This window comes from Sus scrofa, chromosome 3 (assembly GCF_054392235.1).
Source record: "Sus scrofa isolate SSC_HxYL_T2T_F1_AM1 chromosome 3, Sscrofa_HxYL_maternal_Yorkshire_Landrace_v2.0, whole genome shotgun sequence".
NCBI classification, from domain to species: Eukaryota; Metazoa; Chordata; class Mammalia; order Artiodactyla; family Suidae; genus Sus; species Sus scrofa.
In genome coordinates, this window is record NC_139385.1 from 90,265,806 (window position 1) to 90,337,894 (window position 72,089).

Genomic DNA, 72,089 nt, shown 5'->3' on the forward strand with positions numbered 1-72,089 from the left:
TATAAGTAGCGATCATAAACCAGAATTCTCATTCTCACTACCATTTCTCTAATACTAGACACTGCTACAACATTTCAGTTGTTTTCAAATTTAAACAACAGAATACCCCAATTCAGATTATCTTAAACAATGAGAATATTTGTTAGCTAATAAGAAGGCTGAAAATAATTTTCCATCAGTTAAATCACATTATCAGGGCTTCAGGCTTTCCCCCCCCCCCATTTTTCTGCTTTGTAATTTTAAGCATATGGACTTTGTTCTCAGGTTAGTTTCTCTCATGGCTGCACCAGGTTCACATAACCTGTCCTACATGATAATGTCTAGTGGTATAAGCTAGACCTAGATGTTAGGTATAAAACCAAAATGTTCACTGTAAATGCTAGATAGAAGAGTGCTGATAGTTAAAGCTAAGAAAGATAGCCAGTTGGTACATCAGATTAGAAGCAAAGGTGATAGGCAAAAGTGGTAGAAAATTGCATCATTTAGAATACTTTCAGATGCATGTAACAGAAACTCAACTGAAAGTGATAGCTTAAACAGTAGGGAAATGTATGGGTTCCCACAACTGGCAAGTCCAGCAGTAGACTGAGCTTCAGGTTTGGTTCAAACTCAGTCCAGCAGTGTCATCAAAGACCCAGGATAATATCAGTTCTAGCCTACAGTGATTTCCTCATAGTCATGGGGTGGTAATAACTGAAGCTACATCCTTCTTTATTAAAAAAAAAAATGCTACCACTTCTAATGACTCAGAGTGAGGAAACTTTCCCCAACAGCCTCCAAAGAGTCTTCCTGGCATGTCTTATTGGTAAAGATACAATTATGTTCCTATTCCTAAACCAGCCTGTTTCTAAAGGTATGCCATGTGCCAATAGGCAAGAAGAATCATATTTTATTGATTGAGTCAGACTTATTAGGGCCTGCCTCCATTGCCTAGGTCAGTTGCTTAAACCAAATGGCTGATGCACACTGGGATGTGGAATAGATGTTGATGAGATTACCTCAGTGTCTTCTATATTAAGTAGAAGCCAACATTAAAAAATAAAATATAGGAGTTCCCATTGTGGTTCAGTGGTTAACGAACCCAACTAGTATCCATGAGGATGTGAGTTCGATCCTTGGCCTTTCTCAGTGGGTTAAGGATCTGGCATTGCTATGAGCTGCGGCATAGGTCACAAATGCAGCCCAGATCCCACATTGCTGTGGCTGTGGCATAGGTCAGTGGCTACAGCTCTGATTTGACCCCTAGCCTGAGAACCTCCATATGTGGTGGGTGTGGCCCTAAATAGACCAAAGACAAAAAAAAAAAAAAAAAAGAATAAAAGATAAATTACAAAGTACAAGCATGAAACAGGGCAGTTCAGAGCTAGGCATTGGTTGGAGCATGCCTTTTTTGTGTGATCAGTACAGTTTGACCACATAAAAATAGAGGTTTCAATAACCAATATCTGGTATCTTAAATTTTTTTTTTTTTGGGTCATACCTGTGACATATGGAAGTTCCTGTGCCAGGGATGGAGTCCAAGCTGCAGCTGTGACCTAGGCCACAGATGTTGCAACACTGGATCATTAACCCCCCTGCTCCATGTCGGGGATCGAACTCATGCCACAGCAGCAACTTGAGCCTCTGCAGGGACACAGTGGGAACTCCTGATATTTTTTAACCTAATATTTCATTGTATGTATGATTCATCAGATGCCTTTAATTATAATTCAATTCTATGAGTTCTTTTACAATCATTTCTCAAAAATTAAATTTCCTGCCAGCATCCTAAAAATGCCAAAGTGACGTATATGTGCAGAAGTTGTATTATTTTACAAAATTGAGAATTTTAAGATTTTAAAATTTAAATTGTCAATAACATTGATAGAGTTTGGTATAGGCATAGCTCTATGATAATCCCTGGAAGGCTAAGCATTTCACATTAAATAAAGTTTTTATTTATTAGGTAATTTTCAGTAAGACCTGTGACTATAGGGGTACCTGCACAGTGGGACCATAAGTAAGGATTCTAGAATTTCATTTTAATCATTTTTGAAGATATATAATTTTGTTTTTTTAAAAAATCAAGAAGCTCACAGTAAAAGATATTTTATGTATATATATTTTTTCATTATCCTAGCAGATTTGGAATTACTTTGGCATGACATTTATGTTACAGAATTAAGTAAAGGAGACCATACTTCTTGAGTAGCACGTGGGCTTCTACTATGGTGGTTCTGCCTTTGTTTTCAGTGTTATTTAAATCCAGGATGTCATAAGTGCTTTAGAGTGATTTTTCTAAAACATAAGTCTATCATGTTTCTCCTCTACTTTAAACTCATCAGCAGCCCCACATAGTCCACAGTTTAGATCCCAAACTTCTTAGCCCAGCCACAAGGGCCATCAGGAGAGACTCCTGCTTACCTTTCCATTCCCTTTTTTGACTCATTTCCTACTCCCAGTCCATATTCCAACTACACTGATGAACTATTTGCAGTTTCCCAAATCCACAAAACTCTTCCATGCTTCTGCCAGGAGAAGCTTTGATCCTTTTTTCTTCCTAATCAGCTCTCTTTAGGATGCTCATCCAGGATCATCACTTCCAGTTTAGATACCCCTCCTAGGAATATACATATCACCCTAGGCTGATGTCTGTCATTGCACCATCTGCAACATATTGAAGATGTCTATTTGCTTATTCATTTTCCCCATTAGAGGACCATGTCATCTTCACCTTTAGATATCATGCTGCTCTGTACTTCCCCAACACCTTGAGAGAAGACTACCCATGGCCAACCTCTCCCATCAAACTGTACCTCATCTGGCAGATAGTCTAATTCTAGACGCTGGTGCCTCAGAGGCAGCTCCATCAAGAAGCAGTCATTTCAAACTGTGTCTAGATTTTACTTTGTCTTTAGTTGATAGTGCTTCCTAGACTTCTAGAACTTGTTGGAAATGAAGTGATCTAGAAATTTTGAGGTTGTGTATTATCTTAAGAGTAGGAATGTTGTCAAGTAGGAACATGAGTAGAATAGCAATGTCAGGTCATAATATGCATTTTATTCAAGTAAGTTATTTAACTTGAGACTCTATATGGAAGACCTCAGTTACTTCTGAACATTGTTATCTTGGGACTTGATGTAATCCTATTCACATATGTTTCACATTATTCAGTTTAAAGGGAAGGAAGAGTAACCATTTTCTTCAAATGAGAAACATAACTCAAAGGAAAAAATTTCCAAACACATGAAAATTAATTTGCATATTTTTTGGCCACAGGAAGGATTTATTTTAATTTCAGCATCCTTCGACAGTGAACACATAGGGAACACATATTTTTTCTTGGCTACTGTAAAACAGTATGACAGGCTCCAGCCTTATTTTCTCTGCCTCTGCCATCTTGGCTTCCAACTAGGCAAGTTCAGGTTCTCTACTGGCAGATGTAATACCATCACATCCCAGACTCTTCAAGCCTAGAGGCTGGGTATTCTAAAGAACCTCAGCATCAGCTGACCTCTCTTTCACTAAGCTGAGTGTTATATCGCTATCCTTGGGTCAACAGCCCTTCCTGCGTATTCTTTCAACAAACATCTAATATGTCACATTCTGAGCCAGGACTGGGCAGACACAGATCCATGTTTTGTGTGACCTGAAGGGTATATAATTTGGAGGCCCTCTTCAAGAAAAAGAGTATTAAATTACAAATCAAAAGCAGGGATGAAAATGAATAAAGAAAAGAAATCATGAAAAATATGTTTTTAAAACCTGATAAATTCCACTAAAATTGCAAAATCTAAGAAAATAATATTTTAACTTACTCTCTGACAGACCTCTCTAGTACTTTCCCCCTATTTTTGTCTACATACTCTTTGCTAGTTTCTTCATATAACAATAATTTTTGTAACATTTTCTGTAGACATAATGGAGAGACTTCTAGCATGGTTGAACAAAAATAATTTTTTAAATCAAAAGCTTAGAAGCTTTTCTTTCATAAAATAAAAATTGAATTAAAAATTTTTTAAAAGGAAAAATTTCTTTAAGTCTATTTGTTATTAGCAATGTCACATTAAAGTTTTTCAAGATTTGGGAAAACCTCTATCAAGTTTCCTTCATTTATAAGCAGTAAGATTTGAGGAATTTCAAATCTTCTTCTGCAGGGGCTAATCTTAATACCCTAAATTGTCATTGATGTCCTCATTGTAATGGTGTCTTATGAGTTTTTTTTAATTGAAGTATAGTTGATGTACAATATTATACTTACAGATGTGTAATATAGTGATCCACAATTTTTAAAGGTTATATACTCCATTTATAGTTATTGTAAAATATTGGCTATGTTATTTTATAATATATCCTTGTAGCTTAGTTTGTACTTGATAATTTGTACCTCTTAATCCTCTATCCCCATGTTGCCCCTCCCTCTTTCCTCTCCCCACTGGTAACCACTAGTTTGTTCTCTATATCCATGAATCTGCTTCTTTTTTTGTTAGATTCACTAGTCTGTTGTATTTTTAATTCCACATATAAGTGATATCATACAGTATTTGACTTTGACTATTTCCACATAGCATAATGTCCTCCAAGTCTTTTCATATTGCTGTCAATGGCAAATTTTTGCTCTTTTTAATGGCTAGCTAGTATTCCATTGTGTGTGTGTGTGTGTGTGTGTGTGTGTGTGTGTGTGTGTCTTCTTTATCCATTCATCTGTTGATGGACACTTAGGTTGCTTCCACATCTTGGCAGTTGTAAATAATGCCACTATGAACATTGAAGTGCATATGTATTTTCAAATTAGTGTTTTCTTGAGATATATATATATACACATACATACACACCCAGGACTGGAATTGCTAGATTATATGAGAATTCTATTTTTAGTTTTTAAAGAAATCTCCATATTATTTTCTACGTTGGTGACACCAATTTACATTTCCACCTAGAGTGTACATGGGTCCCCTTTTCTCCACATCCTTGACAACATTTGTTGTGGTCTTTTTGATGATAGCCATTCTGACAGGTATGAGGGGTATCTCATTGTGGTTTTGATTTGCATTTCCCTGATGATTAACTATGTTGGGCATCTTTTCACATGCCTGTTGGCCATCTTTGTTTCCTCTTGGGAGAAATATCTGTTCAGTTCTTCTGCCCACTTTTTAAATTGGGTTGTTTGTTTTTTTTGTGTTGAGTTATATGAGCTATTTATGTATGTTGCATATTAACCCTTTTTGGTCATATCACTTGCAAATATTTTTTCCTGTATTATGAGTTTAATATTATCTTTATTGATTCAGTATTTAATATCAGATCAACAAACAATTTAAATCTTTTATCAGTGTATTTATGTGCTAATACTTTGAGATAAATAAAATACTATATGGCAGTTTGTAATACTGCTACAGGTTTGTTCCCCATGAACACAGGGATAATGATAAATTTTATTTTACCTGATTCTTATTAAAATGGGAGCAAGTGTGTAGTGTATTTATAATTATACAAGTGACATTATCAAGTTCATTTGTACAGAAGAGAACTTTTGTTTTGTTTGGCATTGATTAGAATTAAGTTTTCCGCTTGTAATTATATACCTCTAATGACTAGAAGACTACTCATTTCCCCAGTCTGGCTTCTGTTTTCCATTCTAGGTACATTTCAAATCTAGTTTCTCCTCCATTACCTGTATTCCTCTGTGCTGGCCACTTTAGGACCTGCTCACATCATGGTACAACTTCTGGCCCCTTCACCTTAGGGTCACAAGACATTTGATGTCATCGATGAGTTAGGGGTATTCCTCAGAGCCATTCCTACATTGAGATTGCTGGCAAAAACTTAACTATATTCAGAAGTTCCTGTAAAACACATAAACATTCCCGTTAAACCCAAACTAGATGTATCTCCAACTCACCTTTCCCTTAGTAGAATCTACTTGCAGCTACTCTAGCACTATACCCCAAGGGAAAGTATGAGATGCTCTAGTGGAGGTACTTTTACTTTGGTTTTGATTGCAGATAGAATACATTACTTTTGCAAAGTTTGCAAAAGTATTTGACCATGTGAGCACATTGCTGGAGCCCTCCTAGACCTGTACGAGTGAAGTGTCCCAGTACTTAACCTTCATTAACATAATAGAAAATTTACTGCTGTCAGTAGAGAAAAACTGTAAAAAATACTTGTCCCATTTTTTTCCCCTGGGAGTAGGGAGGTGCATGAAATGATAGAGACAAGGATATAGGCCTCCATATTCTGTGATTTGTTCTTGCATCAACCCTAATATATGGGATACAGTGTCCCAGTGCCAACTGCTGGGTTCTTATATCATACCCAGATTGACCCATCTTTCCTATCACATCCCTCCTCTCTCCCACCTCTGCCCCATGCTCTTTGTTTTTCTTTTGTTAGTTTGTTTGTCTTTGTCTTTATTTGTCTGTGTGTGGTTGTGGTCTTGTATGATGATATTTATTTAGGGTCTGAGTGGCAGAATTACAGGCATACTTACAGACAGATGTATGTGATACCAAAGTCTGGCAATGTCAAGAGCAGATGGCAATATAGTTGGTTAAGCAAAGAAAGAAGTGAGATTTAAAAATGTGAGAGTAGCCAAAGCAAGTAAAACTTGTATGCACCTGTTTATAATTTTTGAAAATCTTTTGCAGGGTTGGTATACTAAAAAGTAATAACAAAAAGAAAGCAGGAGGAGTTCCTGTTGTGGCTCAGAGGGTTAAGAACCTGACTAGTATTCATGAGAATTCAGGTCTGATCCCTGGCCTCGCTCAGTGGGTTAAGGATCTGGCATTGCCACGAGCTGTGGCATAGGTAACAGATGTGGCTCAGTTTTGGTGTTGCTGTGGCTGTGCTGTGGGCTGGCAGATGCAGCTCCAATTTGACCCTAGCCTTGAACTTCCATATTCCACAGGTGCAGCCCTAAAAGAAAAAAAATAAATAAAAAGAAAGAGTATTTTTTTTTCCTTTCCTTCCTTCCTTCCTTTCTTTTTCAGTTGCACAACTAAACAACTGAACTGTGGTAGTTTATTTCTCTTGGTAAAAATAGAAATTTCTTTCAGATAATATTCATGCTGATTATAAATGACACAAGTGAATAAAATAGGGATGCTCTCTGTATTTAGCATTAGGAAGAAAGGAAGTCCTTCAGAGAGTTCTGGGAGAAACGCTGAAGATATACTCCAAGTTGTGGCTGCAAGCAGTTTTCACAGGCCTCCCACCACTGCTAAGTCTGTTAAGTTACAGAACCATATGTTTCTCTCAAGTATAGAAATATGAAGTTGGAAAGTTTACCAAGAAAAATTCTCCTGTCTCCCATGATATGTTTTGATCAGACTCCTTCTTGGAAAGTGCATTGACTAATGTCCTGCGAGTCATACCCGTCAATGACGTATTGCTCATTTTTGTTGTTTGTAATACTTGGCTGTACTGGAACATCATGGTCTGGAAAATACTACTTGTTTGTACATGTGCCTGGAAGAGCTGTGTAATTATTCTGGTTATAAAGTGTTGCAACATACGTCTGCAGACATGCTAGATGTCATGAATTCTATCTCAGGTTAAAAGAGAAAGAGCTAATGATATTGGCCCCCAAGTTTACTAATCAAATTGACTTAATATTTTGGTTCCATAGTCTAGTAATTACTTATATTTACTATCATTTTAACTAAAAGAAGTTGGATTGTGATTACTCCTCATGTTTACCTCCAGTTTTAGGAAATGTGCTCTGATGTATGCTTGTTATAAATAAATCTTTTAAAGAAGTCTGTTCTGGAAAAGCCAATGAAAATAAGTCATACACTTGATTCTTCACAGTTTCAGTGCCCTTAATTTGTAGATTTTTAAAGTAAGTAAAAATTACTTTGATCTAAGATAAAAACAAATCATCTCCAATCAACACATTTTTCATCTTTTTTGTCCAGTTACTTTACCACTAGGAATTGGTAGAAGAACTTCTCAGTCTGTTTTTCTTCTCTGCTTGCTTAAACACACTTTGTTTGTGGTATGAGAATCCAGGTGACCCTAGGCAAAATTACGAAGTAGCTAACATTTGTCTTGGATGCTGGCCTTTTCTTTCCTGAAGTCACCCTTACCCTTAGGGCCTCAATGCAAGCACTCTATTCTGAATTTTTCCTTTCAATTTCTAGTATCTCATACTGTAAGATCAGAGGTATCATATTTTCTTTGTCTGTTTAAATTTACCTGTTCTGTATTTATTTTCCTTAGGATCTGAGGATACACTAGTTCATGTAATTTTTTAAAAAGTCACAGCAGATGTACTCATAAGAAAGAGATAGAGTAATCATGGATCAAGGAATATCAGAATCTACTAGAAATGAAGCCCGTTTTTCATTTATATTGCCTTGATCACTCACTCATTTGACGTATCTATTGAGCACCTATACATTCCAGAAATTGTTCTAGGCACCTGAAATACATGGAGTACCAAAAGATAAAATTTCTTGTGCTTGTGGTGCTCACATTTGTACAGTATGAATCATGCTTTCTTATATTGTAATAACATCAGTGCATGCAATTTTGATTTTTTTCATACTATTTCCTCTGATCATACTTTATGTCTTGTCTGTATTACTTGATGAGACACAATTTAGTGTCTTAGATGTGGTCATTGAAGTGGCCAGTCAGTGATAGACTTGTTTCTCATTAAATTTGGAAACAAAGTGAGGGTCTGACAGGTTAAAGTTTACCATTTTCATATAGAAAAGAGGATGCAGATCAGGATCTAATGAGTCTGTACTCAACACAATTTGAAACCAGCAGTATCATGAGCAAATCCTAGCCATTAAAATTTCTTCAGGACTCCTAAAGCTTTGGATTAAAATGCCTATTTAGATGCCCTCTTTAAAACTGTATAAAGCCATCTTCCTAAAGACATAATGAAACTGAATTTTTTAATTCAAATATTCACTTTCTGCTTACTTGGTTATCACATAGAGAAACAAAATGAAATGAGAACATAAAATTTGAAGAAGGAATTTGTCTGTAGAGAACATATACCCTTTTAAAAAACATTAAGCTAAGCCAGATCAGTTTGATTAATCTTATTTTCAAAACATGAAGCTGTGCTACCAAATGTGTGCTCTGTTTTTCCTAATAAAAATTTATGTACTGGTACCATGATCATTCTGTCTTGAGATATTTTTAAAATGTCTTTGTCTTGCTACACAATCATATAAAAACCCAGTATTAAATAATTCAAGTTCCTCCTTAGGACCTAAATTAAAACTTGTAAGATTCATATTAGGGGACAGGAAATGAATCAAAGAAGATAACTTGTGCTTCTTCTGCTTCAGTTAAGTTGAAGCATGCATGCATCTGGAAGATGCCTACTTTTAAGCTTTAAAAAAGGAGAGCAGAGAATAAACCTATCCTAAAATATAGCTCTCTAGGGAAAAAAAAATTATCTGCAGGAGTGTTGCATTAAGAACTTTATTAAGAAGTTCTGTTGTGGCTCAGCCAGTTAAGAACCTGATATAGTATCCATGAGGATGTGGGTTCAATACCTGGCCTCACTCAGTGGGTTAAGGATTTAGTGTTGCGGTAAGCTGTGGTGTAGGTCGCAGATTCGGCTCTGATCCAGCATTTCTGTGGCTGTGATATAGGCTGGCAGCTGTAGCTCTGATTCTACCCCTAGCCTGGGAACTTCATATGCCACAGGTGTGGCCCTAAAAAAAAAAAAAAAAGAAAAAAAAGGGAACTTTATTAAAATAGGAAGAGTAAATGTATATAATGTACTGTTTATGGATTCTTAATTTATAAATGCTAATTTAGTATCCTTTTAAACTACTGACTAAAAAAAAAAACAATATTCTACCCTTCTCAATTGTGAATAAGCTCAGTTCTCCACACGAGAGAGAGGGAAGCAGTGAGTATAAACCCATGCCAAGCAGTCAGTCTAGTTATGTACAGAAGAAGCAGAGGAAGAGAAAGAAGAAAGGAGGAAATAATTCTCTGATACAAGAAGGAACCTGGGAAGGAAAAAAGAGAAATTCTCTCCTTTTTGCCCTAAGGAACACATTTTTGCTAACTTTGGGAAAAATAAGAATATATTTAAATAGTCGATGTTTTTTGTTTTTATTTTTGTCTTTTTAGGGCCACACCTGCAGCACATGGAGGTTCCCAGGCTAGGGGTCAAATTGGAGCTGTAGCTGCTACAGCTCCAATAGCCACAGCATAGCCACAGCAACACCAGATCCAAGCAGCATCTGTAACCTATACCAAGCTCATGGCAACGCTGGATCCTTAACCCACTGAGCAAGGCCAGGGATCAAACCCGCATCCTTATGGGTGCTAGTCAGATTTGTATCTGCTGAGCCATGACAGGAACTCCCTAAATAGTCCTTTTATGGATGAGAAAAAAAGAAAAGCGAACAAACTCAGTGAAATTGAAGAGCAAATCTGATGGAGAAATAGATTTTTAAAAACTATTTAAAAACATTTAAAGGGGATAGTTGCATTTACTTTACAATAATCACTACTTATTGATTCTTCATATGCTAAGCTCAGCCAAACCCTTTTTATATGTTGTCTCCTTTTATCTTTACAACTTTGTGAGGTAGCATAATTATGTTTGTGGTCTATGTTAGGAAACAGGCTTTCACAGGTTAAGAAACCCATCCAAAGCACCAGGACTTGCACACAGGTTTGCCTATGTTAAAGCCTGTGTCCTTAAACACAAGGTTCCTTGTATAATTTTAATCATGAGATTTAATTCGAGTACTGCAATACTATTGTATACTTACTATTTGTGACTCTCAGTTTATAATAATACAAAAATCTTAAAATATTTCAGTTTGCTGATAACATCTATGTTGGGTAATAGGATCTAAATTTTGAGTAAATTGTTACTTCACGTCTTTCCTTATTGCAGCAAGATCTTCATCAGGGCTTCCTTCTAGAAGCTGCATATTATTTAAAAATATTTTTTCAAAAGTTCAGATTTTTAAAAAATCATCTTTGAAGATTCATCTTCACACATTTGTCACTTACTTATATTTTCAATCTATACAATTAGTATTAGAGAAAGAATCAGAACTTTTTTGAACCCACATTTTCTTATGCCCAAATTCTGCTATCAAATGTAGGTAGATTTTATTATTTTCAAAAGGAATTTCATACCTCAGCTGACCTAAGATATTATGTAATTGCTTAAATTTTTTTTATTTTACATTGGAGTATAGTTGCTTTACAATGTTGTGTTAGTTTTAGGTGTACAGCAAAGAGATTCAGTTATACATATACATGTATCGATTCTTTTCCATTATAAGTTATTACAGAATATTGAGTAGGGTTCCTTGTGCTATATAGTAGGTACTCGTTGATTATCTATTTTATATATAGTAATGTGTATATATTAATCCCCAACTCATAATTTATCCCCCCATTTCATCTTTGGTAACCAAAAGTTAGTTTCTAAAGTCTGAGCCTGTTTCTGTTTTGCAAATAAGTTCATTTGTATCTTTGTTGGGGGGCGGGCACTCACAGCACATGGAAGTTCCTGGGTCAGGGATCAAACCCACATTATAGTAGCAACCCAAGCTGTTTCAGTAACGATGCTGGATTCTTAACCTGCTGTACCACAAGGGAAATCCTGTTTGTATCATTTTTTTTAATTAGATCCCACGTATAAGGGATATCATAACATTTGTTTTTTTCTCTCTGATTTACTTCATTTAGGATTATAATCTCTAGGTCCATCCATGTTGCTGCAAATGGCATTATTTCATTCTTTTTTATGGCTGTGTATATGTACTACATCTTGATGCATTTCTCTGTGTATGAACATTTAGGTTGCTTCCATTTTTTGGCTATTGTAAATAGTGCTTCTGTGAACATTGGGGTGTATGTATCTTTTTGAATTACAGTTTTCTCTGGATATATGCCCAGGAGTGGGATTGCTGGATCAAATGGTGGTTCTATTTTTAGTTGTTGCTGTTGTTTTTCTTTTTTGGCCTCACCCGTGGCATGTGTAAGTTCATGTGGCGTGGATCAAACCCATGCCACAGCAGCAACCTGAGCCACTTCAGTGACAACTCTGGATCCTTAACCCACTGCACCACAGGATAACTACTCTTTTTAGTTTTTAAAGAAACCTCCATACTGTTTTCCATAGTGGTTATACTAATTTACATTCCCACCAATAGTGTAGGAGATTCCTTTTCCTCCACATCCTCTCCAGCATGTATTGTTTGTAGATTTTTGATGATGGCTGTTCTGACTGGTGTGAGGTGAGACCTCACCATAGTTTTGATTTGCATTTCTCTAATAGTTAGTGATGTTGAGTATCTTTTCATGTGTTTTTTGGCATCTGTAATACATTGCTTAATCTCGAGCCAAAGTTTGCCTTTGGGATTCCTCGGTGTTCTTTTGAGTGCTCTTCTACTTGCTTCAGAGATCCTTTCCTGGGACCTTGCTAGCCTCTCAGAGTGCCTCAGTGACAACTTACTGCCTTGACTCTTCCTCACTTTAGCATCTTCCCTTCTCGTTCTTGTTAAAATTCCTATGTTTATTCATTCAACAAATATGTATTGACCATATACTATATCTCAAGTTCAGTGCCAGATGCTGAATATACAATGATGGAAAAGACATAGTCACTGCCTTCATGGAGGTGGTGTAGAAGGGAGTTAGGTACTAATCCAACAAACAGACAGAAGCTTCATAAGCAAAAGCAACACTGCAAATGTGAAATGGTGTTCACAGTTTGGTGCGAGGATAATCACAGTAGTCAGACCAAACCTTTTTATAAAGACCCTTCAGCTGCAGCTTGGAGGATGAATTAACCTCTGGAAGAGGGCAAGAAAAGCTTTGTGGACTAACTACCCAATCCTCTCTGTATTACCCAGGCATCTTTTGTGTGCATGCACACATATGCACACACACACAGCTCCCATGCCATAGGTTGCCTGTGGATTGACTGCTTTGGATTCTTTGCTCAAGTGGATCAGAGTGTACTGTCTTAAAAATACGCTTCTTTAATATAAAGATTGTTTTAAGCTAAAGACATCTAAGATTCAACAAATGCAGGGGAGTGGAAAGCCTTCTTGGAGCTTTCCTTATCTTAGTACAAGCAGTAATTTCTGGGAAATAAGGATGCCATAAATTCCTCTTCAGAGTGGATCTACTCCCGGGAGGGAGGCTATGAATTAAACCTTCTCCAAGGGAGCTTATGGCTCTCTAGCGGGAAAGACCATTCAGACCCCTGTAGACACACATTATCAGAAACTCTCTTACCTCCTGTTTTGTTTAGTAAAAAACCATTTACCTTTCAAAAAAGTAATTTGTTTTTCTCCCTCTCCCCTTCACCTATAAAGGTGGTAGAAAAGCCCCAAATTCTAGCCACCCCTTTGAGTTCTTACCATGGAGAATTCCTGTGTATGTGTATTCACACATAAATAAACTCTGGGGTTTTTTTTCTCTCACGTTTATTTGTATGTTGTCAGTTTAATTTGTAGGGCCCAGGTACCCTGCCTGGAGGGTAGAGGAACAGTTTTTTTCCATCTCTGCAGTGCTTCCCTTTGGCCCCAAGAGCTGTGCCTCGGGGAGGAAGGGCAGGGTCCTGGAACCAACTTGGAGTAGGTGTCTCTTCAACAGGATATGGGTAAGTGGCAGTTTCACTTACCAGAAGCTTGTGTGTAATAATTCATCTCAGGGGCATGCCACCAACCCCAAGAAGCTTCCTTAGTTCCCCTAAGTGGAGTGGTTTCTCCCTCCTCTATTCTGTTGTTATATCTTATACCTACTTCTTCTTTTATACTTTCTGCAAAGATTATTTTGTTCTTATTGTTCACATGTCTGCCTCCCAAGCAGGCTGCATTTCTTGAGAATGGACTGCCTTACTTATCTCTGTTTTCCTAGAACCTGGCATAGTAACTGTTGAGTGCCTAGAGTGACCACTCAGTAAATAATACTAAATGAATCAGTGAATGAAATGATAAACTACCCCTCGAGTACCTCTCAAAAATGAATAAAATAAAGAACAGGGGAGGTTTTACTGCTGTGGGAGAAAGTTAACTGTACCATCTCTTTGGACATTGTGTTATCCTCTTTCCATCTCTTGGGGATGCCTGGGACATTGGCATGGTGACACTTGCAGCATAATGCCAATAGTGGTAAAGCTACCCTTAGTAAAGCTACCCTTCATGGGTGGGAATGAAGAGAAGATTGGCCAGCTTTTGTCTAGTGTGTGTAAAGTATCTTTCAAAGTACCTAGCATATAGTAGGCAATTAAATGTACCTTTCTATCCCGTCTTTCTCGTTGTCATCCCAAGTCAACCCCACACATGTCCCATTCCAACATTTCCAGGTGTACATCTTTGGCATATGTGGCACATGGACAGGCATGTGTGATGGTGTATATGCCCAACAAATACCTACATGGCCCTTGGAGCATAGAAATGATGTAGGAAAGAAACAGTGGGATTTTATGGTGCTCCTCGGGGTGTAGCTTGGAAGTAATAACACGGGAGCAAATAGCACTAACTAAACTAAACCACTTAAAGAGCAATACATTTTTCTCCAATTAATTCTGTAATAGACCTGATTCTCCAGTTTTTTATTGTTGGCTCAATTCCAGCTGTGAATAGAGATCCCATTTATTTCTGAAGTGGTTTTCATTGTTGAGGAAAAAGTATAAGATGACTAGTTGGCCTAGTTTTCAGGTCCCTCGTGCTGTTTTTATTTTGTTCTTTTTTAGAGCCTAAAAATCTCCATTACGCTAGTCTAACTTCCCATTTATTTTCTTTATCGCTTTTATCTTGCCTGCAGTTAGTTACCATAATAAACGTTGTTCTACAAGCTGTGCATATATTATCTGTCAGTGCTAGGAAACAAAGAAAGATGTGTTGCCCTGAGAAGACTGCTATTGTTAAACAAAGCAGCAGGTGTCTTGCATTAGACCTTGTGGGCTGATTAAAACACTGTGATTCTCCTTCTGAAGTTGCCTTCTATTTGTTACACTTCAGTCCCCACTTCTGATTAAGCTAAGTATGTCCTTGGGAGTTCTGTGCTGAGAAGGAAAAATGTGTAACAGGAAAAATATCTACTTTTCTATAATTGAGGATAATAACATTCTGCAGGGTATCCTGGTGAAGAGCAGAATATCCTTCTATCTATTCTTCCCAGACTGTATTCTGGCAGATGGAGTCTTCCATGAACCACAAGAGAACACTTTCCACTGGCTCTTTTTTCATGGTGATTGGAAGCTTCTCACAGCATAAAGTGAGAGACACAATATTCATTTAGTAAACAAATATATTGAGCCAGGCCTCCTACAACCAGGTACTGTACCCAGGATTGGAAAGATTATTGACTGCCAGTTACTCTTTGACCTAACACATTTTTGACTTATGCAAGACAGAAGCAAATAGCTGTGCAACGCTGAAAACCTGAGTGCAGAGCACGGGGCTGAAAATGAGAATACAAGATAGAGTGCCCTAGATTGTTTTGCACCTAGAAAATAGCTCTGGGAGTATTGTAGGTAGTTGGGAGGAAAATTGTAAGCAACATAAAGGCAGGAATTCTGTGTGTGTGTTTTTAATCGAAGTATAGTTGATTTACAACATTGTGTTAGTTTCAGATATACATCATAGTGATTCAGTGTTTTTGCAGATTATATTCCACTATAGGTTATTGCAAGATAATGATTATAATCCCCTGTGCTATATAGTAAGTCCTGTGGCTTATCTATTTTATGTATTGTAGTTTGTATCTATTAATCCCATACCCCTAATTTGTCCCTCCTCCCTTCTCTCTCTCCTTTGGTATCTTCAAGTTTGTTTTAAATGCCTGTGACTCTGATTATTTTTTGTAATACAAAATAATAATACAAAATAATAATAAAATGAAATAATACATTCATTTGTATTATTGTTTATATTCCACAAACAAGTGATATCATATAGTATTTGTCTTTCTCTAACTTATTTCACTTAGATTAATGACCTCCAAGTCCATTCACATTGCTGCAAATGGCAGTATTTCATCCTTTTTGTGACTAATATTCTGGGGTGTGTGTGTGTGTGTGTGTGTGTGTGTGTGTGTGTGTGTGTGTGTGTACGCTGTATCTTCTTAATTCAGTCGTATGTTGATGGGCACTTGGGTTGCCTCTGTGTCTTAGCTGTTGTTAGTAGTGCCACTATGAACACTAGGGTGCATGTATTTTTTCAAATTAGTTTTCATTTTTTTGGGATATGTACCTAGTAATGGAACTGCCAGATCATATGTTAGTTACTTCTATTTTTAGTTTTTTAAGGAACCTCCATAGTCTTTTCCATAGTGGCTGCACCAATTTGTATTCACACCAACCATGTAATAGAGTTTTCCATCTTTGTATACCTAGAACCCTAACTAAGGAAAAGAATCATCAAGAAAATATGTCAAAGATTAGGACAGTTTCTTGAGTTTAAGAACTAGATTTTGGAATATTTTTGGAGAAAGAAATGAAAGGATTATTCAGACATCCTAGATCTTATTTAACATGAAACCTTACTGAGCTGTAAAGTCCCATGCTTACAGAGTGGATTGGAAGTTTAAGCTGAATAAAAAAATTATTTTTCGCCATGCACACAGAACATGGAAGTTCCCAGGCCAGGGACTGAACCTGCACCACAGCAGCCACAGATTGGCTTTTGACATTTGGAGGATGTGTGTTTGAATTATCCAAGTGAAAACAGCAGTGTGTATATGTGTATGTGTGTGTGTGTATATATATACACACCCTTTAAATATTCTTTTCCTTTATGGTTTATCATAAGACATTGAATATAGTTCTTTTTTAAAAATTTTATGGCCTTATGCACAGCATATGGAAGTTTCCAGGCCAGGGACTGAATCCAAGCCGTGGCCATGACCTATGCCATAGCTACATCGATACCAGATCCTCTAACGCATTGCCCTGGGTTGGGGATGGAACCCACACCTCTGCAGCAACCCAAGCCACTGCAGTCAGAATCTTAACCCACTGCGCCACAGCAGGAACTCCTGAATATCGTTCTCTGTGCTATACAGTAGGATCTTGTTGATTATCCCTTTCATGTATAATAGCTTACATCTACTATGGCATAGCTTCTTCCCTCAATCCCCTCCTTCTTGGCAACTACAAGTTTGTTCTCTATGTCTGTGAGTCTGTTTTTGTTTCATAGAGAGTTTCTTTTGTACCATTTTTTAGATTCCACATATAAGTGATATTATCTGGTATTTGTTTTTCTCTTTCTTTTTTCTTTTCTTTCTTCCTTTTTTTTTTTTTTTTCCCTGCCTTTTTGTCTTTTTAGGGCCTCACCTGCGGCCTGTGGAGGTTTCCAGGCTAGGTGTCCAATCGGAGCTGTAGCTGCTGGCCTATGCCAGAGCTGCAGCAATGTGGGATCCGAGACATATCTGCAACCTGCACCACAGCTCACAGCAATCCTGGATCCTTAACCAACTGAGTGAGGCCAGAGATCGAACCCTTGTCCTCATGGATGCTAGTCAGGTTCATTAACCGCTGAGCCGTGATGTTAACTCCTGTTTTTCTCTTTCTGACTTACTTTACTTAGTATGGTCATCTCTAGTTGCATCCATGTTGCTGCAAATGGCATTATTTCATTCATTTTATGGCTAAATATTTTTCCATTTATATCAGAGATTAAATGTTTAAATAAATATAAAATTATTCATACTTTTTACTTCTTTTTGCATCAGGTTTAGTAAGTTATGTTTTCTGAGAATTTGATAATTTATTAAAATTTGAAATGAATTAGATAAATGTATCTTGTAATATCTTATTATCTTTTCAATGTCCATAGGACATACAGTGATGTCTCCTTTTTCTAGTAGTAGAGACTCATGCCTTCTTTATTACTTTTTCCTTGACCAATCTCATTAGTGGTAAATCAGTTTTATTAGTCTAATGATTCTCAGGATCCTTTACATTCTTAAAAATTATGAAGGACTTTAAAGAACTTTTGTTTGTGTTGGCTATATGTATCAATAGTTATCATATTAGAAATTTATTTTTTATTTTTAGTTTTTTGTCTTTTGTCTTTTTAGGGCCACACCCATGGCGTATGGAGGTTCCCAGGCTAGGGGTTGAATTGGAGCTATAGCTGCAGGCCTATACCACAGCCACAGCAATGCCAGATCCGAGCTGCCTCTGCAACCTACACCACAGCACACGGCAATGCTGGATCCTTAACCCATTAAGTGAGGCCAGGGATCGAACCTGCATCCTCATGAATGCTAGTCAGGTTCATTTCCACTGAGCCATGATGGGAATACCAGAAATTTAAATTTGTGAATATTTAAAAATATTTATTTATGAATTAAGAAGACGTGGTATATATGCACAATGGAATACTACTCAGCTGTAAAAAAGAACAAGATAGTGCCATTTACAGCAACATGGATGGAACTAGAAATTCTCATACTAAGTGGAATAAGTCATAAAGAGAAAGACAAATGCCATATGCTATCACTTACATGTGGAATCTAAAATATGGCACAGATGAACCTATCTACAAAACAGAAACAGACTCATAGACATTGACAGCAGACTTGTGGTTGCCAAGAAGGGGGGGAGGGGAAGGTAGTGGCATGGACTGGGAGTTCAGGGTTAATAATGCAAACTGTTACATTTAGACTGGACAATGAGGTCATGCTGTTATAGCACAGGGAACTATGTCCAATCACTTGCGATGGAACGTGATGAAAAATAACATGAGAAAGAGAGGGTGTATAGATGCATGACTGGATCACTTTGCTGTACAGCAGAAATTGACAGAACAATGTAAATCAACTATAATAAAAATCTTTAAATTATTAATTTATTAAAAACCCATTACATTTGAACAAAATAACATCATCTTATAAAAATATCTCTAAATTGAAATATCAATATTTTTCAAAACAAAAATTGGTTGATAAGAATGACATGGCTTTACATTTCAAATCTTTTTTTAAAAAATTGAAGTATAGTTGGTTTACAATGTTGTTTTAGTTTCAGGTGTACAGCGAAATGATTCAGCTATGCATATATTTTTTTCAAATCTCTTCTAATAGCAGATTTAAGGGAAAGCAACTGGATTCTCTTATCCACTTTTACTTTCAATCTGTTGCCATACTATGTGTTGTGTAAGCACTGGAAAACTTTACTGTGGTTGTGAGAGAATGAGGATGAAGAAGGAAAATAAAATATGATGATGATGAAAATTATTTTGACTATGTGGACCCCATGAACTCAGGAATATCCAATCCTGAGACTACATTTCAAGAACCTCTGTGTTAATCTTAATGAAAAACAAACTTTGGTTTTGATTCTGACCATTATAAATTTGTCTTCTATTTCATTACAACTTAAGTTCTATCTTTTATTATTTTCTTCATTCTATTAGATTGAATAAAATAAAATTGCTATTTGTATAGGCAGTTAGTAAACAAATTTGTATAAGTAGAAGTAAACAAATTATTGAACACAGGTAGTTTCATATGACTCACTCTAATACTTCCTTTAGGTTTAAGTTAGTATTATTTTCCTAATTTATTAAAATGATTTCCAGCCTTTTTCTTTTCTTATATATACATTTAAAGCTACAAATATTCTTCTGAGCACAACTTAAGCTGCACCTTAATTTTACTACATTGTATTTTCATAATATGGAACAAAGTATTCATTTTAGTTCAAAGTAGTTTCCAATTTTAATGTGGTTTCTTCTTATAATCATAGGTTATTTAGAAATGTATTAATTTCCAAATACTTAGCAATTTTCTAACTATCTTTATTATTTATTTCCTTGCTTAATTCCACTGTAATTGGAGCACATGCTCTATGTGGTTTTAATCATCTGCATGTTTTTAGACGAAATGGCCCAGAATGTGATCACTTATGGTCAACATTCCATGTGCACTTAAAAAAAGTAATTACATTTTTTAATCTGCCAAACATTTTAGCTACTACTTTATTTCCATATAAACTTTATGGCACAGTATCATTGTCCTGCTCTTGCAGTCAACACAGTAGATTCATTCCTCAGAAGTTTTCTGATTCTGAGCTTTCTTTTCTCAATGAGATTATCCCATTATTACCACTTCTGTTTTCTCTCCCACATAATGCTATATGCCCCTGTGTATTCTAATCCCTTACATAGAACTAATTACCCATCAGCAACATATTTCATTTTCCCCCAATTATAATAAAGACAACACTAATAGTAATTTCACAAAAAACTCATGAAAATTATTAAAGAAGTATTTCATAGAATTAGGAACTCACAGTGGTTAGCTAAACCACTCTTCCATGAACTCTTTTGATGCTGAAAATCCTCTGTAGCTTTTCTGTTTTTAAGTAGTAGGGGCTTGGCAAATGTTGAATGGCGGATCCCGCTATTTATCCAGTCTATAGGACTGCAACAGTCTCCTCTCCCAGGAAGCCCATTGTTTCTGAGGACATCACTGACTGTTAGAAAGCACCTCCTTTGGGTGAAATATCTGATTCCCTGAAGTTTCCGTCTGTTGGGTTAGAAACAATCTAATTCTTCACCTACCTGATGACCCTTCATGTCTGTATCCTTGAAAGTTTTGCTCTACCTCAGCATCACTAGTTCCTTCAGTCATTCCTTGTGTTATTCAACATGGCTCATTCCCTTTGGGAGCAGAAAGTGGGAAAAACTCTCACTAAGAGAGAGAACTTCTCTAAGAGAGAAGACAGGGCTTGGGATTACCACTCTGACTGCACATTAAAATCATCAGGGAATTTCTCAGAAAATATTGATACCCATAGCCCAGAGCTGGAGATTTTGTTTCATTTGGCCCTAAGTAGCCAGGCATCAGCGTTTTCTGAATACCAAAGTGACTGAAGGCTTGATATTTTAAAGATATCATTTCTTTCCAAGTTGAATTATAGATTCAAATGCAACCTCTATCAAAACCTTAGCAGACTTTTTTAAAAAAGTAATTGACAAGTGGATTCCAAAATCCATATGGAAAAAACCATATGGATTCTGTATTCCATATAGAATCTGGAACAGCCAAAACAATTTGGAAAGAAAAGAACAAAAGTTGGAAGACTTATACTACATGACTTTAAGACTTAAAGATATTGATGCAAAATAGTCAAATAGCTCAGCGGAACAGAATAGAGAATCCAGAAATAGCTCTACACGTATATTGTCCTTTGGATTGTAACAAACATACAAGAGAATTTGGTGAAGAAAGTATAGTTTGGGGATTTTTTCCCAACAAATTGTGCTGGAACAATGTAATATTTATATACACAAGTGAACTTCGTATCCCTTACCGTATAGAAACATTAACTCAAAATGGATATAAATATAAAATATTTTATTTAAAATATAACTATAAGGAGTTCCCGTCATGGCTCAGTGGTTAACGAATCTGACTAGAAATGGTGAGGTTGTGGGTTCCATCCCTGGCCTTGCTCAGTGGGTTAAGGATCCGGTGTTGCCGTGAGCTGTAGTGTAGGTTGCAGACGTGGCTCAGATCCCACATTGCTGTGGCTCTGGTGCAGGCCGGCGGCTAGAGCTTTGATTAGACCCTTACCTGGGAACCTCCAAATGCCACAGGAGCAGCCCTAGCAAAGATAAAAAAACAAAATAAATAAAAAATAAATAAAATATAACTATAAAATGTAAAACCCAAACTATAAAACTTTTGTAAGTAAAAATAGGAAAAAACCTTGGTGACTTTGGGTTAGGCAAAGATTCCTTAGATGCCACAACCAAAAGGATTATCCATTTAAAAATTTTGATATATTGGACTTCATCAAAATTAAGAACTTCTGCTCTTCTAAAGACACAGTGAAGAGAAAGAAAAGACAAGCCACAGACTGGGAGGAAATATTTGCAAATCACATACCAGATAAAGGACTTATATACAGAATACATAAAGAACTCTTAACTCACTAAGAACATACACACAATCAAAAATTACGGACAAAAGATATGAACAGACATTTCACCAAAGATATTCAATTGGAAAATAAGGATATGAAGATTTTAAAAATCATTAATCATTAGGGAAATGCAAGTTAAAACCACAGTGATATACCTATATGTCCACTAGCATGTTTAAAATACAAGATTAACCATACCAAATGCTGGAGAGGATATAGAACAATTGGAACTCTCATATACTGTTGATGGAAATACAAAATGTTGCAGCCATTTTAGAAAACAGTTTGGCAGCTTCTTAAAAAGTTAAGCAATATCCCTTAGGTATTAATCCAAGATAAGTGAAAACATATATCCACATGAAAACTTGAACATAAATGTTTATAGCAGCTTTATAAGTAGTAACTGAAAACTAGAAACAGCCCAAATGTCCATCAGTAGTTGAATGGATAAAATATATTATATATGTACAATGCAATATTGCTCAGCAATAAAAAGAAGGAACTACTGATAGACACAACAACATGAATGAAAAAATAATTGAGTGAAAAAAGACAGATGAAAAGAATACACCATTTATAATCCCATTTATATAAAATTCTGGAGAACCCAAACTGATCTGTAGTAATAGGAAACAGATTACTTGTTGCCTGGGAATGGGGCAGAAGTGGGACAGTGGAGTAATATTATAAAGCAACATGAGGAAACTTTTGGGAATGATCCATATGCTCATTATCTTGATTGTGGTGATGGTTTTACAGGTGTATTCATGTATTAAAACTTATCATATTGACATTTTAAACATATGTGTTTATTGTATGCCAGTTATACCCTACTCAAGCTCTTATTTTTCTTTAACATTCCTGCCTTGGAATATAGAAGTGGTATAGAGTAAGGAACAACTGTATGTAAAAATCTGTCAAAAAGTTAATATTTGGGCAATTTACTTCCAGCCTAATTGCTTTGTAAATATAATTTTAAACACATATCCAAAATAAAACTATGTATGCATTTTTTAACTTTTTATATTTTTTAAATTATAGTTCCTTTACAGTGTTGTGCTAATTTCTGCTGTAATGCATAGTGACCCAGTCACACATATATATATTCTTTTTCTCATACTGTCTTCCATCATGTTCTATCCCAAGAGATTGCATATAGTTTCAGTGCTGTATAGTAGGACATAGTTGCGTATCCATTCTAAATGTAATAGTTTGCATCCACCAACCCCAAACCCATCATCCATCCCATTTCCTTCCCCCTCTCCCTTGACAACCACAAGTCTATTCTTTGTGAGTCTGTTTCTGCTTTGTGGCTAGGTTCATCTGTGCCATATTTCAGATTCCACATATAAGTGATATCATATGGTATCTGTCTTTCTCTTTATGACATTTCACTTAGCATGAGAATCTCTAGTTGCATCTGTGTTGCTGCAAATGGCATTATTTTGTCCTTTTTATGGCTGAGTAGTATTCCATTGTGTGTGTGTGTGTGTGTGTGTGTGTGTGTATTACATTTTCTTAATCCATTCATCATCAATGTACATTTAGGTTGATTCCAACTCTTGGCTATTGTGAATAGTGCTGCTGTGAACATATGGGAGCATGTATATTTTTGAATTATAGTTTTGTCCAGATATAGGCCCAGGAGTGGGATTGCTGGATCATTTGGTAGTTCAGTATTTAGTTTTCTGAGGAACCTCCATACTGTTTTCCAGAGTGGTTGTACTAATTTACATTCCCACCAACAGTGAAGGAGGGTTCTCTTTTCTCCACACTCTCTGAGGCATTTGTTATCTGCAGACTTGTTAATGATGGCCATTCTGACTGGTGTGAGGTGGTACCTCATTGTTGTTTTGATTTGCATTTCTCTAGTAATTAGTAATGTTGAGCATCTTTTCATGTTCCTATTGGCTATCCATACATCTTCTTTGGAGAAATGTCTCATTAGGTCTTCTCATTTTTTGATTGGGTTGTTGGTTTTTTTTGTTGTTAAGTTGTCTGAGTTGTTTGTATATTTTGGAGATTAGGCCCTTGTTGGTTGCATCATTTGTAAAGATTTTCTTCTATTCTGTGGGCTGTCTTTTCTTTTATATGGTTTCCTTTGCTGTGCAAAAGCTTTTGAGTTTAATTAGGCCCCATTGGTTTATTTTTGTTTTTATTGTCATTACTCTCAGAGGTGGGTCAAACAAGACCCCATGATGTGCAGGCAAGGATGAGAATCACTGCTTTAGCTGCTGGTTTTTCACATCTCCAAGAGCAGAGAATGCTAATCTTTTAGATTAGCTCAGAACTGCTTTAGCAGAATTACCTGCCCTGTACATGGCCTCTACTCACTCATTACTGAAGTTGTTTACTAACACCCTACCACACAGTAGGTACTCTCCCAGTTACCTGGATACTGCTCTAAATAAGGACAGTTGTCCTGCCCTCCTAGAGCAAAGGATGGCTGGATGTGCTGTCCCTATTCATAGTAGTTCTACCCAAATATCTTATGGGAAACTTGACCCTGATCTCACAGAGATTTATGACTCTAGGCTGCTCATTACTGGCGACGCAGTGGTGCTAAGGAAAGCACAAAAATGGCCACACCCTTCCTACCACAGAGGAGTTAATGTTATAAGGGGTTTGTCATGTAGACATATGAATTCAAGTGCCCCTGAATTGAGCCCAAAGTGTTAACTATGAAGGACACTGGTCCTGCCAGCACCACATGCCTTAGTTTTGGCTCCTGGTAGGAGACTTTATCTAGATTGTACAGTAATCCTGGAATTTCGTGAAGAGGTTGAATCTACATCTTTGAAACAGTGTTACATAGAAGCCTGAGTAATGCAACATTCCCAAATCAATGGCCTAGTGCATTTCGATGGAGGAGAAATGAAACACCTGACAAATCCTTTTATCACGCCCTTCAAAGTACTAGTTCAGATCATATCCCACAGCCTTAAAACTGGGAAGGACTCTGCCCTGCCTGGGGCTGGGAGCCCTTGCTAATACTCTCCTTCATAATCTGTGTCCTGCTGCTTCTCCCTCCTGTCCCTGAACTTGACCCCACTGGCTTTAAATTTAAGCTCCTCCCACCTCCAATAAAACATTTACACACCCTTCCTAACTCCTATCCTTCAGGTTTCAGCAGAAACATTGTTTCTTTAGGAAAGCTTTCCCTGTCTTTCCAGACCATATTAATTTCCCCATTCAACAGTGCCATTGTCTACTGAACTTTTCCTTCTATCCTTCTCTTTCTTTCTTTCTTTTTCTTTTTTTTTTTTTTTTTTTTTGCTTTTTAGGGCCATGTGGAAATATGGAAGTTCCCAGGCTAGGGGTCAAATTGGAGCTACAGCTGCCTGCCTACAGCACAGCCACAGCAATGCCAGATCCGAGCCATGTCTGTGATGAGCAACACTGGATCCTTAACCCACTGGGCAAGGCCAAGGGCCAAATCTGCATCCTCATGGATACTAGTTGGGTTTGTAACCCGCTGAACTACAACAGGAACTTCTTTGTTGCCTTATTTTAGTCAATATTTATATAGTCCTTTTTAAAATATCTACCTTCAGACTGTAACTTTCTTACCCAAGACAGGGACTATATCTCTCTTACTTACCATTGTATCCTCCTTGTCTAACAAATGCCCAACACTTAGTTCTTCCCATACGTATTTGTTGAATGGACGAACTGCCTTAGTCTAGTTCAGGATTCCTCCGTTTTTGCTAACCAACTCTTACAATTTTCTTTCTTTCCTTTTCTTTATTTTTTTTTTAACCACCATGTCCCCCACCCTATCCCACCCCAACATGAGCCCTAATTGAAATCTGGGCTAGGAGAGGAATCTAAATGACAAATATAGCCCTGGAATCAAAGAAGAAACCATGCCCTTTTGGTGACTCATCCATTGTTTCTGGCCCAAATTTTTCCTCCAGGCTGTTCCTTTAGGATAGATTTTTCTGTTTAAGAAGGTTCTTGGTCTTTCCCCTAAATAAATGAGTTCCTTCCCCAGCATGAGTTCTCCATCAATAGAGTCAAAATATGAAGAGGTCATTTCTGGAGTCTTTTAGAGTAGTGTTTATGACTTTCTTCATTTATAAACTTTAAATCCACGCTTTTCGTTTAAACTACCTACCAGATCTCCTTATTACCAGGTTGTTGATAATTCAAAATCACTGAAGTCTGAAAACCTTAAATATTCTTCAAAACTCAGTTGACATTTTGGTCTTCTAGGATCACCCAGGCAGCTTTGTCAGAGGCTGTAAGGTCTGTCAGAGATATAACTGCTGCCCCTCTGGAGGGCAGACCACACCCTGATGTTCAGAGTCAGAGGTCAGGAAGGCATCACTCTTGGGATCACAGACTGGCTCTGGCTGGCTCTGCAAACCCTATTCTTAAATAACGTTTTGATACTTTGAGGAGGAAAATAATTTTCATGTTATTGCTCTATTGCAGAGCTGATAGGATTAGTACTTATTACATGAAGACAACAATTAATTAATTCTCAGAGTTACTGCTTAATATATATGGGGTTTCTTTTTGGCATGTCTAGGTAGAGGTTTATGTTATGTGAATTTTACCTCAATAAAAAAAATAACCATAATTCTTAGGGAACATAGAATTTCTCCCACAGGAAAAGTATAGGAATTTCAGTTGGTCATCAAATGTTGTAGAATTCCCTGGAAATGTGGCCATCTGTGTACCTCACCCTCCCTCCACCATGTACCCCCCCCCCCCCGTATTACTTGAAGCCAGCTGGATTTAATCTACTACAAAGATTCCATTTTTAAAAACAACTTCTAGCAGCAAATTCTTGGCAGAGAGGAAGAGTCATAATGGAAGCAAACAAAAATAACTCCTGACTGATCTTTGAATATATCCTTTATAAGGACATTTTCCTACCTATCTTCATTAATCAAAATACTTTCTTAGTGTCACACTTCAGAATATATGAGATGGATTTTGGTTTCATGAAGTTTTAATCACATGAAATTAACAAAATGTGCATTTTGGAATGAATTCATTTACTCAGTCAACAACTTTTGAGAACCTTCTTTGTGTTAGGGTATTAGGCGCTAGGAAAACAAAAATGTTTAAGGCATACATCTACTCAAAAAATTTATGGTCAAATTATCACATTAATTATATAGATGGTCATGTTTTAAATATAGAAAGCTGAATCAGAAGACAGAAGTGGGGAGTTCCCATTGTGGTTCAGCAGGATAAGAACCTGATGTAGTGTCCATGGATGAGGGTTCAATTCCTGGCCTTGCTCAGTGGGTTAAGGATCCATTGCTGTGGCTGTGACATAGGCCGGCAGCTGTAGCTCCAATTTGACCCCTAGCCCAGGAACTTTATGCTGCAATCATGGCCTTAATAGAGAAAAAAAAAAGAAGAAGAAAAAGAAGACAGAGGTGAACATCAGGGCATGAAGAGTCATTTTCATGGTCCCTGCTCTATCCTTAGAATGCATAATGAGTCTAGCACAACAAAGAAACTCATCAAATATTTTTTGATAAATGTATGAAGCTTTCCACAGTTATATACTATTTTTGCTGTTTTATGTGGTTCTTATATAGTCCAGCATGGTTCAAACCAGAAATGACTAATTTATGGCTATAATCTGAAAAGGGTAATTAGTTCATTCTTTCATACCTTTCTCAGTGTGCAAATACCAGATTATCTGCTGTTTAACCAAATCTTCAGATTATCTGCTTTTAAGTCATTTATCCTGTTCACATAAGTGGACTGAGGGAAAAAAAAACCTCGACAGAAAAAAAAAAAGCATCCATCCTCCTTTGCAGCCTCCTCACTCCCCCTAGTCACCAACTCCTCTCTATTCTCCGAAGAGTCTTACGTCCACATCAGCCTCTACTCTGTGCCTGGGCATTGGACTTAGTGGTTTAGTTTTGAGCTGATTGTCCTGATTTGGTTTATGATGCCCCACTTAGGCAACTTTCATCTCAAACCTGTCCTGAACCTTGGCCAGAAAGAGGTACCAGGCTAAGACTTTTACTAATATTCCTATTTATTTGATGAATACATATATATATATATATATATATATATATATTTAAAAAGGTTATCATTGCCTGGGAACTAGCAATTAGGACTCAGCCCAAAACAAAATGGGCTCATACCAAACATTTTAAGATAGCTGTCAACAATGGGGACCACACACCTTTTCCAAGATTCCTAAAATAGGCCAAACCAACTGATTTATCTTTGATAATCCCCTCGCCTACCCAGCCCATCCTTGAGCCATGTTAAGAAGAGACTAGAAGGAGGGAAGATATCAGCCTTGTGGCTCCTCTTCCTTTGGGGGAGGAGAGGGAGTCTTCCCCTCCAACCCCAAGCCAGGAGGGCAGGAGAGGAGCAGGATAGCCCAGTAGGAAGCCTGGTGATAAAAGACTGTGAGATGTAGCACTTAGGGGCCAGTTGGTGGCTGTGGAAGCTGTAGAGCCAGGGTGGCCCCTCCCACTTCTGAGATTCCTTCAGTGGACAGGCCTTGCCCCTGAAGAACTCACACATGCCAAGTCTGCAAGCTACATTACAGCTCACAGCAACACCAAATCCTTAACCCACTGAGCGAGGCCAGGGATCGAACCTGGATTGAACCCACCCTACAAGGAGGGCAGAATTGGACTCATACAGAAAGCATCTTCAGCACCATAGCATTCACCAGATGGAAATGACAACCCACCCAGAGAGGAAGAGCTCCTTGTCTCAGTCACTTACCTGTCCTGTCAAATAGTGCAAAGTTCAACTTTGGAAGAGCAAAGGAGGAGATATCTCAGAACCAGGCTCTCTAATAATCAGGGCCCCAGCTCAATTCTGCCCTGGGAGAAGGGGAAATGAGACCTCACTTGACAATGAGATTTAAGTCTTTACATAGACAGAGTTTTAATAATTAAAATGAGCAGCTATGGAATCTGAAAGCTGGGAATCTAACTTCCCTAGAACTTGTGTAAGTTGTTAGGAGAGGAAGGGAAGATTCCATAGAGCTCTACTGAAAGTAAGGATTGGAGAAAAATAAATCCTTTTCATGTCTAAATCTTCTAATATGAGACATAGTCAAGCCCTCCTAGAACAGAGTTGTGTCAGCTGATATGTAATCATAGATGTCAACTTCAACTCTGGCTGGCACATCAAGCCCTCAAAGAGGACCACCTTCATGGGTGCAGCCTCACAGGGGCTCCAAGCTCAGTGTTTAATATTCTATGGTCACCATCTTGAAGTTCTTATTACTTTCATCTTCAAATTTGTGTTTCGTAAATGCAGTTTGGTGGGGCAGTGAGGCATGGGCCTGGGAATTGAAGCCTCAGCTCATGCACAGTCCCACCTCCCACCATGTCCTTGGATGGGTTTTCCATTGTCCACCACCCTGTTCTCTTCCCTCAGACACTCATCCAGTTTCCACCTCACTGCCTTCATCCAGTAGTGGCTGCTGCCCTTTGCCCCCTGTGGGGACCTGGATTGAGCATAGAGAGGTTGGGGTTAAGTGGGCACGGGGAGTACCATCCCCACCCTGGGCTGATAGTACCACACCATATTGATCAGGGGCTTGGCACAGTGAACCTTCAGCCTACCCTTGATCCAAGAATCTAGTGCATCCAGGGATCTCTCATCCATGATGGGTTGGGGCAGTAGGTTGATGGGAATGGGAGACTTCCTCACTCCCGACTCAGGAGCAGTCCATGGGGCTAGTGGCTAGTGGCCACTTGAGGCCACCCTTCCACTGCTCGAGAGGTTCTACATTCAACACACGAGAATCCCCATGCCACAGGGAGCACTACATTAAATAGTAAATTATGCTGTGTAGCACTGGGAACTATATCTAGTCACTTATGATGGAGCGTGATGGAGGATAATGTGAGATAAGGAATGTGTTTATGTTTGTGTGACTGGGTCACCTTGCTGTACAGTAGATAGTTGACAGAACACTGTAAACCAGCTATAATGGGAAGAATAAAAATCATTTAAAATAAAGAAAATTTTAAAATATATTTATTTACTAACATAAATAAGTAGCAAATTAAAAACTGTGATGGGTTGAGAAAAGTCAAATGAAAAAAAAATGTATTTTAGTCCCTTTAACAAAACACATTTCTTTTTCTTTTTTTGTCTTTTTGCTATTTCTTTGGGCTGCTTCCATGGCATATGGAGGTTCCCAGGCTAGGGGTCTAATCAGAGCTGTAGCCACCGACCTATGCCAGAGCCACAGCAACTTGGGATCCGAGCTGCGTCTGCAACCTACACCACAGCTCATGGCAATGCCGGATCGTTAACCCACTGAGCAAGGGCAGGGACCAAACCTGTAACCTCATGGTTCCTAGTTGGATTCGTTAACCACTGCGCCACGACGGGAACTCCCACACATTTCTTTTTTTATGGTTGCACTCATGTACCTACAGCATTTGGAGCTGCGGCAATGCTGGATCCTTTAACCCACTGCACTGTGCAAGGGATCAAATATGTGCCTCCTCAGCAACCCAAGCCACTGCATTCGGATTCTTAACCCACTGTGCCACAGCGGGAACTCCCGTTTCTTGATCTTTGAACAAAAAGCCCTGCATTTTCATTTTGTCCCAGGCCCTACAATTCTGTAGTCAGTCCTACTCTGAAGCCTCCTTTCCTCAGGGAAGGATTAATTTCCTGTTTGTCAGTGTCCTACACCTGGTTCACAGAGCCTAAAGATGTGACAGTACTTTCCAGCCAGCTTGCTACTTCCATACAGAAGCAGGTATAAGTTCAGGGCCTGAAGCTTATATGTCAGGTGCCCTTTAAAAAATTATAAATAGAAAATTGCTACATTCCTTCCTAAGACTTTGGCGGAGACCTGCTCAAGGGAGGGGTCCTGAAACTCATGCTTCATTAGCTTTATGGTCACTCCACCCCTGCATTCATCGTATGCCCTCGGCCCACTCATGGGTCCACTTTGAGAATCTACAGGGAGTTCCCATCATGGCTCAGCAGTTAACGGAACCCAACTAGCATCCGTGAGGACAAGGGTTTGATCCCTGGCCTCGCTCAGTGGGTTAAGGATCTGGCGTTGTCGTGAGCTGTGATGTAGGTTGCAGACTTGGCTCAGATCCTGCGTTGCTATGACTCTGGCATAGGCTAGCCGCTATAGCTCCAAATGGACCCCTAGCCTGGGAACCTCCATATGCTTTGGGTGTGGCCTTAAAACACAAAAAGACAAAAAAGAAAAGAATCTACAGGTTTCTTGAAAATTACAAAACCTCTCTTGCTTACCTGAAACTCACAAATCACAATCTAAACCGTCTTTTTTTTTTTTGCTGGAACAGGGGAAAGAGTGAACTTCTACTGAGGCCCTCACAACCATGCTATTTTTCTTCCACTCTACTTTTCTGACACATAGAGGTTATTTGTGGCCTCCCTGAGAGACCTCTTGGGTTGAACTATTCCTAGACTCCTTTCTTTTGACAGATTGGATTAAGAAGATGTGGTATATATACACAATGGAATACTACTCAGCCATAAAAAAGAACAAAATAATGCCATTTGCAGCAACATGGATGGAAATAGAGACTCTCATACTAAGTGAAGTAAGTCAGAAAGAGAAAGACAAATACCATATGATTTCACTTATATCTGTAATCTAATATATGGCACAAATGAACCTTTCCACAGAAAAGAAAATCATGGACATGCAGAACAGACTTGTGGTTGCCAAGAGGGAAGGGGAAGGAGTGGGAGGGACTGGGAATTTGGGGTTAATAGATGCAAACTATAGCCTTTGGAATGGATAAGCAATGGGATCCTGCCATATAGCACTGGGAACTATGTCTGGTCACTTGTGATAGAGCATGATAATGTGAGAAAAAAGAATGTGTACATGTATGTGTGACTGTGTCACTTCACTGTGCAGTAGAAAATTGGCAGAATACTGTAAATCAACTATAATGGAAAAAATAAAAATCATTTTATTTCCAAAAAAATAATAAAAAGACCAAAAAGAAGAACATCCTTTATTTTTATAGAATTCTATTGGAAATTCACTCCTTCCCTTACACCAGTTATTTGTTTCTATCAACTTTTCCTGGAGAGGTAAAACACAATAAAAATTACAGCTTCCACTGTGGGATAATTCAAGAAAGATAAAAAAATTGGACACATCATGGGAAAATGTTTAAAGTCTGATTATCCATATTAGTCACCTAACCTGACAAAATTCACCAGATAATTGCCTTTTATTTCATACTACATGACACAGATTGTAGTCTAACTCTATAATGAAGTGACTGAGCATAGAAGGTTGGAGATTAGTTTGTTGGTTCTATCAGTGATAGATTTTTTTTTCTTTTTGTCTTTTTTTGCCATTTTCTTGGGCCGCTCTTGCGGCATATGGAGGTTCCCAGGCTAGGGGTCGAATCAGAGCTGTAGCCACCGACCTACGCCAGAGCCACAGCAACTTGGGATCCGAGCCACGTCTGCAACCTACACCACAGCTCACGGCAACGCTGGATCATTAACCCACTGAGCAAGGCCGGGGATAGAACCCGCAACCTCATGGTTCCTAGTCAGATTCGTTAACCACTGTGCCACGATGGGAACTCCAGTGGTAGATTTTTTTTTTGACAAACAATTTCACCTACTATTTGGAAATACAATTTATTAGGTCAGTTTGAAAAAAAAAACTTTATATTAGGTTGATTGAAATTGATCTTACTTATGAAGTTCCTTTGTGAAGGAATTGATCTCAGTGAATTAAGGAATTTTGTGCTACCTTTTATTGTAGTATCAACCCCTTATCTCAGAGGCTTGATTACAGCAAATATTTCTTTCTTGTTGGCTCTACCTGCAGAATCCAGGTCAGCAGGAGAGTCTGTTCATTATGGTGACTCAGAGACCAAGGTTCTTTCTCACTGTGTGCTTCTGTGATATCACTACATTAGGAGCAAAGAGAAACATGTGAGTAATGCACTGGCTCTCAGATTTCCCTGAAAGTGGCACATATTGTTTATACTCACATTTCATTGGCCAAAGTAAAATACCTGTCCATATCTAATGTCAAAGGGCAGGGAAGTACAATCCTATCACATCCCTGGAAGAAGAACTGGAAGATTTAGAACAGCCCTCATGGCTAATCTCCTTTAGGCCACCAGTTATTTAATTTACTCTATTTCTGACATGCAGAATATACTTACCCACTCCCTAGGGAAGAAAGCCTCAAAATCCCATGCAGTTGTGGCATCAAAGGCCTAATCTGAGACTTTTGGCAGTTTCAAACCATAATGCTGCTTCTACCTGTACCTGTGAAATTTAAAAACAAAACTAAACTAAACTAAGTACCTGTCTCCTCCACACAATGGTATAAATGGTGGTACAGGAACAAGGTAATTGTAATAAATACTCTCCTAGGGGAAAATGGCAAATACACAGCAATCGGGCTCTGTAGGAATTCTGAAATCCTGCTGGGAAGAACTTTTGATGGCCCCTCCGTACAGTTACCTGATTAAGGAAAGTTATCTGATTAGCCTTGGTTTTAAGAAGCTCCTTTTGTGGTCCCTGGCTGTGCCTTCTGGAAGATTCTTCCTTTTTCATCTTCCTCTTTGACCAAATCTGAAATTGACGTTTGGGGAACATGCCTCTTTCAGGACTGAGCAGCTTTCTCAGCCCAGTTTTTGATGGTAGACTGGAGCCCAAAGATTACTCAAAATCTCAAAAAGTTAAGTTTCTTTTGCTTCAGGTGGGTGGCTCAAATACAGCTCTCTTAAAAATTTAGTAGACGTTTTAATCTACTTGATTCTTGTCTGCTCCACTTGCCAGTGACTCTGCCATAGTTCTTTTTGAGACATGGTCCTACCATGCTTTTTTATGCTTCCTTATCATCATCTCTCTCTCTCAATTGTAAATGCATGTACTTTGAGCTTGCTAGACTTTACCACACTTCTCTTTTGCCTGAGCCATTTTGACCAATTGAAAAGATTTGCTGGGTACCTCTCATTTAATTGGGTCTTCTACTCTGAGACACTTTATCAGTTCAGAGGTTTGGTGTTTTCTGAGAGTATGAAAACTCAGGCCAGAAATTCCTGAACAGGAGGAAGAAGTTAATTCTCTAAGCCAATGGTTCTCAAAACATGGTTTCCAACCAGCAAAATCAGTACCCTCTGATCTTATTAGAAATGCACATTAGGAGTTCCTCTTGTGGCTCAGTGGGTTAAGAGCCTGACTAGTATCCATGAGGATGCGGGTTCCAATCTCTGGCCTCCCTCAGTGAGTTAAGGATCTGGTATTGGTACAAACTGTGGTGTAGGTCTTAGATGCACCTCAGATCTGGTGTTTCTGTGCTGTGGTGTAGGCTGGCAGCTGCAGCTCTGATTCAACCCCTAGCCCTGGGATCTTCCATAAAAAATTTTTTAAAAAAAGAAGAAATGCAAATTATCAGACAACACTTGCTGACAAAAACAGAAACTCTGGATATAAAACCCAGCAAATGGTAGAGACTTCATCAGCCTAGATAACCTGAGTTAGGACATGAAGCTGATTCTCCCAGGCAACTACAATGTAACACAAGTGAAAATTAAGTTCTGTTGTTTTAAACCACTGAGATATTTATGTTTGTTGCGATAGAACAGTCTATATTGATACAGTATAGTTTTTGATGCAGAAATTGTTACCTAGAGTGAGGTGCTCCAATAATAAAAAATCTAAAATTAGTATATATAATAATAAATCTAAAACTGATATTAATTGCATATATAATTTAAACATAAATAAATATATATATATACACATAAAATTTGGAACTCATCTTTTTCCTCTTTGTGCTAAACTAGGTACAAAATAGTCCACACTTATACTACTCTCAACTCCTACTACACATTAAAAAACAAACAAACAAAAAAACAGTTAAGTTCCATACCCATCCTATTGCACCTAGTGTATAGGCCCCTTGCAAGGGACTTTGGGATGAGCATAGTGTAGTGGTAAGTGTACTAGAAAATATTCTTGTATAAATGAGCTTAGTTAGGCAGGTCACTTCACTTCTCCGCCTAAATTTTCTCATCTATGAAATTCTTTTACAGACAAAGCCTTTTTGTACTGTATAAATATTTGATAAGTGCCTTTGCATTGTTTTCTCTCCTTTAATCCACAAAAATTTAAGAGAGGACATTATTAGTGCTCCTATTTTAGATGAGAAAACTAGAACTCAAAGAGGGTAAATGTTTTTTTGCCTGGTATTTCCCAGCTAGTGACCAAATTAAGGTTACCAACTTTACTTCCCTGTGTGTGTTCTCCTCCCATTGTACATGCTCCTTGTTTCTGGGTCAAAATTCTTAAGTTCTATAGAAAATGAATAATGTGTATTTGTATTATTTCTGTTATAAGCCAAGATGTCACAGAGTGATGGTAATCAGAGATGAGAATTTTGCCATCCAATTTATATAATTCTCCATTATTAAAGAACTAACCACCCCTAGAATGAGGCTACATTCTCCTTAAATTGTTACAGTAACAAGACAGCAGGTAGAATTTTTACAAGTGCTACTTCTATCATTCCAACCAAGTATAGTCAAGTAAACTTACTTTAAAAAGAATTAATGTATACTATCCTCAGGGGAAATGTGAGCAAAACTGATTTTGAGCTGTTAAATGTTTAGGACAAAGCAGTAACATCCTGAATTCCAATTTGTTGACAGAGAATATGACTCAAAGCTAAATTAGGCAGAAAATTTTCCACTACTTGAGGTTCATGTTACAACTAAGAGATTATCTCTTTCTCATTAAGCAAAAAAAAATTGAAAATACCTTTCAATTGAATACTTAATCTTCTGTCTGAGGTTTTTCTGTTTTTATAGGAAATACAATGAGAATTATCTGGTCTGTGACCTAAATCAGTGCATAGAAAACATTTCTCCAAGGGAGATTCCCAAAGAAGGCGTGGAATATTTTCTCTTAAGTTCTTGGTTTACTAGGTAGTAAGTGTGCAGACAAATTACATTTTCCCTGTTCTGTGTATGTCTTAGATTTCACTAATGAACATTAGTGATGTTTTGCACTTTTTGAAAATGTCATTTACTTAAAATAAATTGAAAACATTTGTGAAAGCCAAGACTAGCTTTGTTAGCTTTTCAAACAACCTTTTGGAACTTCAAAGCTTTTGCCTGTAAGATGCTGTTGGCAAGAACACTTTCATGAAATCAGAAAGAAATTTTTAAACATTATGTTGGCATGGATACACATAGTTGGAAATTTGCTCATTAAGATCAACTTTTGTTTTTCTTTTAGTTACTCATCTCTCGAATATTTTCTCTTCCTGATTCATGTTCCCAAGGTAGCAGGGTCTGCCAGATGTGCATTAAATACTGCCCTGCCCCTTTCCCCCACTATAATAAAAGACATATGGCTGACCAGCTTTTTTGCATATTCTTGCTTCTCTTGCTATTAGATCTGGTCAGGTGATAAATTTATTCAAATGAAACTTTAGTATTCTTCGCCTGTTAATACCTCCCACAGTGCTTCTCCCAAGGGTAGCCGACCTCCAAAATGGCTCTCAGTGATTCTTGACTCCTGGTATTTATGTCCCTGTGTAATACCCTCCTCCAATGAATATAATTGACCTATATAACTAGTAGGATATTACAGAAATAATAGAATGTGATTTCCAATTCTAGGTGATAAAAGAAATTGTGACTTTTGTCTTGCCCTTTTAGATTACTTACTCTGAGGGAAGCCAGCTGCCATATCATGAGGACATTCAAACAGCCCCATAGAGAGAGGCCAGTATGGCAAGGAACTGAGGCTACCTGCCTACAACCAGCATTAAGTGAGCCACATTGAAAGCCCTAATTGAGCCTTTATATGAGATAGCTGACAGATATCTGACTATAAACTCATGAAAAACCTTGAGTCAGAGCCATTCAGCTAAGCCACTTCCAAATTTCTGACCTGTAGAAAGTATGAGATTGTAAATATTAAAGTGTTGATTTAAGCTGCTGAGTTTGTTCTGTAGCAATAGATAACTGATACATCAAGTCGGCTCGACGGCAGTTGTTCATTGACAGTTTTAGAAGACACATGTTGAAGAGTTCAGAGCTGTAATCATCTCAGGTTCCTGGATGACCCAGTGGGGAAAAGTCTTCCTCTCTAGTTTCTCAACCCCCCAAATCAACCTGGACTATTGAGAGAGAAAAAACTTCTTTAGAACTATTACACACTGTGGTCTAAAGTATACAATAATTCAGCCTGTCCTAACTAATACATAAAATTTGTATTCTATTTCTTTCTTACTTTGAGCCTAATGTAAATATGATATTGTTCCCCTGAGTAGATTTGCTACTGGAATAGTTCTTTAAATACTATCAAAAATATTTTATTAGTTAAAAGGCATATGATTAAATAGTCAGAGCACATTATCCACCTGCAAATCCTATTTTATTTGCCTAGCACTGTGTGCTGATAAGGAGTTAGAGCTGATATTGTGTACTCTTCCTTGATTCTCTTTTCTTGCTTAAAGCAGCCAACCCCATTTCCTATAAGAGGCGGCTGCTAATAGTTTACAGGTAGCCCTCTTCTCTACAGAATTTCCATCAACCAGTGGGAACCAACTCAGTCAAGAAATTATGCCCCCTCCATAGATGATCCACAACCAATGACCAAAAACTAAGACAGTATAAAGTCCAGCTCTGTTGCCACAAGGCGTGACAGGTCTGTGGTGCTATTTATATCCAGAGCTCTCCTCTATGTAAATTGGGCAAAGGCTAGACTTAATACAAAATCTTTGCTTAGCAGCTCTTTGGCTTCTCTATCATGCCCCTTGCCCTCCTTTACAGGTTTTTCCCAAAGATTGTTCCCTTGATAAGCCACATGCACCCAAATCCCTATCTCAAATTCCGCTTCCGGGGAATTTGATCTAAGACTACCTACGTCCATGAAACTGAACAGGAGAGATGAGGTCTTCTCAGTTATTTGCATTACTGATATAGTGGATTTATGAGTGAAGAAAGGATATTCTCATTTTTTAAAAAGGTAGCAGACAGAAACCTCTAAATTAGAGTCTGGAGACCAGAAAGCAGAGTCCTCATGCCTTGCAACAATAACAGAGCCCAACAGGAAGAAGAAAGATTTTACTTTCTGGAAAAGACTCAACCAAATGAAAAGCCATTTTTTACTATAACCTTCCAAATTCTTTTCCCCTTTAGAAAAGAGTTCTCCTTCTCTTGCCATGCAGAAATTCTCTTGCTTGCCTTGGTTGCAAGACCCTGAATTCCAATTCTCTTTTCATCCCAAATAAACCTATCTTTGCTGGAGAAATATCTTGTGATGTATTTGTCTTAGGTCAACAAGTTTAAAACTTTGGAAAAGACTTCAAAATAGAAAAAAAGACAAAAAATTAAGGAAACCAAAAACTGATAATCTGTAGATATCAACAAAATTCATAAATTCTAAAATTGATCAAGAAAGAGATACAACATAAATCATCAATACCAGAAATAAGAGAAGTTATCACTGTAAATCCTATAGACGTTAAAAGGATAAGATAATAGTATAAAAATCTGTACCAAAAAAACCCTCACAACTAGATAAAATGTGTAAAATTTTAAAAAAAATGCAATTTACTATAGTCAACACAGATTAAATAGAAAATACTAATAGTCCTATATCCATCGAAGAAATTAAATATGTTGTCAGAAGATTTCCATAACAGAAAACTCTACGTCCAGATGGTTTTACTGGTGAATTCTACCAAATAATCATTGAGGAAATAACACTAATCTTACAAAAATTCTTACATAAAATAAAGAAGGAGGGAATATCTTCCTACTTGTTTGTGAGACCATCATAATCCTGATCTTAAAAGCTGACCAGACATTATAAGAAAATAAAGTTATCTACCAATACCTTAAATGAACACAGAGTCAAAAATCCTTTAAAAAATTGGTTAATTGACCCCCCAAAACTATGTAACAGGAATAGTATACCATTACCAAGAATGGTCTAGCTCAAATGCAAGGTTGATTTAAAACTCAAAAAATCAATAACTATAACCACATTACCAGGATAAAGGAGGCTCCCCCCCAAAAAAGATCATTTCCACATACAAGTAAAAAGCATTTGTCAAAATTCATCCCCCTTAACAAACACCCTTAGCAAATTAGGAATAGGAAGGAACTTTCTCAGTTTCATAAAAGGCAGCTACAAAAACCTATGGCTAATACTACTACTTTTTTTTTTTTTTTTGTCTTTTGTCTCTTTAGGGCCGCACCCGCAGCATATGGAGGTTCCCAGACTAGGGGTCGAATCAGAGCTGTAGCCGACGGCCTACACCAGAGCCACAGCAACACCAGATCTGAGCCGAGTATGCGACCTACACCACAGCTTACGGCAACGCCGGATCCTTAACCCACTGAGCAAGGCCAGGGATTGAACCCACAATCTTCTGGTTCATAGTCGGATTCGTTTCCACTGTGCCACTTTGGGAACTCCTAATACTACTTCTTTTAACGATGATGTTAAGTCCATAATTAAGTCCAGACTCATGCTGCTCACTGCATGACACGCCAATAAATTGAGAGAACAGGTGTTGCGGGAAGGAATAGCAACTTCATTTAGGAAGCCAGCAGACCAAGGAGAGGGCAGACTAGTGTCCCCACCAAAAATTTATCTGAATTGGAATTCAGGCTCTTTTTATACTAAAAGGGGAGGGGTGTGACTGGTTGTTGCAAACTTCTTGGTGCTGTCCAGACCCCAGAGGGAATGTGATAATCCTTTGTTCTTATAGTTGTCAATGTTGCTCTGTTCACAATACTCCTGCAAACCTCCAACAAGAGGTTTCTCTGCTGTGCAACTTTTTAATCTCTAAATGAATGGCCCTGATAATGGGCTATCATGTATACTTCAAGCTATAGGCAACATTCTTTTACAAAGGTGCAGAGCCAGCATGACTAAGCACAGACAACAGAGCATAAAGGTTAATCAGGTTTGTTCTTCCCTATTACAGTCGCACATTGAATGCTTTCCTCCTGAAATTAGGAACGAGGTATGAAGGCCTACTTTCCCAACTTCTAATCAAATTGTAATGGAGAGCCTAGTTATTACAGTAAGGCAAGAAAAAAAGTGGAAAGGAAAAAGTAAAATTGTGTGTTTGCAGATTTTTTTTTTTTAAATTATGCTTTCCAATTTTTTCAGTCAGGATTGTGAGTAAAAAGTTCTTGAGTTCAAATGAACATTCCCTCTGAGTTAAAGTTTTTAGTTTCTCAGGAATTATAAGACATATTTAATATGTCTAATTACAGCTGTATAACTAAACCTAGGCAAAATTGTGAGATAGTAGAAATTGACTTTAGTGCCTTTCTATATTTCGGAGCTTTAAGCATATCTTTCATCCATTCTGATATGTCTTTGTGTGTCCTAATCACCTAGTGTCTAGAGGCAATACATCTTCCCAGCCTTTCTTCAATAATATATAACATCTCAAAACTATTCTTCTTTTCTTGCCTTTTATGTCATAAAAATATAGACACCTCCCCCATTGTTTAAGGCCCTAGTCATAGTTGTCACAGAGGAAAACATCTGAAAAACTATTTTACACAATAAACTCAGTTAAATGTCTCTCAGAAGATATTTTAGTTGAAATACTATATTTGTAAACAATAGTAAAAAGTTAAGAGAGAGACTATAGAATGTAGTATATTCAACATTTAATGTATAATCTAATAATATGGCTGGCTAGCCACCTGATTTGTCCATCTTTAAAAACATAGTTCTTGGAGTTCCCGTCATGGCTCAGTGGTTAACAAATCTGGCTAGGAACCATGAGGTTGTGGGTTTGATCCATGGCCTTGCTCAGTGGGTTAAGGATCTGGCATTGCTGTGAGCTGTGGTGTAGGTTGCAGACAAGGCTTGGATCCTGCATTGCTGTGGCTCTGGCGTAGGCCGGTGGCTACAGCTCTGATTTGACCCCTAGCCTGGGAACCTCCATATGCCGTGGGAGCGGCCCAAGAAATGGCAAAAAGACAAAAAAATAAAATAAATAAATAAAAACATAGTTCTTAAAATTCTAGATTATACATTTTAAAATAAATAAAGCATCAACAAACTATACAGAAGTAAAGAATCCTCAGATCAGGGACTAAAAGAGGGAGAAAATCCAGAGAAGTAAGTGTAGCATTTTGCTCACTTCTCTTTCTCAATCCATTGACCAAATTGTGTTACTTTGAACTTTATCATGGACTCACAGAACCTACAGAGCAGGAGACAAAGACCAGGGCTCTCCAAAGGTGGTAACTTATTATTTTTTTATTTTATTAAAGTATAATTGATTTACAATGTTGTGCCAATTTCTGCTATACAGCAAAGTGACCCAGTCATACATATATATACATTCTTTTTCTTATGTTATCTTCCATCATGGTCTACCCCAAGGAACTGGATGTAGTTCCCTGTTCTATACAGTAGAACCTCACTGCTTACCCATTCTAAGTAAAATAGTTTGCTTCTACCAACCCCCAATTCCCAGTACATCCCACTCCCTCCCCCTCCCCCTTGGCAACCACAAATATGTTCTCTATGTCTGTGATTGTAGATAGGTTTATTTGTGCCGTATTTTAGATTCCACCGACAAGTGATATCCTATGATATTTGTCTTTCTCTTTCTGACTTATTTCGCTTGGTATGAGAATCTCTAGTTGTATCCATGTTGCTACAAATGACACTATTTCATTCTTTTTATAGCTGAGTAGAATTCTATTGTATATATGTACCACATCTTCTTAATCCATTCATCTTTTGATGGACATTTAGGTTGTTTCCATGTCTTGGCTATTGGAAATAGTGCTGTTGCAATGAATATAGGGGTATATGTATCTTTTTGAATTGTAGTTTTGTCTGGATATATGCCTAGGAGTGGGATTGCTGGATCATATGCTAGTTTTATATTCAGTTTTCTGAGGAACCTCCAAACTGTTCTCCATGGGGGTTGTACAAATTTACATTCCCACCAACAGTGTAGGAGGGTTCAAAGGTAATAGTTTATTTTTCTTTTTAGGGCTGCACTTGTGTGTGTGGAAGTTCCCAGACTAGGGGTCAAATCTGAGCTACAACTGCCAGCCTACACCACAGCCATAGCAATGTGGGATCCGATCTGTGACTGCGACCTACACCACAGCTCATGGCAACACCAGATCCTTAACCCACTGAGCTAGGCCAGGGAACAAACCCACATCCTCATGGACATTAGTCAGATTCATTTCCACTAAGCCATAACAGGAACTCCTCAAAGGTAGTAGTTTAATGAGAGTTCTTCCCCTATCTCAATAAAGCTGAAACATCAAAATTCTAAACACTCAGTGTAAATAGGACCTGGAAATAAATCCACCCCTTTCTTGTCCTAGGGGTCTACAAAGAAAATAAACTGTCTTTACTATTAGCACTGATCAGAGGAAGTTAAAACATTGCTATATATTTGAAATCACAAAATGGGCTCCCACAAATTTTTAGGACAAATTCATGGGAACTGTGTATTACCAAAAAATCTCAAGCTAAGAATTTAAGTTTCAGTAGCACATCAATATGTTGATGAGCATTTGTATTGCTGGGAACCCAACCGTGCTGGGGAGAGTATGAATGAGCACAAAAACTTTGAAAAATTGTTTGTCATGACCTTATAAAGATGAATAAAGGCACACTTTACAGCCCAGGAATTCTATTCCTTGTTATATACCCCAGTAAGTCTTCCTCATGTTCATCAGGAAATGTACAGAGAACATTCATGGAAGCATTGTTAATAATAGCCCTTGTATTAGTCAAGGTACTCCAGAGAAACAGCACTAATAGGGTGTGTGTGTGTGTGTATAAAAGATTTATTTTAAGGAATTGGCTCATGCCATTGTGGAAGCTTGATGAGTTCAAAATCTGACTGGGCAGGCCAACATGCTGGCGACTCAGGAAATAGCTGTGGTTTGGGTCCAAAGGCAGTCTGCTGGCAAACCGCTAATGTTGAAGAGCCAATGCTGCAGATGAAGTGCAGTCTGCTGGCAGATTTCCCTCTTGCTCAGGAGGGCAAGTCAATCTATTCAGGTTTTCAACTGATTGAATGAGATCTACTCACATTATGAAGGGCAATCTGCTTATTGAGTCCAACAATTTAAATTTAAATCTTATCCAAAAAACACCCATATAGAAATACCTAAATATCTGGGCACAGTGGCCTGGCCAAGTTAACACAGAAAATTAACCATCACAGCCCCAACGTAGATGTCTATCTAAATGTCCATTAGTGGTAGACTAGATGAATAAATTATGGCTTACACATACAATAAATACTAAATTACTATTCTGATAAGAATTCTAAATTGGTCCCCCAGTAATCTCTATCCCTGCTGTTACACTCTGTATAATCTCTACTTGAATGCAGGCAGAACATATGACTTGCTTCTAACAGACAGAATATGACAAAGGTTGTTGTGGGATATTACTTCTGATTAGATTATGTTGTATGGCAAAGGTGATGGAATATCACCCTCGTGATTGTGTATGTGTTTGTCTCTCCATAAATTTGTGTGTGTATATACATACATACACACATACACATATCCGTGTCTATGAAATATAAATCTAAGCTGACTCCTTTCTCCTGCTGTCCTGGAGAAGCAAGCTGCCATGAGTTATAAAGTTGCAAGAAAATGAATTCTAACACCAACCCAAATGATCTTGAAAACAATCCTTCCCCATTTAAGTCTCCAGATGAGAATGCAGCCTGGCTGACACTGACTACAACCTATAAGTCCCTGAGCAAAGGACTGAGTTAAATCACGTCTGGATTATTGACCCTGTGGAAACTGAGATTATAAATGATGATTTAAGCTACTAAATTTGTGATAATTTGTTACATAGCATATAAAGCTATTGCAACTCTACAGAAATAAATATCAACAAATTACAGCTGTATGTATCAATATGGATGAATCTTATAAACATAATATGAAATATAAGAAGCAAGTCATGAAGAATACAGACAATATGATTCCATTTATATGATGTTTGGAAACAGATAAAACCTAAACCCAACCAATGTGTAATATATGGAGGCACGCGTAAAGAGTAAATTATGAAGAAAAGTGAAGGAAAAGAAAATCACAGAAGATGAAAGAGTAGTTTACATAGGTTCTGGAAAAGAGTAGAGGACCCGCACAGAGCTCTAAAATATTAGTAATGTTCTATTTGATAACAAGAACTCACTTTATAATTACATGTACATACTTTTCTATATGCTATATATTTAACGCTGAAGTGAATATAATATTTAAAACAATTTAAGTTATGAAATATATAAAGAGCATTTCTATATTTTTGGTCAGCACCCCCACAGCCCTCCAGCCCAACCCTGTCTCCTTATGGTATAATGATTTGAGGTCGGATGAACCTAAATTCAAATCTCAATTCTGTCACTTCTTTGCTGTATGATCTTCATGCAGAGCTATAAGATCAATATCCAGACTCCAGACTTGCCATATGAAAGGGTTATAGTAAAACAGTAACTGAAAAATCATTACCTTGTTTAATGAAAAAATAAATATCAAATCAACAATTATGAGTTCTAGCTCTACACATATTTACTATGTATATGTTTTTTAATTAAGAAATATTAGCAATCAACTAACACTGTATATATAGATAGATACTCTGTACTCATATGTTGTTGCTGGCATTTCAAATCAATATACTCTTTCAGTGGAGTAGGTTTAACCATGTTGTATACGAAATGAAATATTAAAACATTGCCATTCTTAGGATTTCTACTTTGGGAAATTTAAGGTTACTTAGGAAAATAATCTCAAAAAGTCAGAATCAAACCAATGTGTACAATAATGTTTAAGGCAGAAATACTTGTGAAAACAAACTTGAAGCAATTCAAATTCCTTATTCATTGTAATTTCTCAAAGTAGAACACACTGACAATAAAAATAACATAATAAATATATGCCTTGTATTGGAATTTAGATATTTTAAACAATATCAAATGAATAACCAGAACTAAACATACATTCACATGCTGTCTGTATGATTAAAAAAATCGCAGAAGCATTAAAAATATCAGAGATAGTTAAAACAAGATAAATAGTTGTGTTCAGTTGATGGGAATGTTGAAGTGATTATAATTTTTAAAATAAGTGGGCACATATGTAATCTGAAGGATATATTTAATGATGGAATTTCAGGCAGTGTTATGGACAGATGGTGAAACTATTTGTGCAGGAGATAGGGGTAGTTAGGGGAAAGGGGGACCTAAAATTTCACCACATGGTAAGTTTCTATTACCAGAGGGTTTTCTCTGAGTTGTGCAGGCTGTGGAGCCAAAAGGAGAGAATTATATGGAAGATTTCTCAAAGGGAAAAAAACTGGAAGGACTGTGCTTAGAAAAATGTGATTGTAAGTTAATTTCTCTTTAGGATTTAAATTCTTCTTTTCCTTTGGTTCTTCTACCTATTTATTTCTAAAGCAATGCAACTTAATAATTTACTTCAGTATATGAGAGACAGCTTTCCAGGGTGAGTCTGAATCGTGTATGATTGGTCTGGCTAATTTGTTTAAATATTGAGAGATGTCTGAAAAACATAAGGGTGGAAGAATATAATCAATCATTCATGGAATGGTATTCACTTGCTTTGATGACAGTGATATAAAGGTGATTCTGTTGTGAGTCTTATCTCAATAAGTAATCTTAGTAAATTAAAGCCAAAACATGAATAAAGTGCCATTCCCAACCACAGGCTAGCATAGAAGAAGGTCAGGGAGCAAAAGAGGGCTGCATGGCTATTACAGCTTTCAAATTAGGGCAGATTAGAAATAAGGAAGAAGGCACCACCTCCTTAATCTGAATCAGTAAAGTACAGGTGTTCTGCAGAGAGAGAAAGTGAATTCATATAAAAGTGTTACACATCCAAGAGCACTATGACATTAGCAGGTCACTTCTCTCAGTTTCTCCAGTAATAAAATAAACTGAGAAATAACTCCCTCTCTCCCCCACCCTCTTTACCCCCACCATTCATACATCTGGAACATATTATGATTATAGATTAGAGAAGTCAATGATTTTTTTTTTTGTCTTTTTGCTATTTCTTGGGCCGCTCCCACGGCATATGGAGGTTCCCAGGCTAGGGGTCCAATTGGAGCAGTAGCCACCGGCCCACACCAGAGCCACAGCAACGCGGGATCCAAGCCGTGTCTGAAACCTACACCACAGCTCACGGCAACGCTGGATCGTTAACCCACTGAGCAAGGCCAGGGATGGAACCCGCAACCTCATGGTTCGTAGTCATATTCGTTAACCACTGAGCCATGACGGGAACTCCATCAATGATTTTTTTTTTTTTTCAGAACTTGATGTGCAGTTGTCCCTGCCATCGAGTGGCTTATCACACTCCAATCAAGGTTACCCTTATGAGTTACAGGATTTCTACCCAAACATTTTTCAGAGATTTTTAAATCACAAGTGATAAAACAGTGAGTGCATTTTTAAACTTAATTTTCCGTGGTATTAAAATTGTAAGACATGTAAATATATCACATAGACAATCGGTTTTTACCTTTAAGCAGCTCATGACTTTTTAAAAAATGCTTTTAATATCACAAGGTCTACGATGTAATCTTTCTAATAAGATCACTTGATATCAAGTTGCTCAAATGTGCACATGACCTTTCAAACAGAACTCCATCTCTTAATGCCATGAACTGTCATGCAAGCATTCGTAACTGGGGATTAAATTTCATATACATTATTTGATAAATCTACATATTACCAACAAAATAATCTTCAAAAAAAAACTATTCTCATTTCCAGATATATCTTGTTATATTTTTTCTTAAATCTACAAATCCCTTTAGGATCTAAAGTTTAGATAATATCACAAACTATTCAAAGGAATTAGTAAGTCTTTCCAGCAGCTGTTCTTCCAGTTCTCCAGGCAGCATCAAGTGGCAGGAACAGGCAGTAACCAAATCCATTTAATATTAGGTGTGACTCTGAGAGAACATTGACAACCTTACTGAAGCAGTGGGTCTGATGTTCTGAGGAATGGTCAAATAGGGGAGCCATATATAGCAGGCTGCACATACCATCCTTGGACCAAGCTTCATGTGGTGTATGGTTGACTTTTTGTTGGGATAACGACTTGCAGGAAGGGAAACAGCTCAGGAAAAAAAAAAAAGTCCTAATGTTGGACAGATCTAGATTCACATTCTTGCTCATCACATCAACCCCTCCAAGCCCTGTTTCCTCATCTGCAACCTGAAAATACAAACAATACCAATTCCACAAAGTTGTTTGAGGATGAAAAGGATGTAAACAACCTATTTATTATAAAAATGAAGCTCAAGAAAAGTTAGTTCCTTCTCTCCCATTTGGCTAGGTCATTGCTGGTCCTGATAAATTTTCAGTTTATTTTCAATTAAAGCATTCTTAGATTCTCTAGTTAATGAGACACAGTTGATAACAATGTGATCTGTGTTGTTAATGCAAGGACTGAGTATAGAGTTTCCCTGGTGCTCCCTGGTACATTACTCAGACATTCTACAAGGTCATGGTTGTGTCATTGTGCAGAGCATACAATAAACAATACATCAACAGTTTTATGTCATCTTGTATGGGTCTTTTTTGTTCATTAACACTGCTCTGGGGTTTTGTGTTAATGATCTAAAGATAATCTCATTAGAATTTTATGGATAAAAAAGAAGGCTCATAGCAGTAACTGGCTGCATAAAACGAATTGAACAAGACTAGACTTTTAGCGCAACCTCCTTCCACAGCGAGAGGGTATGGATCAGGCAGGGTACCATAAACTCTGATGTGACCACATTGTAATGTCCTTTGGACCTATTCCATAATGAAATAGAAAGACCAGACCTATTTAACAAAAAGCTAGTTCTCCCTATAATGCTCAGCAAACATCATCTGTACGTTATATGGCACTTTAATTAAGAGGACCACTAAAATGGCAAACTGGAATATAGACATTGAAATAGGCATTTTCTTCCCTTTCTTCCTCCCTCCCTCTCTCCCTCCCTTCCCCCTTTTTTTCTTCCTTCCTTTCTTTGTTTTTATATATTTTATCCTTTTTACGGAAAGAATAACAGGCTACTAAGAAAAACACACAGCAAGATGAACTATTAGGGATTGAGGGGACTGATATCACTGGATATGCAATCATAAAATTCCTCTAGGTTTAGCCAAGAGTTAGAGATCAGGACTGAGACAAGACCAAGCACACATTATCACAATCTCTAAAACATGCCTGAAATGTGATAGAAAATTTATCTGAAGTTCAGCTATTTCATATCGCTCAGTTTGCTTTTCTTCTGTTATATTAAAATTAACTCCAGGAGTTCTGTCATGGCTGATAGGAAACGAATCTGACTAGCACCCGTGAGGACTTACATTCGATCCCTGGCCTTGTTCAGTAGGTTAAGGATCCGGTGCTGCCATGAGCTGTGGTTTAGGTCACAGACATGGCTCAGATCCCACGTTGCTGTGTCTGTGGTGTAGGCTAGCAGCTACAGCTCTGATTCGACGCTCCTCCCCCCCCCCCCCCCGCCGAGTCTGGGAACCTCCACATTTGCCACAGGTGCAGCCCTAAAAAGATAAAAATAAATAAATAAATAAAATTAATCATTTTTATTAACTACTAGCTGGGAGTGGAGCCTAGCAATCTGAGTTTTAACAAGCTTGATTCTGACCACTTTCATGTGTGAGAACCATTGATTTAGATGGTTCTAATTCAAAAATTTTTTTAAATAATCATGTAGGCTTTAATTAAATCATCTGGCCAGATTTGGCCTCAGGCTACCAATTTTTAACTCTTAATGAGAATCATATGAAAAATAAAAGCTTGGTTTTTTTGTATGTCAATTCTGTAATTCTCTTTTCTAAAATAAAGATAGTATGTGGTAATGTTTGAACCTCAGATTTCTTCTCCCCAGGATTCAGGCATCTCTGGGCATGCCTGGGGGTTTCATGGAGGTAGGCCTTCTGGAATTCTATCTATAAGACAACTCAAGTTGCCACCAGAAGGGAACTAACCCAGTGGAAGAAACAACAAAGGTATAGAGGTGACATTTAGAGCAGCAAATGGAATTAAATACATCTGAGTACAACCTGGCATTTGCTGCTCAGATTATTTGCAGCCCAACCAGTTGGACTCATTCATTCTTTCAACAAATAGCTGTTGACAAAATAATACACAAGCAATAATAAGAATAGAAAAGAGTTTTATTTGAGCCAAGCTGAGGATTAGTGCAGAAGCCTGCTTTCCAGATTACTGTGAGAAACTGCTCTGGAGAAGCACAGTTTTCAGCATAGTTTTATATCTTGTTGAAAAAAAAGAGCATTAAACAAGTCAGGAATACGTTTCTTCAAGATTTCTTTTTTGAAAGAAAAAAGGAGACCAGCATGTACATGTACAGCATGTACAGTATACCTTGGCACCTGGGAAGGGAGTGTTATCATTAAAAGAGTACCAGCATTGGTGTCCCAAGAAGAGGGGCGGGCATTTAATCACACATGGAGTTTCCCAGGCTAGGAGTTGAATCAGAGCTGCCAGCCTACACCACAGCCATAGCAATGCCAGATCTGAGCCGTGTCTGCAATCTACAACACAGCTCATGGCAACACCGGATCCTTAACGCGCTGAGCGAGGCCAGGGATCGAACCCACATCCTTGTGGATCTTAGGTTCATTACCACTGACCCACAATGGGAACTCCAAACATGGACATTCTTTACTTCTGGTCATTGTACCCTTTCCTTTAATAATTAAAACAGATGTACAATGAATGTTTGATAGGCCACAGAAAAGCTGTTTTAGCACGAAATTCAAGTTAATTCACGTATTGGAAGAATGACTTCCCCATAACTCGGTAAATGAAAACTTCATAGCAATTGAATATTCTATGAGCCCTTTCCTGAGCCCTATAACCCCATCATGGCTGTAAAGTAATATCTAGTAAAAGCTAAGGGAGCTGTTTTTTTGTTTTGTTTTGTGTTGTTTTTCTTTTTTTCTTCCTAATCTTAGGACTCAGAGATTGCAGCTTGTCAGTGGTATGAATATTGGTGCCAGAACCCTCAACACTTTCCATGCCCTTGAAGTTGGACTTCAGCCTTGCAGGCCTCCTTGCACACAGCAGCAGCAGCAAAAACGGTGGCAGTGCCTTCAGTGGGCAGCAATGACATAGCTTGGAAGGTTGGCAGCAGTTGCTTTTATCAGGCAAGGAGAATTGTGAACACTATTCGGCATCTTAGGAAATTGTTCTTGAAGACATTCCTTGGGCACCCTGATTTAGGGGAGGTAGAGGATGAATCCTCCAGCAGAGGTAAAGACATGCTATTTTGTAGCTGTGGTTCTTGCTATATATAAGTTACACATAGAAGATACTGACTCCTTTAAGGAATCTATGACTTTTTATTTCTTTTTGACTTGGCAACATTTAAAGAAACTACATGTTGCTTCATAGGATAAGGTTAAAGTATGTGCTTGCAGTGAACATGGTAGACTTAAAGATCAAATCTCAAACATTTGGTTTCCTTTTTTAAAATAAAAAGCAGCAGGATTATTATAAGCTTTGGGACATGAAGTTTGAAAAATCAGAGCACACATTCCTAATTTTTTCCTTTCTCTCAAAACATCCCTATATAATAAAACAACATTGCTGATGAGCTGTTTTTTGGCACCAATAAGCAGCTTATTGCAAAGGAAAAAAGATCTTTGGAAACAGCCACTCCTTTCCTGCCAGAATTTTGAGAGATTGATGCCCTTTTCCTTCATTTCTACAATGCCTATATAGGCTGCAGATTTTTAGTTATTTCCTGAAATCCCAAATTGAATTCTATTAAAAACATAATTGTTATTCTCCACAAAAAAATGTTTGGAGTTTGGAGACCACAAGTCTCTGTAACACCTAAGAACTTCCCCTGAGGAACCAGAACTTTCCAGAAAGAGTGAAGTAGTTGCTATACTACATTTAATTTGTGTTTTATGATACCTAAGGAGCAAGGTGTGTGGTATGCCAATATTGCAACCGGTAGCAATAGCTTGCAGATTTCCAGTTTTCTTGTGGAGCCATATTTTTTGTCTTGACTGCCGCTTATTTGAAACCATTTATTAAACCCAAGCAATAAGGAGTCACTTTATTTTGATACTACAGTTCTAGCCAACCCCAAGTATGTACACTGGAATGTAGATTAGAGGGTGAGGGCCAGAGATCAAGAGATTGGAGTTCTAACCAGCCATGTTTCCCTAGACAAGTCAGAAGAGATTGGAGTTCTAACCAGCCATGTTTCCCTAGACAAGTCAGTTCCTGCTTTAGGGCTCATTTCACTATTGGTAAAATTGGAAGTGGGATAGATTGGCCCAGATTTTTTGATTAGTCCAGAAATCTGTGACTAGAGTTCTGCATTCCTTAACCTCTAAATTATGAGAACTCTTCCTAAAGAATCTTAATGATAGGTTAGATATTTGAAAGAGAAAAATTTACCTTGAGAGGACTTTCAGAGCCTGTTGATATTATTATTTCTTTTTTTTTATAGAGAGGGTAATTTTCTGTGTACCTTTGGGTACAAGTGACAGGTATTAAGCGATTGTGGCCAGTCAATCAGAGGCTTGTTTGTATATTAACTTAATAGAATTTAGTTTCCTGGAATACAGTTTAATAATAGGAATATGAAACATTTATTTGATTCTGTTTTCATAATGTTTATTTCTTCCTGGTGTCTTCCCCTCAACCCTTTTTTAACACATGATTTTATATTTGGGTTATCAGATTAATCCCAAGTACAGCTCTTCTCACTTTATTTTTCTGCTCAAAAATCTTAATAGCTTTCTGTTTACTACAATATAAAATACAAACTCCTCATGGCATGCAAAGTCCCATACCACCTGACCCAGTGCGACTTCCCATCCTTGTTCCTCTTTACTCCACAGACTTCCAAGCCCACTGTTCTTTCTTTAAATGCTTTGTCTCTCTGATTCTTCCTTCCTGTTTCTCCTTGTTCCGATTCTACCTATTCTTAAAGTTTAAGGCCAAGGTTCTGCCAGCAGCTTTTCTTGATCTCTCCCAACTGTAGGCAGTGTCTTTTTCCCGAACAGCTGTGGCAACATATTTGCATCTCTCTTATAGCAGTTATCCCTTTCTATTCTATATGACAGATATATTTTTTCATAGCTTATCTTCTTCACTAGATAATCAGCTTTATGAAGTCAGAAGCAATATCTGTTTCATATTTATAGCCTTCAAGTACCTGTCACATAGTAGTCCCTCTACAAATGTTTGTTTAATGAATAAATAATATCAGAGTTACCATGGGAAATTTCTCATTTATATCATCTACCTACCTACCTGCCTATCTATTCTGTAATTTCTCAGCTTATGTCTGATTTCAGTGAGGAAAATCAGGGGGAAAAAGAAAAATGAGAAAGGTACAGTATCTTAAGCTACAGGTTTAGCATGTAATTAATATCTAGTTCCTTTGCTTTAAGCACTGTACTGTAGTCAGTTTTCCAAAGTGGTTCAGGTTCACATGAGTTTGTGTACTATGATGTTCAAATGTTTGCTAAAATAAAGCTGATGCAACTGTGTGAGAAAGATCAACACTAACTCTGCAGATACAATGTACAAATTTTAATCCAGTGAGGTGAAGAATTCACTTGAGGCATTGCTACATGTAGGGTAGTGAGAAAAGTGATAGCCTTGTTTTCTTTCTCAGGGGGGAGAGAATGGCAAAGAACAGCCATTCAGTAGAAAACGTGCACCTAAATGAGGACAGTTAGATGACTGGCTATACAAACACATATATATTAAAGTGGTTATATATTTACATATAAATATATATAACATTATAACATGATCAATTATATAATATTTATATATTATATGATATATATTTGTATGTATAAAAACTGCTTTATTCACTTGTATACCTTTTGTGATATTTGTTAATTTTTAGACAGATTCTTTAAGATTTATCTTAAGAACTTCATAACACATACTTGAAATATATCTATTTGAATTATAAAGATAATTTCCAAATATCAACAAACATGAAAAAGTTAAAGAAAAAAATCACAAACAGAAATGACCATCAACTGATGAATGCATAAACAAAATGTGGTATACCTATGCAATGGAATACTACTCATTCCTGAAAAGGAATGAAGTGCTGATACATGCTACAACATGGATAAACCTCAACACTATTAAGTAAAAGAAGCCAGACACAAAAGGCCATGTGTTATATGATTGAATTTATATGAAACTTCCACAATAAGATAAGAAAATCTGTAGAGATGGAAAATATATTTTTGGTTGCCAGTGGCTGAGAGGAGGGGGCAATGGAAATGACTGCTAATTGATATGGGATTTCTTCTTGAGGTGATGAAGATGTTTGGCATTAGATAATGGTGATAGTTGCACGACACTGTGAACACACTAAAAACCACTAAATTGTACACTTTTAGAAGGGTGAGTATTATGGTATGTGAATTATATCTCAATCAAAGATTGTACACAACAAGAAGGTTTTCCAGAGGCTTTGTCCAGCCGGCACTGAGAGTAGAGAGATGACAGTCACTGAGAGGAACAATCTTCAACACTCTTACGTAATGGTTACTATGTTTTATGGTAACTGAACAGAGATCTGCTTATTGCTGCTTCTCTGCTTGTCTGGGCTAAATAGGAAAGCCACAGCTGCTATGTTGCAGTGAAATAAAAGCTTTTATTTATATATTGGCATATAGTTTTTCAAGTACTTTCATCCTTATTAGTTCATTTGATTCTCACATTTTATATCCAAGCATACTTACATTTTATACCTATTTATAATTGTTCATCTATCATGAAAATGGAAAAAAAGTCACTTCTTATAAATGAAATAATGTTTTACTCTTCTCTTTCTAATATATTTATTTATATAAGTTCAGTTCTCCTGACTTTTACTTATTTGTTGTTCTTCATATTTCTGATTTCCCAGTCTTTATTTTCAAGATGGCAGTGTGGTTCATCTTTCTCCTTCTGAATAAGATCCATAAGTTTTTTTCTTTGAATCTGTAATTCACCTCTTCCTGTCCCCTAATCTTGACTAAGTGACTCCAAAGATATTTAGTTATAACCCACGCAATGGTAGTTGCTACCCCATTCTGAACATTTTTTTTTGGAGAATCATTGTTTTTAAAACATCTAGTAAGACATTTTGGTTTGATATTATATTTAATGTTAACTATATTTATTAATTTATTTTCCTTATTTTCGGCCACACCTATGGCATATGGAAGTTCCAAGACCAGGGATCAAACCCATGCCACAGCAACGACCCACAACAGTGACAACACTGGATCTTTAACCCACTGTGCCATAAGGGAATCCAATTCTCCTTGTTTTCTATAGCCTCTTAAAGATTATTTCGATACTCAGATTTATTGTTTATTCTTTTAAATATACAGCTCCTGTAAGAGTTTCTTGATAATTTCCTATCACATTTTTTAGATCCTCAATCGTTACATCCCATTAATAATCCTTCATCATTCCTTTAGGAAAGGTATCAGTCGTCTATATTTACAAATCATCTTTTTTTTTTTTTGGCAGAATTTGCTATTTCATCTTGAGCAAGGTGGGATCTGAGGCTTGGTCTCTATTGCATTTTATTCCCTTTCAGAGTGAGTGTGCATTCTATGCATCTTTAGCACTGTCATATTCCTTTTTGTGTCCTATTTATTATTTTGTTGGCATCTGTACATGTTTATATTGTTCATTCTTTACATGTTTTAGTGCTCACATTCCCTTTTTGTCAAATGATGCCATTACAGATATAATTGCATAACAACACCTCCTTTTCATATCTTCCCCCCAGATTTCTTGGATTTGGTCAATACTGTCTTGTGAGAAGGTCTACACACCTTAACACCAGAAAGACTTATAATCACAAGAAGCCTTCTTTCCTCATTTTTTTTTCCTGGAGAATAGGGATTGGGCTCATGTGGCAAGGTAACATCCTTACCTATTTTGGCATTTTACCTGGTACTTTCCAGCTCTTCATAGTCTTAAAGAGAAAATCATCACAAGATCTTTATTTATCTAAACAAAACAAATAGTCTTCCGATGACCTTCCTTTGGTATTTTAACCCTTCTCTCTCTAGTCCCTTTTTTTTTCCCCCTAACCCTGTACCATTTGATTACAGATCTGAATTCTTCATTGGACTACAAACTCTTTAGAAGACAAAAGCTAGATTGTGTTTTTGCTACCTTCCACATCCTAAAGCTGCGTCACTAGCAGCACAACTGAGAAGTCAGTAACAGCCACGCTCTGGGGCTGTGAGCTAAACCAATAGAAGCAAATTTGGACCTTTTAAGCCTTGAAGGAGGGGAAGCAAAACTGGAAGCTGTTGCTTAGTATGATTTGCTTGGGGGAATAGCCAAAGAGAAGATGAACATTGTGGAGATCTATCCCCAGCAAGCCAGGAGGGCAAGAAGACATAACCCATCGCCATTGCGTCTATCCTCCCCAGGTACCATGATAGATTGGAGCTTTCTCCTTCAGTTACTTTTCAGCTCCAGACTGCCTCTGGACCTGTGTTCTTCAGTGGCCAGGAATGTTTTGACACTTTCAACCTGCCCTTCATACAGGAGCCCTAGGAGGAGGAGGAAGAGGAAGAAGATGATGATGTAGACATGTCCCTAGAGGAGGTGATTTATGTCATCAAGAGGCTCGTACCCCAGAAGCAGATGAACTTTGAAGAGGAAAAAAAGGTGGAAAAAGAAGAGAAGAAATGAGACACAGTTTTAAAACAAGAGTCCTGTGAGGAATACCAAACCTACACTCAGACCTAAAAAGCTGGGATCCAAGAAATGAGCCAGGAATGGCCTGGCTACAGAAACCAAGACAGAATCTGCAAGTGGGCCTTCCTCAGAGTGTGCTACAGACTTAGGGTGCCCCCCACCAAAGTCTCCCAAGGTGACCAAGGTGTTGTGGGAGGTGCAATACAAAAGCCCATCACTCCAGATATCAGATTTCAGCAGGACCAGGAGAGAAAAACCCTGACCTCAGAGCCACAGTAAAGTTTGCTTTACCAGGAAATTTTTTAAAAAGTATACAATACTGGAGTTTCTGTTGTGGCTCAGCAGTAACGAATCCGACTAGTATCCATGAGGATGTGGGTTCAATCCTTGGCTTTGCTCAGCGGGTTAAGGATATGGTGTTGCCGTGAACTGCAGTGTAGGTCACAGACGTGGCTCAGATCTGGCATTGTGTGGCTGTAGTGTAGGCTGGCAGCTACAGCTCTGATTCAACTCCTAGCCTAGGAAATTCCATGAGCTGCAGTATGGCCCTAAAAAAACAAACAAACAAAAAGCATACAATATTTAGCACAGTATACTTTACATTATAATGTTTCAGCAAAATATTGTTTTGTTTTATTGAAGTATAATTGATTTATAATGTTGTGATAATTTCTTCTGTACATCAAAGTGATTCAGTTATACATGTACACATACCCATTCTCTCAGATTCTTTTCCCACATAGTTTATCACAGATTATTGGGTAGAGTCCTCATTATACAGCAGGTCCCCATTGTTCAATCATTCTATATTCCTCAGTGTGCATATGCAAATCCCAAACTACTAGTCCATTCTTCCCTCCCTGCCCTGTCCACTTTGGTAACATATAAGTTTGTTTTCAAAGTCTGTGAGTCTATTTCTTTTCTGCAAGTAAGTTCATTTGTATTCTTTTTTAAAATTCCACATATAAGTGATATATAATATTTGTCTTTCACTGTCTAACTTCACTTAGTATAATAATCTCTAGGTCCATCCATGTTGCTGCAAATGGGATTATTTCATTTTTATGGCTGAGTAATATTCCATTGTGTATATGTCCCACATCTAACTTTATACCTAAAGCAACTAGAGAAAGAATTTGATAATGAGGTGTAAAAAAATATTTTCTCTCAAGTTCATCAGGTAGTTACTTCTCACTTCCCACCATTCCACTTAAACTTCTGTCTTACTTTTTTCTCTTTTTCAGTTTTTCTAACACTTTTTCTGCAGAACTGCATTATTGTGGGTACAGGGTTGTCCTTTGGGTGATGAAAATATCTTGGATATACTTAGAGGTGATGGTTGCTCAGTATAGTGAATGTGCTAAATGCAACTGAATTGTACACGTTTTTTAAAAAGTTAATGGTTGATTTATGTTCTGTGAATTTCACCTTAATTTAAAAAATGCACTACTTGAGTTAGTAACAGAGACCCTTTGGCTTGTAAACAGTCTCACCCTGTCTTTTAAAATGCTGCTAATGCTTGTCTTTCATGGATTTAGCTATTTCACCTTTCTCCCATATGCCATTGAAAACAACAAAAGGTTGGTCTAGGCAACTGTCCAAAGGCCTTGTGGAACTCAGCAGTGAGGCCATCAACATTTGGTCATAAGTTCTTGTTTAACTGTAATTTCTACTAGTAAGTTGTTTTTGCTCATTTAATGACACTCTCCTATCAGTGCTCATTCTTTCTCCTCCTTTTTCTCACTGTCTTTTCTTGCTCTTGAATCAGTTCCATGAAGAACATTGTCACTTGTCTCTTGGAGACTTTTTAAGATGATACTATTAGACGTCTTCAGTCTACTGTATGTTCTTATAAAATATAGATTAAGGATTTTGAGGGGTAGAGAGAGATAATTCTTGGCACTGGTTATAAATAAAGACTGGATATATAGTTAGATGGAGAGTAAGTTTATTGTAACTTGTTCCTGATACAGACCTGATCATTTCTACTCCTTTTTATTTTTGTTGAGGAGGGGTAGAAAATCAACCTTCAGATATAGAAGGCAGAAAAATTTTCCTTCTTGTGGATTTTTGGAACCAGGCAGCCTCTGTTCAGATCCTGGTGCTGTCAGATTCTAGCTGTGTGATCTTAGGTCTGTCATTTGGGCAAGTCACTTTCCTCATGTGAAAACTTGGGAAAACAATAGTGCCTACCTTCTAAGGTCCTTGTGGAGATTGAATCTGATGATGTATATAAATGTCCCTTGAGAGCACTCATGGGCATGTGTGTGAGCATTTGTGTTCACACTTATTCTTTTTCTAGTTCTCCCCTAGTATCATAAATTACTCCACCTTCTTTATTACAAACATTGAGTAACAAATACTTCTGCCCCCTGCCTGGGGCAATGGCTCTTTCTCCTATCCCTACCATGTGTAAATACATGCCAGTCAAGGAAGCACCCAGGAAGGAAATTGAACATAGACTATATTTGATGAGTTTCAAAATTACAAGGAAAAAAAAATAGCAGTAGGTGTCAGATTCTAGAAGAAAAGGAAAAGCAACATCTCTGTGGTAAACCATATAATTCCTCTTTGTGATCTTTATTTCTTGGTAGGAAATTTTTTTCATTGTACACAAATAACACAGGGAGCTTAAATATTGTGTAGAAATTGGTTATAACTGCTGTATCCCTTTAATTTAGGGAGGGGAGGAGGGAAAGCCTTGAACTGTAGATGAAAGTTATTCCGCATGTTAAATAAGAAAATACAGATTTGAGTTGTGCAATATTTCTGATTTGGTTTTAACATGAAGGGGAAATTGCCTGATGTGTTATCAGGAGGCAGCAAGGTTCAGGGAAAGAGCTCTGGAATGGGGATCAGGAGACACAGGTCTTGGCCCTGCTAAGTGACCTTGACTGGCCCCTTCTCCCAGCTGGGTCTGTTTATTGATAAGGAAAATGTAAGCACTGAATCAAACCTCCCCCCACCTTTTTTAACTCAAAAACTGCTTTTTACAGAACAACTCCACTCTCCAGGAATTTTACAAATATTTTATCACTTTTTGTGGTAGATTATGAACTGGTTTTAGGTTAAAAAAGCATTTTAGGGAGTTCCCGTCGTGGATCAGTGGAAACAAATCCAACTAGTAACCATAAGGATATGGGTTCAATCCCTGGCTTTACTAGGTAGGTTAAGGATCTGGTGTTGCCTTGAGCTGTGGTGTGGGTTGCAGAGATAGCTCGGATCCCCCTTTGCTGTGTGGGCCAGCAGCTGTAGCTCTGATTCAACCCCTAGCTTGGGAACTTCCATGTGCCACAGGTTCAGCCCTAAAAAGGAAAAAAAAAATTAGTATTTTAATAAAAATGTATTAAGATAATTTTAATAAAACCACTAATATATAGCCAGAATCCTATATTTCCTTTTGTGGCAACATTGGATTAGAAAAACACCGAGTCACATTATCGCTGTATCAGTGTTTCATTTAAAATATATTTTTTTCAGGAGTTCCCGTCGTGGCGCAGTGGTTAATGAATCCAACTAGGAACCATGAGGTTGTGGGTTCGGTCCCTGCCCGTGCTCAATGGGTTAACGATCTGGCGTTGCCATGAGCTGTGGTGTAGGTTGCAGACGCGGCTCGGATCCTGCGTTGCTGTGGCTCTGGCGTAGGCCGTACGGCTCCAATTAGACCCCTAGCCTGGGAACCTCCATATGCCGCGGAAGCGGCCCAAAGAAATAGCAAAAAGACAAAAAACAAAAAAAACAAACAAAAAAAAAAACAAAAAAATATATATATATATTTTCAAATAAAAATTTTATTTAGTAAAATGCGGCACTATAATTGATTTTACTTTGACTCTGATAGTGTAGGGAATATCATGAATTTGAATAATATGGAGTGGATTCTTCAGGGGTATAACAAGTCTTGTTCAAAAGCTGTACCAAGTATGTCACTGCATATTCTTATAAAATATAAATTGAGGATTTTGGGGGGTAGAGATATATAATTCTTGATGTCAGTTATAAATAAGGACTGGATGAATAGTTAGACGGAGAGTAAGTTCCAAAGTAACTTCCAAAGTATTTTCAGTTTGTGTTCATGAGACTGTATATTGAAAAGTTCCTTGAAATCTGCTGGAAGGCATCCCCTTGGAATTCAGAGATAAGCTGTCCTGAATGGTATATGAGGGAGCTACTGAGTGGAAGAATGCCAGGGCTAAAGTCAGAAGGCCCACATTCAAGTCTTGACACCCTGATTGCTAATGGAGTAACTGGCTCACTTAACATTGAGCCTCAGTTTCCGCACCTGTAAAATGAGGGAAATTATACATCTACTTTGTAGGGTTGTTATGAGACAAATAAATTATAAGGCATTACTTTGAAAAAGTATCACATGAATGTTTATGTAGCATTTCACAGGGCCCAGACTAGGGGGAGGTGAGTGAGGTCCCAGAACTCAACTTTTAAGGAGGCACTCATTCTCAGACCTGACCCTCCCTTGATCCATCCTCAAGAGAGATCACCTCCTCAAACGTTGAGCTGGCGGGCTCCTCACTCCTTTTGCCTTAATCCAGGCCCTGGGGTTTGGCCAAGCATAGTTCCTGTAAGTAGGAGCTATATAGTTCCAGATGTGGGTCTGGTTTTTGAAAGACTTATTTTTTGTTGTTTCCTACACTTGAAGTAGGTTAGGAGCAGCTGTTCCTTCTTCCCAAAAGCTATAAAGCTGCTGCTTGGATAAAGCAATCCTCTAACTTCCTTTTTTCCCTTTCTTTCTATTCGCTTATATGTTACTCATATATCTGTACATGGTTAGATGTTACAAGATACATTCATTTTATCTTCAGTATTCTTCTGGAGGTGGTGTTACATTATGGCAGATCACTAAATAATACTTTGTCTGCATTATTGTTTTCTGGAATTTGCAGTACTGAGGGGGTGTTTTAACTTCAGCTTCTTTAAATTGCTTGCTGCAAGGTAGAAGCAATTTACTTGTCAAGTAAAAAGATGTTGCAAAGTTTTCATAAAAAATTCCAGAGGCAAATGTGTATGAAAACTGTTCTTACAGGCACAGAGCCAGTCCTAGAAACAAAAATGAATTGCCTCTCTGCACAAACAGATTTTTCAAGAGCTGTTCACATGCCTGTGTGTCTGGCTGAGGTGGGTTTTTAGGGTAACCAGTCAATGACAAACCACTTACTGAGTTCTTTAACGAGGGAGGTTAGTGTTAATGGTTAGTTTTAGAGCTTTTAAAAATTGCTCACTAGGAGAGTTTTAAAATTTGTTGCTCATATTTTCATCTGAGTTTCTTCATATTCCTGTTTAAAGGTTTGACCCACTCTTTTTTTTTTTTTTCCCTCCTTTGGCCATACCCACAGTATGTGGAATTCCCTGACCTGGAATCAAACTTGCACCACAGTAGTGACCTGCATCACAGCTTTGGCAGTGCCAGATCCTTAACCTAATTTGCCGCAAGGGAACTTCCTGACACACTCTTAACTTTTGCTCCATTATGCCCTATTCTTGCTTTCTAAGTCTTTGCAGATACCGAGATACGATTAATGATATTTAGAAGCTAAATCTGTCATAGAGGAATTATGATTTTTTTTAATATGAAAATTTGGTCACGCTCAATGATTAGTAAAATCTGTAGAAGCAGGAGAACTGGAAAATAAATTCCCCAGGAAATGTGACCTACAGTGAAAGTATTGCTGGGATTCTTTCAAAGAGTGCCTTTTTTGCCTTTTGGTAGTTAAGAAGGAGAAGAAGGAAAAAAAGGCATAAAACCATTTTTTGTTTACTAATTTAATGGAAAACTAGAACATCAAAAAATTTGTCACTTTTAGTCCATTCTGTCCTTTTTGTCTTTTTTCTTTTCTTTTCTTTTTTCATAGCTGCACCTGCAGCATATGGAAGTTCCTGGGCTGGGGTGGAATTGGAGCTGCAGCTGAGGCCTATGCCATAGCAACAGCAGCAGTGGATTCAAGCTACATCTGTGACTATGCCTCAGCTTGTGGCAATGCTGGATCCTCAACCTACTGAGCAAGGCTAGGGACCAAAACCTCATCCTCACAAAGACAACATAGGGTCTTTAACCTGCTGAGCCACAATGGGAGTTTTTCCTATTGAGAAATGTAAATACATTTATAGGCACGAATTTTAGTATAGCAATAAACAACTATATCAAACAAAATGCATCATTCAGGTATTTTCCTTAATTGCTCAGCAGTCTGTATTTGAGGGTCTATAACCTATCTTTCATACAACTTTCTTAAACGAGGTAAGACGTAATAAGCCACGTGCTAGGTATGTGGGTTGTTAAGGATAAAGGAATTTCAAATTGAAACACAGGTAGAAAACATGCTAAAATGCCACACTAATTTACTAGAGGTTTAAAATGGAAACCATCCTAGCTGTTGAGATTGTGGGAGATTATTTTTCTCCTTAAATTTTTTTTTATTATAGCTGATTTACAATGTTCTGTCAATTTTTTTCTTGTTTTTTTAATGTTTGAACTTTGCCAGGTTTTCTTAGTGAGTGTATTTCTTTTATATTTAAAAGAGTAGGAGAAAAATAAGAATGCTTTCATATAAGGATTTATAATCCATGTTGCCTCAGCTCTTTTGGAGGTGTGCTAGGATTTCAGTGGTGGTTCAAACCAGCACTGGTTGGGGCCAGAGGATAGGAACTGACCTATGGTGCTGCTTGTCAACTGTTCACGTTGGGGGGCGGGGAGTAAGGCAAAGTTGGATATAATACACACTGGCATTAACATGTGTTCATTCACCCATACTTCAGCAACTATTTATAGAATGTCAGCTACCAGTACAAAGCACTGTGTGAGGGCTGGGCAGCTAATCATGAATCTCCACATGGAGCTTCTGCTCTAGGAAAAAATTTTCAACTAGCAATATGATAAGGACTACAAAGAAATAAGATTCTAAGAGAGTGTATAATAGCAGAACCTGACCAGGTCAAAGGGTAGGGAGATCCAGGAAGGTGGTTGTGAGGAAGTGATACACAGTTTCAGTTCTGAAGGGTGGGCAGATATTAGCCAAGTAGGAGGAGTAGGGAAAGGGAAGCATTCTAGGTGAAGGGAATGGTTTGTGGGAAGGCTCAAAAATTGGAAAAGCATGTCAAGAATCTGAAAACCCATTGTGACTGAAGCCAGAAGAATGAGGGAGTTACTGGTTGTGAGACTGTTTTTTTTTTTTTTAAGATTTATATTTTTTGAAAGAACACTCTCTGCTCTGTGGATTCTGGACTATAAGGGACCAGAGGAGGCACAGGGAGCCCTAGAGAAGGCTCTTACAATGATCCAGCTAAGAGTTAATGGTTGTGGCATCAGGGGACGGTTGTGGCATCAGGCTTTGGGCATAGTAAACAAATTTCAGAGATAATACAGGAAGCAGAATTGACAAGAGTTGCTGCTTGGTTGGTTATATGAGACAGGAAGTTGTCAAGAATGACTCCAAAAGTTTCTGACTTTAAAAACTGGGTAGATGGTGGTGTTATGGAACTAGAGGATGTGGGAAGTTTAGGAGGGAAGGATATGAGTCGTGTTTAGGCCATAGCTGATTTTAAGGTAGCTGTGAGCTATCCCAGTGGAGATGTCAAATAGTGAGAGTGTAAAGATATGGAAATCACAGGAACATAGCAGCAGCCTCAGATGATACTCATTGTCAGGCAGATGATATCATCTTAACTCCAGGGAGGTCCAGCCAGTTAGTTGCTAGTGGGGCTACTATGAAGTAGCCCCTTAGAGAGAGATGGGCTAGAAACACATTTACAAAGTGTCAGATACTTACCTAAGTACTCCTCTAAAGAAGGGATATCCTCATAGTTTGTGAATGAGGAAACAAACGAAGATGAGTTACATAAATTGCCCGAGGCCATTCAGCTAATGAGTAGTGAAGTGGAGCATATTAGTTTGGGTCTCAACCAGAAACAGGTGACAAGCTTGATGATAATTCAAAGTGGGATTTTTTTGTTTTATAAAAGATTATCAAATGAGTATGCAAAGTAGGGATCTACAAGCAGTAGTGCAGTAAGCTAGAGCTAGTAGCAGCTGAGCTGTTACCACACCTAGAATCAAAGTATCCAGAGGAGAGAGTAGCTCCCAGACCCTGAAAGGAGAAAGTCCTGTGTGTGGGAGCAGCCTTGAAAGGATCAGTGATCTTCAGTGGAAGAGCATAGTCAGCGGAGGCCACCTCATTCAACTCCCTATTTTTCCCACATGTCTCCTATTAGGACTCACACTGGCCACACCCAATAGGAAGCCAGCGGGCTGAGAGCCAGGTGGAAAGGCCTGGAGGGTGTGTCAAGAGGCAGCCTCCATTTGGGTCTTCCTGACTCCAGACTCTAAAGTGCCATCAAGAAGGTGTTGCCTACCGTAAGGCCCTGACGTGATAGAGTACACACCGAGACCTGAGCAGACAGCCAGCCAAGCTTTGTGTCCTGGATCTCAGGTGAGAATTAGAGGAAAGGTGAAATTAGTTCGCTGAGGAGCTCTGACCAGGCGCACCAGATACCTGCGAGCAGACTGCCTCTGACCCCATCTGGTAGTGCAGAGCTAATTTAAACTAACAGCCATCATGCCTCCTCTTACGCCTGCTCTCTGAAGTGAGCAGATGGGGAACATTCATTGTCATATTATAAACTGGCAAACAAATAAATCAAGGAATTGCGTGGCAGCTCCATTTATGCAGTCACACCAGTTCTCAGCTCTTGTGTTTGAATTCTGAAAGCAGTGGTCATCAATGTAGGTTCTCCCTTATAAAAAGAAGTCCATTAAAGAATTGTTTGCTTCAGGGCTTTCTGTTCAGATGTCCCTATTGTCACTTGAAATGTCAGAAGAGATACTACTTTGCTATTGACATTTCAGGCTCTAGGTTAATGACTATCAGTTATGGCAACAAACTCAGAGAAATGTTCACTGTTTCTGACTAGGGAGAATTCAGCTTAAAAATATATAAGGTAGTTTAGATGTACCTTTCTTGACATTCATTCCATGGGTTGTGTTAATATTTACTTTCTTGTCCTGATTATTTTATGTCTTCCGTTTTGTTTCTGTTTAACTGCTCTATAAATTACTACCATCTCCAGCAGGAATTCTCACAGAACAGTACAGCATGTACATTCAGAAGTCTTGGGAATGTTGTATACATTCAAGAGCTCAGTTTTTATTTTTTTCAGAAATCATTTCAACTTAGGGTTAATTGAAAGAGACACACTGGAATTAAAATATTGTTTTCTATGTTTGAAAAAATAAATGAGGGAGGGTAAGTGGAAATTTGGCATAACCTAGGATAAGCCGTGGAAGCTATTCATTTTGGTTAAAATCCTATATGCTTGGGAAAAATTAGCTTGGGAAACTGCCTCAAAAATGGCATAAAAAAAATTGAGGATAACATATCTCAAGTCCATTCAGCATTTTTTAGCTAGTTTTTGTTTTGTTTTGTTTAAGTAATGGTGCAAGTAGAGTAAGATTCAGAATACACACATACACACACACACACATACATACACGAAAAGGTAAATTACTCTCCCACCCACCAGGCAACCACTTTTAATAGTTTCTTAGGTATCTAGATATTTTCTGTGCATATATAAGTAGATTACTTTATGCAAATGTTACAATAAAATAGATAATGCTTCACATCTTTTTCTTTTAATTTAGAAATATTTCTTGCAGATCATTTCATACTAGCACATACAAATCTATCTTTTAAGGCTAATTTCCAATTGAATTACATTATGTTCTATGTAATATCAGTTCTTTAGCATTTGATCCTCTTGTGACCTAGCATGGTAAACTTTTATAAATATTCCATTGCAAATATGCTCAGAAAGACTGTATACTCTCTATCTGTTGGGAGCAGGTTCTCTACACACACACACACACACACACACACACACACACACACACACACACCCCTGTAAATCAGTCTTGTTGATTGTATTGTACAGGTCTTCTACATCTGACCAATTCTTGATCATTTGGTCTATCAGTTTCTGATAAAGTGATGTTAAAATTTCTGACTATGACTTTTGTGCTTATTATTCTTCATTTGTTCTGTGATTTATGGATGCTCATATAAAGATCTACTAGTATTAAATAATAAATTCCTTTAAAAATCTATTTTTAGCCCTATGTCCTCCTGTCTTGCCCTTTGGTTTCCAGTTAGGTTGAAGAGTGGGTTTGGCACAGCCCTTTGCCACACCAGAAGTTTGCTATCTTCCAGGGGAGGAACTCATTCTGGCAGCCCCTTCACAGCTCTAGCTGTCCTTGGGCTCCAGTAATACCATTCCTTCCTTTGTTCATTTGGGCCTAGAAGAGTAATAGCTTCCCACTGTTGTTAGTTCTTTGGTGCCTCACCATCTCCTCCGTCCTTTCAACCTTGGATACACCTGTGTAAACAGTCCATTCATTCAGTTCTCTTTAGTTAAACCTTCCTGAGCATGACATCTGCTTCCTGTCAAGACTAACTGGATTTTCCAATCTTTGTATAATTTAGTTTTTGCTTTATTAATTTCAAGGCTATATTGTCAAGTACACATAAGCTTGTGGTTGATGTTTCTACTTGGTGGATTTTTCCTTTTATATATTAATGGATTTTGTTTAATTATTACTTTTTCTGATAATAACTGATAAACCAGTCTTCTTTTAGTTTGTATTTATCAGGGATAATTTTTTTCTGTCCATCTCTTGTTTTTCAACCTTTCTGTGTTGTTTGAAGTGTATATCTTTTTTTTCCCCACTGTACAGCATGGGGACCAAGTTACACATACATGTATACATACTTTTTCCTCCCATTGTTGTGTTGCAGTGTAGGTATCTAGACATAGTTCTCAATGCTGCACAGCAGGATCTCACTGTAAATCCACTCCAAGAGCAATAGTTTGCATCCATTAACCCCAAGCTCTCAATCCCTCCCACTCCCTCCCTCTCCCCTCCAGGCAGCCACAAGTCTGTTCTCCAAGTCTATGATTTTCTTTTCTATGGAAACATTCATTTGTGCTTTATATTAGATTCCAGTTATAAGTGATATCATATGGTATTTGTCTTTCTGACATTTCACTCAGTATGAGAGTCTCTAGGATTCCGTCCATGTTGCTGCAAATGGCATTATTTTGTTCATTTTTATGGCTGAGTAGCATTCCATTGTGTATATATACCACATCTTCCTAATCCAATTATCTGTCAATGGACATTTGGGTTGCTTCCATGTCTTGGCTATTGTGAACAGAGCTGCAATGAACATGCGAGTGCATGTGTCTCTCTCTTTTTTTTTTTTTTTTTTTTGTCTTTTTGCTATTTCTTGGGCCACTCCCACTGCATTTGGAGGTTCCCAGGCCAGGGGTTGAATGGGAGCTGTAGCGCCAGTCTACGCCAGAGCCACAGCAACGCTGGGTCCGAGCCGCATCTGCAACCTACACCACAACTCACGGCAACGCCGGATTGTTAACCCACTGAGCAAGGCCAGGGATGGAACCCGCAACCTCATGGTTCCTAGTCGGATTCGTTAACCACTGTGCCACGACGGGAACTCCGCATGTGTCTCTTTTAAGGAAAGTTTTGTCCAGATATATGCCCAAGAGTGGGACTGCTAGGTGTAAATCTTTTTAAAAAGTTTATAATTTGAATTTAAATCCCATCTGATAAAATAACTGGTGAATTTTATCCATTCACATTTATTGTGATTACTGTTATTTGAACTTACTTTTGCCATTTTACTTTGAGTTTTCTGATTACTCCCTCCTTTAGTTTGGACATAAATTGTATTTTTACTCTTTATAATATGCTATATACATATTATTATTTTCCCTATAGTTTGAAATTGTTTAATATCTCTATCCCCTTCCCTTCAAAAAACAAAAAAAAGGATCTTAGCACCTTTTAACTACCCATTGAATTATCCTTATATTCCTTATCATTATAGAGAATTTGTATTCCATCTTTTGAGGTATAAAAATAGATTTATTGGAGTTCCCATTTTGGCTCAGTGGGTTGAGAACCCCACAGTGTCCATGAGGATGCGGGTTCAATCCCTGGCCTCATTCATTGGGTTAAGGATCCAGCATTGCTGCAAGCCGTAGCAGAGGTCACAGATGCAGCTCAGATCTGGTGGTGTTGTGGCTGCATCGTAGGCTGGCAGCTGTGGCTCTGATTCAACCCCTAGCCTGAGAACTTCCATATGTCACAGGTGGAGCTGTAAAAAGAAAAAAAAAAGATTTCTTCTTACTGTTATGCTTCAAATGCATTTGCCAAAATGTTTTATCAGTTCTGTGGTGGCAGCTCAGTGTCTTAGTGCTACAGTGATATGTAGATACCACAAATCTAGTCCCCAAACAAGCTGGTGATTGGGCAGATCTTTGCTGTAAAACTACATCTGTTTCTAATTACCTTCTTAGATAAGCAGCTTCTTATAAGCTGTGACCATAGACATCCAGGGTGGCAACTTCATGGGTGGGAGAGCCTCATTCCTGCCTTCGGTCCTGAGTAGCTTCATCCACTTTGGACCTGGAGTGACCACTTTGTGTTTGTAGTCCATTTCAGAAACATGGAAACATTTACCAAATTTTGATGTACAATTGTTTATTCAAAGCATTTTTCTTTATACTCTAAGTATTACTGCTGTGTATTGTTCAAATGTGCCTCAAAGTATAAATTTAGGATGCTATCTGGATTGGAAGTTGAATCCCAAAGTTTGTGTTAAGTACCCACAGTATGCCTTGCCCTAAGTGGCAGAGAACAACCACAAAAATATGTCTTTCCCTTCAAGAAACTTATAATTCCCTAAATGAAATAAGACCTACATACATAAACAATTTTTAAAACACAAGAAGAATAATATTCAAGTGTCAAAATATGTGATGTTTTCCAAAAAATATAAAAAGAAAGTTTAGCTCCACATCACTTGGAAGAACTGGAGATGACAGTTTTGTTGCTCTTAGTTTATTTGGAGAGAAAGGAGATCAAGAAGGTGATTATATGCATATGAAGTATACCCAGGCTGGAGCATACTTCCACACATATGAAAGAACATTTCATTAAGTATTACATGCTATAACCAGTCCTCTTCAGGAAGCTCAGTATCTAAATATGCACCTTTAAAAAAAAAAACCTGTTCATTTTACTTTTAACTTTATCTAATAGATTTAATTATTGCCAGACCCTTCTCAACTGCTGGGAATGTTATGACTAGGAGCTGCCATACTGTTCATATAATTTAATTATAATTTATTGAGAAAACTGAAAAACAAGATGATGACTTGAGTTATGAACAATTGATTCAGACAGTTTTCTCTTTTTTTCAGGTGTTTAGCATATGGTCCTAATAAGAATAGAGCAAAACAAATCTTATTTGTTTCCATAAAACTATATACTAGGCTTTTTGGAAAAGTTTTCAGTCCTTCTAATTCTTCAGGTGGCAGTGAAATTCCCATCCCTAGCCCCTTGCCTGACCTAATCTGCAATCTCCCAGTTGTTGACTGTGTAGAATGACTTCCCTTCAGCTTGGAGACAGTGGATGGTGATCTGAGTGATTTGTTCTGATTGAAGAGATGGTAGATTCAGATGTAGGGAAAAGTTGCTACTGGGCCTCGATGAATCTGTACCTCAACAGGCTGGAAGTAATCACGCTTTTCCCTGGACTCATAATTTAACTCTAGCTCTCTGGTGGTATTTTCTTAAGATGAATACCCTGAATTGTCCCCTCTAGCCTGTAAATGCCTTGAGAGAAGAAGCCATGCCTGATTAATTTTTGAATCCCTCCAAAACTTTAACACAATGTTAAAGTTGCATAGTGAGGCCATTTAATAAATCCACATGGCTGTTTAAAGGCCAAATAAGTAGGTATATTTTTGGAGTTCGGTATCTCTCACAGTTTTGTGGAATCTTACAGCATAAGATCAGTGAAAATGTTGCCTAGGCAAGTTCATTTAAAATAAGTAGAAATGTTTATCTTGGTATCTCTAAATTTACATTTAATTTTACCAAAAAGTTACCATGACCACATTGTGTCAGTATTTGCAAATTGTTTATATATGATCTTAATCTTAGCGCAGCCTGAAGAATCAGTTTCTCCCATAAAGAGACCCTAATATACATTTTGATTAGAAATCAGAAATGTAACTTTTCACTGAAAGTGCTTGTGACATTTGCATTACTTTTAACTGTTATGTATAAAGGAAATTGTAGCTTTTGACTATCAGTTATTTCTCTTATGCACAGAGAAAAATGCATTAAAAATTACTAAAAAAAATTTAAACCTGTGAATGGGAGTTTCCATTGTGGCTCAGTGGTAACAAACCTGACTAGTATCCATGAGGACGCAGGTTTGATCCCTGACCCCAACTCAGTGAGTTAAAGATCCAGCATTGCCATGAGCTGAGGTGCAGGTTGCAGATGCAGCTCGGATCTGGCATTGCTATGGCATAGGCCAGCAGCTGCAGCTCCGATTACATCCCTAGTCTGGGAACCTCCATGTGTCACAGGTGCGGCCCTTAAAAAAAAAAAAGAAACTATAAATGGAAAAAAAAACTGTCAACCCCTTACAATGTTAAGTCTTTCTCTTCAGCTTAGTCTCTTTCTAGCTACATCATGTATTTCTTTTTTGCTTCTCACTGTCATAATAACAATATTATTATAAGTGGCACAGAGAGGTTAACTAACCTACCTAAGGATGCACAGTGAATAAGACACAGAACCAGGGTTTGAACCCAAGCAATTTGCCACTAGATTTCATGCTCTTAACCACTATATCATTTTTGGTACTAGAATCAGACACATGGAGAACTCAATAAAATCCATCTTCTTCTTGTTATTCTTTGGCCCCAGCCACATTCTTTTGTGAAAAGAACTCAAATACCAGATCCACTGCTAAATTACTCTAGAATAAAGATTGTTCCTATTCCTCTTTTTTTGTGGCCAGACCAGCAGTCCTTGAGAGAGTGTGGTCCTGCCTCTTTGCCAGTGGAGAAATAGTCATAGGTGTAGTCATAAAACCAATTAGCTAAAATTAGAGTGAGCATCTAAAGGGGCCCTCATCAGAAAGTGTGAGGAACAACTATTTTATTTCTGTCATCATCAGTTGCTTATGAGAAAAAGGGGGAAGTGACTTATTATTTTCCTGGGTAAGACTTTATCTGGATATGTATTTTTTAATCTTATTAAAATACTAGACCATGTTCCTAACTTCATCTTTAACCCCAGCAGTTTCAGCAAAGAGACTTATCAGTGCTAACACAATAATTTAAAATTGAAAATGACCCAGATAACTTTTTTTTGACTTTGGAATGCAATCAGAGACTCCATTCACTTGCTACAAGCATTCACACACAGCCCGACTGATAAAGAGTTTGTGGCTTCATTGAGTAGCAGAATAGAGCAGGCCAAAGAAAATCCCCTTGATAACTAATTGGAACTATTTATGTTATAGAAACATATATGCTTAATTCTAATAACACTAATTCTTTTAACCTGTGATTCTTAAAAAAGTATGTTTGGTTACGTATTACATATTTTTACTTTCTTTAAATGGGCTTTGAGTTTAATTGAGTGCCTCCTATGTGACAGGCAGTGTTCTTGATACTTAAAAGGCAAAACAAACAAACAAACAAAAAAAGGCAAAGCAAAAGAAGAAAGATCTCCACCTGCAAGGACTTTATATTCTAGCTTTAGAGTAACTAAGCAGTGATTTCAATATTAGAACTAGCATTGTAAATTTGTCAGTTGAAGGCTGGGTATTTGAAATACAAGAAGAACTCATAAGTTTCGGTACAGTTCAAAACTACCAGGCACTTTTCATTCTCAAGAGTTCACTTAAGTAATACCCGTAGCAACAACAACAAAATAGAATAGTATGGAAGGAAATAGTATAGAATGGTCCTGTCTTAGGACAACCTAAACCAAGTCTTAGGATTTCCTGTCATCATCCCAGAGATAGTCAAAAAACCAAGTTAGTACTACATTTAGAATGGATAAACAACAAGGACTTACCATATAGCACAGGGAACTATATCCAGTCTCTTGGGATAGACCACGATGGAAAAAAATATATGTGTGTGTGGGGGTGGGGGGGGGGGATCAAGTCATTTTGCTGTGCAACAGAAATTGGCACAACACTTTAAATCAACTATACTTCAATTTTTTTTTTTTTTTGGTCTTTTTAGGGCTGCACCCATGGCATATGGAAGTTCCCGGGCTAGGGGTTAAATCGCAGCCGTAGCCACCAGCCACAACCACAGCCACAGCAATGCCAGATCCAAGCCACATCTGCAACCTACACTATATCTTGTGGCAACCTTTAACCCACTGAGCGAGGCCAGGGATTGAACCTGCATCCTCATGGATAGTAGTTGGGTTCTTAACCTGCTGAGCCACAATGGGATCTCCAAATATACTTCAATTTTTTTAAAAAAAGAAAAAAAATCAAGTTAAAACCATGGTTCTAAATCTTTATACTGCT

The 72,089-nt window shown here is 37.7% G+C and overlaps 1 pseudogene; it reads left to right on the forward strand.

Annotated features, from left to right (window-relative positions):
• Window positions 1–29,209: 29,209 nt before the first annotated feature.
• Window positions 29,210–55,860, forward strand: LOC110260124 (nucleoplasmin-2 pseudogene; annotated as a pseudogene).
• The last annotated feature ends 16,229 nt before the right edge of the window (window positions 55,861–72,089 follow it).